Here is a 71100-nt window from a genome sequence, read left to right as displayed (position 1 = left end):
TTTTTTTTGTATACTTACTCATTTGACTCAATTTTCTAGGAAATGGAGTCCTTTTGTATAGAGCCCAACATGTGAGAGCAGCTTCCAGGATCTTAAGCAGAAGCTTGTTACTACACGAGTCCTTACAATACTAGATGTCTCTAAGAAGGGATTGGGTTGTGTCTTGATGCAACAAGGTAAGGTGGTTGCTTATGCCTCTCGTTAGTTGAAGAGTCGTGAGCAGAACTACCCTACGCATGATTTAGAGTTAGCAGCAATGGTTTTTGCACTTAAGATATGGAGGCACTATTTGTATGTCATGAAGATACAAATATTTTGTCCATAAGAGCCTGAAATACTTCTTCACTCAGAAGGAGTTAAATATGAGACAACGAAGGTGACTTGAATTAGTAAAGGACTATGACTGTGAGATATTATATCATCCAAGTAAGGCGAATGCGGTAGTTGATGCTCTTAGTAGAAAAGTATCACATTCAACAACACTTATTATCAGGCAGACCCCTTTACACGAGACTTTGAGAGAGCTGAGATTGCGGTATCAATAGAGGCAGTTAGCTCACAGTTAGCTCAGTTAATAATGCAACCAACTTTGAGGTAGAAAATTATTGTTGCTTAGCGTAATGATCCTTATCTGGTTGAAAAGTGTCACCTTGTAGAAAAAGGTTAAGCTAATGAGTTTTCCATATCCTCTGATGGTGGGTTTTTGTTTGAAAGGCGTTTGTGTGTGCCAACAGACACTGTAGTTAAAATTGATCTATTGAATGAAGCTCATAATTCTCCATTTTCCATCCATCCAGGTAGCACAAAAATGTATCAATATCTTAAATGAGTTTATTGGTGGCGTAGTATGAAGAGAAAAGTGGCAGATTTTTTTAACAAGTGCTTGGGTGTGCCAGCATGTTAAAACACTTAAACAGAAATTAGCATGTTTGCTGCAACCTTTGGTTGTGCCTAAGTGGAAGTGGGAGAATGTGTCTGGATTTTATTGCAGGATTGCCTAGAACCCTAAAGGGTTACACAGTGATTTGGGTTGTTCTCGACATGCTTACAAAATTGACACTATCGTCCTAGAAAAATCCATTTATATTGATAGTAAGTGGACACGATTATATTTGACTGAGATTGTGAGATTCCATAGAGTGTCTGTATCGATTGTTTCTGATAGAGATGCACATTTTAATTTCAAGTTTTGGAAGGGACCTCAGGCTGCCATGGGCACGAGATTAGATTTTAGTACAACTTTTCACCCACAGACTGATGGTCAAACTGAGCATTTGAACCAAAATTTAGAAGATATACTACGAGCTTGTACATTAGAGTTTCCATGTAGTTGGGACTCTCACTTGCATTTGATGAAGTTTGCATATAATAACAGTTTTAGGCTACCATTGACATGGCACCGTTTGAGACCCTGTATGGTAAATGTTGTAGATCTCTTGTTTGGTGGGATGAGGTTGGTGAGCAGAGATTGATGGGTCTTGAATTAGTTCAGTCTATTAATAAGGTTATTCAGAAGATTAGAGCACGTATGCAAACATGAAAGAGTAGACAAAAAAGTTATGCTGATGTGAGACAGAAGGATCTTGAGTTTGATGTTCTTGAAAGTAGCATCTATGAAGGATGTTCTGCAATTTGAAAAGAAGGGGAAGTTGAGTCCTCGTTTTGTTGGACCGTTTGAGATTCTCGAGTGAATTGGTGCGGTGGCTTATCATTTGGCATTGCCACCATTACTCTTTGTGATTCATAATATTATTCATGTTTCGATGTTGAGAAAGTGCGTGGTAGATCCGTCTCATATAGTGGACTATGAACCACTGGAAAATTGATGAGAATTTGAGCTATGTAGAGCAACTAGTTGAGATTTTAGCTAGAGAGGTAAAGATGCTTCGTAACAGAAGGATTACACTAGTAAAAGTTTTGTGGCAGAATCACCAAGTTGAAGAGGCTACGTGGGAGCAAGAGGATGACATGAGAGCTCGTTACCCAGAGTTGTTCGAGGATTAGAACTTTCGAGGACGAATGTTCCTTAAGGAGGGAAGAATGTAACACCCAAAACTTTTAGTTTTCCTCCTACTTCACCCTTCCTCTTCCTCATGCCCTAGACCTTGTCGTCATCCATCTCTTCCTCTACTTCTTCTTTGTTCAGCCGCCAGGTGCCCCTAGCCCTCCCTTCTCCTTTTTCGTTCGACTTCTGTGATGATAGCGACCATCTCTCTCTCGGTTCACGAAACGCTGTTGCATGACTCCTTCTCTTCTTGATGTGAATTGCAAGCTGACGTTGTTTGGTTGTTTCGTACACTTCTGTTAGTGACGTTGCTTTTGCCTTTGTTGTGAACTGTCAGAGTCTTGGAGGTGTTTTGAGCTTTTTTTTTTTTTTTTTTTGTGATTTTTGAGAATTTTAAGTACACATTTGATGTTTTTATGGACGCAAAAAATTAATTGGATAACTTTACCATACTTTTTAGGTCAAAAGGAAATCAAACAAATTTATAAGCCAATGATTTAAGCTTGTATTTGTGAGTGAAAAAAAATGATTTATTAAAGTTATTTCAAGCCATGATTTATGTTTAAATGTTTAAGTTATATTATGAAAAGTCTTTCAAGCATGTTATGGTTTAAAGGTATTTACTCAAGTATACTTTTTATTGAGAAATGCTTAAGCTTATTGGAAAAAGAGTTTATCAAAGAAATATTGTTTAAGGCCTACTCAAGGATGTTTTAATTAGGTTTATGTTTTATGAATGTTTTATCAAAGTCAATCTATCTAAAAAATTACTCATGACGGGACAAGCTTAAAATTTACTCATAACGAGGCAGGATTAAAATTACCCGTTATGAGACAAAGGCGCCAAGGAATTAGAGGTAAGGACACTTACCTGGGGAGTATATACTTGAGTTTCGAGTAGGAAAAATCAGGATTATGTTACTATTTTCTAATTACTTTAAGGTTTAAGCTTTCATGTTATGGTTTATCATTTACTGTTAAAATGATTTACATATTACTGATACAAAGATTTATGAAAAGTATTTAGAAAAAAATTACCACTGAGCTCATTTAGCTCATACTCTTCAAAATGTCTTTCCACTTTCTAGGTAGCTAGAGATCGTGTCCTTAGAGCTTGAGTCGCTGCTATCTGTCTGTTGAAGAGTTTAGTCTCTTATTGTACGTGTTTTGTTTTGTTTAGTACTTTTGTTAGTTTGTCTAATTTAGACTTAGGTTTGAAAATCTGGTGTTAGTTTTGTTATATAAATAAGGTTTCGTGTTGTCTGTATAAAATTATCTAAAGTTTGTTTTTAAATAAGAAAAGTTTCTTCCAATCTTGTTTTTAAGTTACATGTTATAGCTTCCATTATTGTTCATTGTTTTAAGTGTTAAGTTAAGGGTTCGTTGGTATTAGTCTTGAAGGGAGCGATATCACTTGGCTTCACGTCTTGTCTCAGGCCTAAAAGAAGAAAAAAAGAAGACGAAAGATAACGAACAAGGAAGAAATTCAAGAAGAGATACGAAAAAATTGCGAACACGATTGTTTAGATTTGGATACCATTGTGTTAAAGAAGCGTTGGGCAATATTGATTTTCTTGCAGTGAGAATTGAGAATATGAAGAATGAAAGGTAATAATATGAACTATGAAGGAGATGCGTATGGATTCAATACTCTCAAAAAATTCAATACCAACGAGGATAAATATGAAATTTATAAAAAAATACAATAACTGTTTCATGGATTCTTTTTTATATGGACTGTAAATATTTTTGTGTTTTGTTCTATATATGTAAATTAACATTTTTCTTTTTAGGATTAATGATCACTAATATAATATAATAGTAATACAATAGTTTGAATTTGAAATTCATTGTATGTTAATAACTTATGATTAAATAAAATCTATATTTTTCGTGCTCTAATCTTCCCATGTTCTTTAATTTGTAAGTTAATATATACTCAATATATACTCTTCATACTTACCTATATATATATGTAATTTATAGGTTGAATTATTATATACGTCTACCTGTATGTAATTACTACGTTCAAATTGACCTATATGTAATTACATTTGCACTATTTAAAAGTTTATTTTATTCTTTTAATATGGATATGTTAAATGTTGACCAATTTTGCATGGGTACTGAAGAAAAAAGATCCCAAAAGTTGGGCCGACCCATATGATGGATTAGGCTTTGTGTTGGATCATTTTGGAAAGTGGTTTGAGGCTTCAAAATGGTTTAATGATTTGATCTCCAAACAAAGCCTTCCTACATGTTTAGAATGGGTAAGAGACACATCAAATATCAATTTAATTATGTCTTTCTTTTTAAAATCACGAAAGATATTTGCCTTTTATATATATATATATATAAATGCTTTGTTTTAAGTTAAAAGAAAATGATTTTCCAAATACATTTATAAATATATAAATTCAAATCAAATATGTTCGTAATTGGTAGTGCTTCATCGTCATAATGCACATAAAAAGAGATCGAAATTTGTGAAGCCGCAAATGAAATAACACAATAAGAAAAATGAAAGAATTTTTTTAATCTCATTTTGCTCTTAATAATAAATTAATCAATCCTAAAAATGGATGATAAATAAAGAATAATTTTAAGAAGAATATGCTTTACAATATTCAAAAGAAAACATGAGAGGAAAAAAAATTAGAAATAATTTAGGCATTGATCAACCATTTCAAAATGCCCTTCCAAAATTTAGAAAAAAAAAAAAAAAAGAATTATGATAACAAGGTTAATGTTACTTCGTTATCTAAATTGTAAAAGTAGAAAATTTGAAAGTCGATAACCATCCAATAGTTCTCTAATAGCGTTCAGATATTTGTCTGATATCATTAATTTTTTCATATTCGCAATATGCAAAAAATAGGTGTCTGCACTATTTTTTTCTTTTTAAATATTTTTGTCATATGATGCAATTTTCCATTTTTAAAACAACAAAATTTGTTAAAAGGGTAAAATCGGAATAGTGAACAAAATAATTGAATATAAATATTTTGCTATAGATGCAAATTTAGAATTCTAAGGGACACACTAAATTTTCTTAATTCCTTTTGCCACCTGCTGCAATTTCTCATCATTTTAATCTCGAATGGTATCGTAAAATTAAAAAGTTTAATTTATATAATTGTAACAATATTCTTAAATAGTTATGATTCATATCACAAAATAAGAAAAGTTCACGAAGTTCGATTATCTATTTTGTAAATTCCATATATCCTCTTATTACTTCTTCTTCTTTGCAATTTATTTATCTCATCTTTCAGATTTTCTTTCTTCAGCATTTAGCGTATAAGATTGATCGTTTAAATCTCCTAAATATTTACATGTAACAAAACCCTAAATATCTATAACTTGTATAACAAAATAAGGAAAGCTCATGATGACCGATTATTTTTTCATATCCCCTTGTTACTTTTTCACTTTTTCTTCTTCTTTGCGATTTATTTATCTCATCTTCTAGATTTTCTTTATTTGGCGTTTAGATTATAAGATTCGATCGTTTAAATCTCTTATTTCATCTTCATCATCTTCGGTAAAAATTCTAAGTTGTTTAGAAGTTTAGTAAAAAATGTTAACAAAGAACTATGTACTATTACATTTCTAAATGGTTGTGTATCAAAATCTAAATGATTGTGTATATTGTATTATACAATGGTTAGATTTGAAGTTTTTCACAATCATTTACATTGAACTACACAATCATCTACTATAATCAACACGACCACTTATCATAATCAACATGAGTGTTTACCATAATCAACATGATCGTTTACCATGGTCAACACGATAATTTAAAGTATATTATTTCACTACATGATTATCTATCATTGCATTGTGATTAGATTATATTATATGATCATTTATGTCTTAAGCTTTCTTGTCATGATCGTTTAAATTTGAAATTTTTTTTTCTATTGTTAAAATGAACTACACGATCGTGTATCATGATCAAAACTATCGTTTACAATGTAATACTCGATTGTCTAGAAGAAGATTATTCACGCGTGTGTGGTCAATTAATCACGTGTTAACTAGAGTATTTTTGTATTTTACATTGTGGGTCTCTGAGTCAATTTTCCTCTTTTCAAAATTATTCTATGTAGTGTTAACATTTTATCAGTTTGTTATATGTTTTAAAAAACCTAAATTAAAAATGTGTAAATTTGACATTAAATGTTGAAATGATCATTAGTATTAACATACGTATAATTATTTAGAATAATAGTATATTAAGAAAACAAACATAGTTGTATATACATTGTAATAAAATGGACTTTTAATGACACATAAATATTAGCAAAAATTGGTAGGAGAAAGAAAATTTTTAGTATACCTTGTAGATAATGGAAGTGTGTGTTTGAGGTGCAGATTTGAGGGGAGTGGTAGCGGACATCAATTAAGCAAAAGGGGGGATTATGTGGTTATTTTATTCCCTGCTACACACTATTTCATTCTCTCGATTGGGTGCATCTCGAAACAACTAAAAATTTTATTTTTCTCGAGGTCAATCTTGACCACTCTCGAACTAAAGAGCATAAGCTAATGTATTATGACCATGTGCCAAAGTTGGTCCGAGTTAGTCCAGATTTAAAGAACATAAACTAATGTAGTATGATCTCGGGTTAAGCTTGTCTCGAGATGTTCTCGTGAGAGACCGAAAATTTTCCTTCAAATAGTTTTTAAATTTAGTAAGAATCTTGGAGTCAATCTTGATCAAGATTGATCATTTTTTCGAGATGCATCCGATTGAGAAAATGGAATAGTGAGTAGCGGAGATTTTGGACTAAAATAAAATGATTAAAATAATACTAATTTCCTCTTTTGCATATAATCTATATCCAAAGCATGGAGTTGGGCTAAAATAACTCATTCCACTTTCTTAAATCTACACACCAAACGTAGATTTTAATAACACAATTTATAATAATCTATACCCTAAATACTGTTATAATCTCTATCATTATTGTAAGTCACCCTCCGGCTTCCAATGCCTCCTAACTGTCAAAGGAAATGTTTAATGGACATAAATCAAAGTTAAATTCACGTACTTTTAATGTCAAACGTTCAATTGAGTGAACTCTTTTTTTTTTTCTTTTTTGTCATTTATTGACTAATAAATGATTTTATTGTTCAGATAATAAATGTAAATAAATGATTGATGTTGACTGAATTTTCTTAGACGGTGGATTCAATGACTAAAAAAGATAGTCACAACAAATAGCAATGACATTTTGTAGAGTCGTGATAAAAGAGATGATTTAATAATTCAAGCAAATGAAGTATAAAAAAGAAAAAAAATGTATAAATTTTATATATGCAACTAAAAAAGAATAATAACAAAACCCATTATAGAATGTGATTAATTCTGCATTGAAAAAAAAAAAAAAGAAGAAGACAACCATCAACATAAATCGACAATGTTAACTATTCACAATTGGAAAATGACGTTGATGCTTCAACTAAAAAACTAAAACCAATAAATATATGTTTAAAATTAAGAGGATTAATTGATATGCTAAAAAAGAATTAAAATATATGTTGGTATTGGATGAAGTTATGACCAAATCAAAATCAATGTTTGTGCACTATCTCTAAGTTCTTAGCTCTCCCTTTGAGATTTTGTTTTCAAATTTTCACCCAAATGCATTTACTTTTTTGTTTAATGGTTAAAAAAATATTTCCATTTTCTTAATTTCTAAACGAATTGAAGTCCTTAATCACAAAGAGGGAGATTTTTGTTTTGAGTTTTACTGTTTGATTGAATGAGATGAAATCAAGTGTTAATTGGATAAGATGAGCATTGAGATTTCACAACAAGAAAGTTGGACATTAAAATATAACAAAATGAATGAATTCTCTCCCACTTCTTACCCTTATAAGTGGGTTTTGGTTCAAAACTTGGAAAAACATAGTACAAGAGAAAAGGTAAGATAATGTGAGTTTAGTTGACATTTTCCTCAAATTGGGATGGACTTATAAGTGCACCCAACTTGCTTTTCAATACCCATTAATAATAATCTCACATTCTCCCACTTAATCACTATTCTATTCCAATCACTTTCAATTATTATTGCAACTATGTATCTTTCCATATTGTTAGAAAATTAACTTTCTTCTCAAAATAAATGCTTTTATTCTTCAAATTTCTTTTAATGAATACCAAGTACCATCACCATACAAAGACATTATTATATTATTGGTCCATCTAACCGTTTGTTTATTTCTTTCAATAGCTATTGTCTACAAGGTAATGCTTTCTTCTTTCTTTTGTGTACATACTCCTATATATGGAATCCTACTTTTGTCAAGATCTACTTAAAAAGATTGTCCACAAAAATATAGTATGATTTTGTCTTGAACCAAAAAGTTAGCTTGTAAAAGAGTCTTGGTGGACCTGAGAGGACAACATTGAGATGTTCAATAGAGCATCTCTCACAACACTTTCTAAAATGAAGAGTGATGGTGTTGTATGCAAGAAGTTGCAAGCTAAATGTTTTCCACAACTATTATTCGTTGTGAGTTGTTTGAGGGTTATCATTCTTGGTGTAATCATAAGTAATTAACTATATCATGGTATGGTTTCTTATCGTCACTGATATCTCCAATTGGGTAATTGATAGTGCACAATGAGAGTTTGTTCACATCATTCATTTTAGACACACCTATATAATGGAATAGGAAGGAGGGAGAGAATTAAATGGAAGATTCAATAGGATCAATGAAATTGGTGGTCTTACCATTCAAAAAATGATCATGAAAGTGAGCTCGTGCTATAAGATCATATTGTTGGAAAAAAAAAATCTCCCACTACTACTTTGGTAAAAGTAGAAAAAATAACATAGAAATTCAAAATAAAAGACAAGAGTTGACAGAGAAAAACTTCAAATAAGAGAACAAACCACGAACTCAGAAAAGTATTACTATACTATTGTTGTAGAAAATTTAAACCTCGTTTGTCAAGAGAATTGGGCTATAATGTTAGTTGAAGACCAATAATACAGGGATGCAATATCAATTTGACAATCAACCTGAAGAATATGTTACTAAAGATCTAATTAAATGTATCACATTCTTACTTGAAGGAATGAATTTTCGTAGCGGAAGCGTGTGAACATGCAAATGAAAAATTCAATCAATATCAGAAAAAATATACATATATTAGCATACTTTTCTAAAGACGAAGGAAAAAAATAAACTAATTAACATTTGAAGATTTTTCTTTCTTCACATAAATCACTCCCAATATGAAGAAAACCACTACCGGAGTCTTACTTGTCATTCTATAGGTGAAAATCACATAGAGATGTGAGTTTTTATGATTTTGTTTTGGGGAAGAGAAAAAATCTTTTTACATTTTAGAGAGACATTGCATAGAATTATTTGCAGAGAGATCATTCAAAACGTATGGATGTAGAATGTCTTTTTTCCTTCGTGTGTCTTAGCAATTTTTAAGAGTAACGAAGGAGAGGGAAGTTATCAAAATAACTCTCTTCCTTCACTAACGTGAAATTAACTCCAAGGGAGTTATTCCATTAACTAAATTCTAATATAAATTAAATTCATATTAGCTTTAACATATAGTTTATTTATGAATCTTATGTTTGCATATAGTTTATTTACATATGACTGATCGAGATCATATCGTTTGCATATAGTTTAGAACATGAAATTAACTCAAGGGAGGTTAAAACATGCACTTAGCTTTAACATGCACTTTGCATATAGTTTATTTATGACATGAATGATCAAGATCATATCATTTGTAGTACTTCAAAACAATTATAACAACTACAAAATTCTGTAGTGCCACCTAAATCATCAATGTCGATCGCTGCTCGAAATCATACCTCTATAAATGTTAAATTTTGACCGACATCAAATACCTAATTTATTGTAGTGAAAACAAAAAATGAATTTGTTACCCAATAATACTTTTAACACTAATATCTATTATACGGTTAATTTAATAACTTTAGTATTTTATTAACAAAAAAGGCAATGGATGGTACCCTTTTTCGAGGACCCCTTCCCCATGGCCACGACGCAAAAAACTTCAGCTACCTATTCTACATCCATCGTTCATTCCCTCACTCAAATCGGTAAGCTTTTCTTCTATTTCTCCCTCCACTATATCACTTTCTCATATCTAATTGAGTGACTTAGACTTAGGTTGCATTAGGTCAACTGACGAATCGCTAATGGTGTATGTAATAGATGAAATTGAATGAGTTTTATTGCATTAAATGAACTAATGAACTAGAAGTTATGAATTTCGAAACTGGAACCTGGAGTAGCGAAAGTGGATTTTGGATCTAGAAATTCCTGACGATGAGAGATCCCAAGCCCTGCGAATATACCTAACGGATTCACAAATTCGAATTCGAATTCTATGCTACGTTATGGATGATTTAGAAATCGATTTTATGTGTGTTTATTGATTGATTGTATCGTAGAACTTGGAAGCTCACTAGGCCATGGAGCATAGCCCAGATCAAAGTTCTGACGAAATTTATAGTGGAGGATTTGGATTTTGGTGTAACAACTTTCCAGTTGCGAAGGAGTACATTCATGATGGCGGGTTCAAGAAGGGTGTACCGCTTCTGGAAGATGTAGTGGTGATAGAAGGAGCAACTCACTTCATTAACCAAGAAAAGGCTGGTGAAATAAGTTCTCTCATCTATGATTTCATCACCAAATTCTGAGTTTGTTAGTATTCATCTGCTTATCCTTTCCATTATCATATCATATGTTACTAGATCTTCTTCGTCTTCTTCTTTTCCATTTTCAGCCAGTTTGTGGGTATTTTGCCGAAGGAAAATGTACTAAATGAATCACTTTCGTTAGAAGAGCGGGTCATCTAGTGTGATGTTTACTGAACAAAACCCAATAATGGAAAGATGATTGCATTGGTGGGTTTAGGCCTCATTAGCCTCCAAATCGAATCAAATTGTGCAATCAATATTTTGACATATTAACGACTATACTCCTCTCTTTTTTACCACATAAGTAAAAACAATTGAAACAAATCAAATTGTCATACGAAATAACTGTCGTCTATATGCAATGGATAACAGTTATTTGTTGTCATAAAATATTAAATAATGACATTTATTTTCTATTTGAAAACACTTATTGTAAAACTGTCATCGATGATCTTTCCACAGCAGACGATTCTATGACTGTAAATAACTGTCATAGATTTTATTTAGGACAGAAAATAACAGTCATCGTAGATCATTTTTGTTGTAGATATATCACATGATCACATCATCCGATCCTTTTCTATTTCTTTGGTTGATTAAATGTTATCTTGTTAAGTTAAACTAGTCATTTACGTTAGTATGTTAGAAGAGCCTTAAGGTTGAACCGACAAAGGTCAGGACAAAACAAATTTCACAAAAGAATATGAGACCAATGACCTAGACATAGGTTGTCATGTAATCTTAAAGATAACGTACACAATATAGATCTTAGAGATTACATGAATTAACCTAAGACTTAATTACTCTAACTACATTTATCTTTTTATGTTCTATCTTTTATACAAGTTTAATTTGTTACGTGACAGTTTACGATTGACTATTTAGATAGATTGATAAAAAAAAATGAGTGTAGAGCTCGAGTACACCCAAATGTTTTATTTTTTTTATTGTAAAGTTTTTTCCTAGTGTCCATAAATTTCTTTGGATAATTAAATTTCAAATACAAATGCACTATTTTTGTCTTAGCTTTTTGGTTACACGTATGATAATGGTGAAGAAAACCTCGAAGTCTTGCAAAATTCAACGTTAACCTAACTGACAATCAACTTTGGGAAGAACATGATCTTTTCATTCACATGAGAGAGGGGGACCCTGCAAGAAGAAACAAAACTATAGCATTATGTAGGGAAGTTAGATTGCCAAATCTATACCTAATTTTTCTATGTTGTGAACTTTTTATATTATCATACGTTTAAACTAATATACACACACTTCATCAAATGAAAGCATTATTTACACGGATGCATAATTAATGATCATCTTTATCAAAAGTTATGCTTTTGATATGTCATTGGGACCAAAACATATGTACACCATATTGCAAGGAGTAAATAATTAGGATGTCCTTTTCCAAAGTATTGTATCCTACAAGAATTCACTATTGAGAAATTGATCAATTCTCTTTGAGACAATTTTTTCAATGGAAAGCCAAGGGTAACCGGTGTGAATAAGTGAGTTTGTGATTGGTATGTGTTTGAATATAAAAGTAGATAACAACATGGATTAAGATGTTTAAAGTTTCGAACTTGCAACTAATATAAACCTTGAAGCTATGCAACTGCATGTACACAACATTATCAACCAACTATATGAACAAAGAATTGAACTACTTCTATTCAGTCATGTTTCACAAGTTTTTATGTAGGAGGCTAACCAACCAAACCTATGTTTCTAGAGCTATTAGTGATGCATGTGACTCGAACTTGGTACACTGTCATATATCCCTCTAATATATATATATATAAAAGAAAAGTTAGGGAGGGTGACATGTAGCGAAGTGATGGTGGGATTAGAAAAGGGAGCCCCCACGAACAGAGAATGAATGAAAGCAAATGCACAACAACAAGTGGGAGTGAGAAGATGGAGCATATTTCCTATTTTTGCTTCAAGACACTGTCATTTCTCCTTTTATAAAGTTGAGCTCTTTGCTCATCTTTTATTCACTGCCACATGTGTTTTTCACATCATTTCATGTATGTGTGTTCAAAACATTTTTGTTTGTATCTTCCCACTTGACCATAAGAATCCATGCAATTCTCCCTCCCCATGAGTGTTCCGTAGTTTCAACATCGGTGAGAGTGTGCACATATCTCCAACTTTTATAGTTATAAGTAAAATGTAATGATTTTATCCTTGTTGGTTGAGCTAACAGTACTTTAAGTATATCTATTTATCTCTATATCAGTGTTTTAGTTCTATTATGCTTTTCTTTACATGAAAGATTCTCGTATAAACCAATATTGTATGCTTGGAATTAACAAGGTTTTTATCATTGAACTTATTTTTGCAATTGTCTCATTTTATTCATAACTTATTAATCAATAATAACAATCTAAAATTAAAATAGACAAAAGATTATACACTTATAGCTGTTATAGAATAGGTTTCGCGTTTGGATCCCTGAGTTTTCTAATCAAGATATTTTTTAACTTCCCATGTTCAAACTCTAACTCGAATCATAGAAGTAAATGAAAGGAAGCTAGTGAAGAAAGATTACGAAGTTAGTCGCTTATGTGTAGTGGTCGCTTTGATAGGATGAATACTCCTACTTCTAAAGTTTGAGTTAAGTAGCATTTTTCTCTTTTCAACTAATTTTTTATTAATTATGTTTGAGAAATGATCGAAAATGAAAAAATATAATAAATTTAGAATCTATCTAATATATTTCTATCAACGTCTATTAGTAACTATATGCATACTGATAGATATGTGTTAGTATCAATCATTGATTGATTTTAATATTTTGTAAATATTTAAGTTCATCTTATTATATTTGTAAGATCTCTTCTTTTTAAGTATAAAATATATTTTATAACTTTCTAATCAAAAAATTATATATATATATTTTTAAATTTTTGTTTATTTCTCTTTTCCTTCTCTTTATTTTTAACCCAAACTTCACAAACTAAGATACAATTTAACTCAATCTTGAAGACCAAAAAAGGTAACTTTTGTTGGAAAATATCAAGGGAATGATATATATCAACCACCAACCCAAACAAGTGGTAAAGAAAGATCCAACATATTCAATTATATGTATAAAGAAAAACAAACCTGTGACATTACAAAGAACAAAAAAAAGAAAGAAGGAAAGAAAGAAAGAAATATACCAAGTGAATTAAAATAAATAAATAAATAAATAAACAATATTCCAACAAATATTAAAGAAATGTAATCATGTTGTTGATTATCACACAAAAAAAATTTATACAAATATATTGTCGAAATTAAATTAAAATAAACATGCAAAACTAATTAAAATAATAAAAAAAAAATTTAAAATTTGTTTTTGGTGAGGCATTTGAAATGAAATATTTGAAAAAAAGAAAATTTAACCTAAAATTTTTAAACTACATTTGTCATCGTATAAACAATTTACTTTTACGGATATTTGTAAAAATGACAAAATAAGTGAGAGAATAAATAAATAATGAGCAGGACATTATAAAGAGAAAAAAAATAAGTTACTGAATGGTAGTTTTGAAATAATAACAAATTTAAAATGGAGAAAAGAGAATTTTGTTAAAATTCTAAAACAACGTGCTATAATTACTATATCATATCCTCAAAATATTATTCTCGACTATTTTTCTTATTTTTAACATTTAATTAATGAAAGAAACTTGTTTCCTTCCAAATTTTAAAAAACTTAGTACTCCTAGACTAGTTTTGAGACTATTATTAATTACAAATTTTAAAATATAGAGATAGTTTATTTTTATTTTGATTCTTTTTCCTTTTCTTTTTATGAAAAAAAAAACTAATATTTTACTCCTTTCAAACTTCCACAAAATCAGTGATTTGCATAAATCAGTGATTTGCATAACTATTATGACCAAAAGAATATGTACTATGCGAAGTAAAATGAAAACCAATATAGAAAATACCCATATTTAATTTTTATACATTAATTGATAGTCTACGAGCAAAGCTAAACTCAATTTTGTTTTTGTTTTCTTTTCCATTTATAGAATATTAAGAGTTGAATAAGAGAGTAAAAAATTGATTTTACACCCTCTTGAAAAGGATACTCATAACTTTACTATTTACAGTTGAACTCGAGTTAAATAATAACTTTTAGTATTTTAATGTATGTGTGAAATCAAGCTTTAGCTTTACACAAGTTGGTAAAAGAATATAAAAGCTTATCAATTTTATAATATAGTTTTGATGAAGTATAACTTTATGATAATTGACATGTATTTTGAAGTTAAAAAGCTAGTTCTTATGTTTCTATTCAAATGTGTATATGTAGTTGAGCGATTTTAAAGGTATATCTAGGAGGGTCATTTTAGAAAGCTTTAAAACAAACGACCCAATAAGAAGATCAGTTTGAGTGTTTCCTTTGAAAAAGGGTTTATCCTAATTAATAAATAAAGTGGGAAGAAGAAGAAGAAGAATAAGAGGAAGTTAAAGTTGAGTTTGTGTTCAAAGATCTTTTCTCTCCTTTCCTTTTCTCATATGTTGAATATCCCAAAGTTTGTGTGGACAGAATCAAGAGCTGTTCATTTGGAACTTTTGAGTGATGTTTACCAAATAATTCTAGAAATCACCATTTTACTAAATTTGAATCTTCCTACCAAAAAAACAAAAAAGAACAATAATATTGATAGTGATACTTCAAAGAATTTTGGTATTAAAATATCATCTATTTCTCAGAAGTAATAATCAGTTTGGTATTATCCCGGTAAATTTTGTTATTCTTTAGCGAAAAAAAAAAAAAAATCAACTTTCACTTGCTTCTTTTAAAATTGAAAGATTCAAAATGTTCTCTCGCATTTATTAAATTAGAAAAAAATAAATGGCTTGTGATCTAAAAGAGGTGAATAATTGACACGAGTGAAATTATGGATATGGTTATACTAGCATTACATACGAGTTGAGATATAATTGTATGGAAATTTATTTTTCTTCATTTTTTTAGTTGAACATCATACGTGGGTGAGAAATTTAAGGTTAAATTTTTTTTAAGAATTAAAGCTAATACATATACTAACAATCACTTTTTTTTTTTACGATCGTGTTATATGAATTTTAAAATTAAGTATGTTTAGCTTGAAATAGTTATGCTGAAAATTAAATTTATCATAATCATGCGAGTGAAGAGAGAAAACATCTTGAAAATATTCATATAGATCTTATGACTTTGAATCTAAGACTATGTTACAGTAACAAGTTGTATTTTGTTTTGGTAGCTCAACCATAGAAAGTTAAGAGTTTAGTTAAATATGTACAAGTTTGAGTATTTTTGAAGAAGCATGTGGGTAAAGGGGAGTAATAAGGTGTGGGAATAGGAAGAGAGGTTTGACATACCAAATGCCAATTCAACAAAATAGCCACGTGCTGTTTTCCAACATTTGTCTAAGGTGGACCAAATTTCTAAATCCTTCCTTTCTCTATATAAACAAATGCCTCCTTCTTTCTCTCAATTGTCCCCTCCAAGATTTCAATCTCTCTTTCTCTCTACAAATTCCTTTTTTTTTTTTTTTAAATAAAGAAAAGGAGAAGAGAAATAAAATTGCTCTCTCTTGAACCAAAAGAAAAAGAAAAGGCTATGGTATTCTCATCAACTTCAACCTCACCCCACTTTGTACTTGATCAAAAGGGCTTGGGCTTTCCAATAAAACCCATAAACATTGTGAAGAAAAAGCCCAATCAAAGAAAAGAGGTGATTTCATCGGCACTAAAAGTAAACTCCCCGTTTGTGTTCCATTTTCCGAAACAGCCCAACAAAGGGCCAAGAATCACAGAACACTACACTTTCAAATCTCGTCATCCTTCCCACTGGAATTTACTCCAAAAAGTAGCTTCCACGGCCTTCGACATCCTCGAACAAGCCTTTCTAAATAACCACAACCGGAATCTTCCTAAGAACTTCGACCCACATTTCCAAATCGTCGGAAATTACGCTCCCGTTCCCGAACAACCAGTTTCTCACTCACTTCCCGTCACTGGCGTCATCCCCCATTGGATTAATGGGGTCTATCTCCGAAACGGTGCAAACCCTTTTTTCCAACCCCTCTCCGGACATCACCTTTTCGACGGCGACGGCATGATTCACGCTGTCACTATCGGTGAAGGACGTGCCAGCTACGCCTGTAGGTTCACTCAAACAGAGAGGCTCGTCCAAGAAAAATCCATTGGTCGCCCGGTGTTCCCTAAGGCCGTCGGTGAGCTTCATGGACATTCCGGCATTGCTCGTCTTCTTCTATTCTACGCTCGAGGATTGTTTGGATTAATCGACCACCGTCGCGGCACCGGAGTCGCCAACGCTGGGTTAGTTTACTTCAACGGCCGTCTACTGGCCATGTCAGAAGACGACCTTCCTTACCAAGTCCGTATCACTCCTTCCGGCGACTTGATCACCATCGGGAGGTATAATTTCGAGGGCCAACTCAATTCTCCGATGGTCGCTCACCCTAAAATCGATCCAGACTCCGGGGAGCTTTTTGCCCTTAGCTACAACTTCACTCACAAGCCGTATCTTAAGCACTTTCGGTTGACACCAGATGGTAAAATGTCGCCGGAAATCGATATTCCATTAGAAATTCCGACGATGATCCACGATTTTGCCATAACAGAGAAATTTGTCGTGATCCCAGACCAGCAAGTCGTATTCAATCTTCAGAAAATGCTCTCCGGCGGATCTCCGGTAGTGTACGACGAGAAAAAGAATCCCCGATTCGGGTTCTTACCGAAAAATGCAACGGACTCGTCGAATCTCACATGGGTTGATTCTCCCGCTGACACATTCTGTTTTCATCTGTGGAATGCGTGGGAAGAAACAGAGTCAGACGACATCGTTGTGATCGCGTCTTGCATGACCCCACCGGATTCCATTTTCAACGAACGAGACGAGGAATTCAAGGCGGTTCTAACCGAAATCCGGTTCAATTTGAGGACCGGGAAATCGTCTTCCCGGCGAATCATTTCGGAATCGGAGCACGTGAACCTAGAAGTCGGAGTCGTGAACCGGAAACGAGTCGGGAGGAAAACCCAGTACGTTTATTTGGCAATTACAGATCCGTGGCCGAAAGCGTGTGGGTTTGCGAAGGTGGATGTTTCGTCGGGAGAGGTAAAAAAGTATATTTATGGCGATGAACGGTACGGGGGAGAGCCATATTTTTTGGGAAGAGAAATGGGTTTTGGTTGTGAGGAAGAAGATGATGGGCATATAATGGTTTTTGTCCACGATGAAAAGAAATGGAGATCGGAGCTTCAGGTTGTGAACGCCACTGATTTGAAATTGGAAGCTTGTGTGGAGTTGTCAAGTAGAGTACCTTATGGTTTTCATGGCACGTTTGTACATGCTAATGACTTAATACATCAGGCTTAGCTTGGTTTGAATCCTTGGATGAGACTACTACAGTTTGATTCTTAATCATAACCAATAGACGTAGATTCGAAAATTGGTAGGATTAGGATTTGTTTTTCTATGCCTAAGTTTTGGTTTTGGTTATGTAGGAGGATGGGACGATGTGGTGTATTTTAGTGGTTCATTAACTTACTTTAGTATCATGGATTTATTTATTTGTTGAATTAAATGTGATGAGATTACAGCAATAAAAATATATCACATCCAAAAGAAACTTTCTGAATGAAGCTAAATTATTTGATACACGCCAACCATTTTACGTTATTGATGTAGCTACGCAAATGTAATTGGAACTAAGGGTAAATTGCACAAATTCACTCCTAAAACAAAATATGGTGAATCTTGTAATTACACATTCACACATCTTAAATGAGTTATTATAATTTGTGAGTTATTATAGTTTGTGTTTAGGATGTTATAGTATGAGTTATTATAATATATATTTGAGTAAGGTAAAAATTGTAAAAAATGGAGTGAGGAATGGTGATGTAAGAAAGGTGTGGAGTTAAGGAATAATGAAAGGGAAAATGAGCGAAAAAGTATATACAAGAAATAACAAAAAAGTAGAATGCTTAGATTATGATAACATTTGTGCAAAAATAATTCATTCCACTCTTTCATACTTTGAGTGTCAAACGCCATCCTTAAACTTTCAATACTAGTAATTGGGTCTCTAAGTATTAAAATTGGACCTTGAAAAACTTGGAATAATTGTAAAAATTGAACTCACAAATGATCAAAATTAAATCCTAAAACCTATATCATTTTAAAAGTTTAAAAAGTTGGAGGGTTAATTTTTAACTTTGAAAGTTTAAAGGTATAATGGTAACTTGAGGGATGGTTCTTACAAATTGTTCATGAATTAAATTACAAAATTAATTTTTATGGTTTTGAATTTAGACTATATTAGTTATATTTAGAATTTAAACAAAAAAAATTACCATGACGGTATTTAACTTTTCTTAAATAAAAAGTTTAATGCATTAATGAACAAACAAGAATACAAGTATTGAAAAGTAAGAAGGTGAATTAGACTAATATAGGATTCTGGGTGGAAACTATTTTGGAAATGAGCAAAGGTATGATTATGTATCAATTCAAACGTATTAAACACTCATTGAATGGTCAAGTGGTAGTTGTTTTCGTTAATTGGGTGATTATTGACAATTTGCTATTAAGTGTGGTGGGAGAATTTTACACTTGGGATCTGTCAGTTTTTGTAGGAGGATTATTGAGAGTTCTAATCTATGTTACTTTTGTGTGATGTTGTTTGTCTGAATAAGAGTGATAATGAAAGTTTTGAAAGTTATAAGATAGAGTACTACCAATTTTTAAGAAAATTAAAAATCAATCAAGATAATTTTTTTTATTATTACTTTTAAAGTTTAGAATTATTAATGAAAATTTTAAAAGTGGAAAGATATTTTTCAAATAAAGTACAAAGTTAAAGAGGTGTTTTTCTACCATTTAGTCTATGATATTTAATGAGTGGCTATTTTTTTAGCCTTTTAATTAACAAATTAATTATGATTATTTGTTAGATATTGATGTTACTGATCTCTTTTCAGTACAATAACTCTAAATAAGTTCACCTCTACTACTCCTATGAACAATCATGTTAATATATTAGTAGGTACATTTTATGATGCATTGACGTCACGTACTTTTCATATTTACACTCCACAAAATTCTCTTTGTACTAATTTCTCACGTTGTTGAGGTGATAAATTTTATCAATATAGTTTATAGATAGATGGAATTTTATCTACTTATTTTATGAGATCATTGCTTCAGTTATTAGAGTCACTAGGGATAAAATAATACACATTAAAGAAAAATCTCAATTCAAAATTTAAAATTTGACCACTGTTGTCTAAATGAGTGTTGTGGGATGCTAACCCCTTCTTCATACACAAATGACTCATGAATTCAATTATAGTTTTATTGGACCATATTTTATTATGATTTATTTATATTTTTTTATTTTGTTTCATTGTCCAATCATACTTTAAAAAAGGTTGACGACGGCTCTTATTTGATTTTAAAACTAACCATTTTGAAGATATCGGTTGCTATGAATTGTCTCACAAACATGGCAACAAACTTCACTGTCGAACTTAGTAAGTCAATTTTTTAGCTCACTTTTTCTAATTAATAGGGGAAAAGAAGAGAAAGATTTCCATTTTGTTTGTTTTTCTTAAAACACAAATATTTGATTGAGAAACATTGGGCTGTGAGATTCAATGAACTGTTCATTTTTTTGAAGAAAAATTCAAAAGGTTTTTTTTGTTGGTTTGGGAGAAATTTAGAGTTTGATTACTATAACATTTTTGTTTCTTCCTTTTGAATATTTTCTAAATAGAACGGTTTGATAAGTTTCTATTTCCATTTGTTTTTCTTTTATTGTTTTTTAATAAAAAAATTATTTTAAATGACAAACACTCTAAAAATATTTTAAAATAAAATAAAATATCACAATTTAAATATGATATAGAATAGACATTAAACTATCCTTTCTTTTTTTTGTTATATTTTATAAATATTATTTTAATTCATTTTGCTTTATTTGAAAATAACCTAAAATAAAATACTTCTCTATTTCTTTTCCTTACTTTTTGCAGGATCATCATTTTTCTTATTTCTTATTTTTCTGAAATTTTAGATAAAAAAAAAAATTAAACACAACCATGAAACTAAGTTTGTAAAGATACATATTGTAAGATTTATTGTGCATTTTATATATAAATAAAAAGAACTAGAAATAATATCATTACAAAGCATGAAGCAGTAGCTACTTTTATTTTTCCTCTAACTTTTAATCTAATTAGTCTTACATAATTTGAATGGGTAGAAATGTTTGAAACAATTTGATTCTAAACTTTTATCAATATTTTGTAAATACTTTTACCAATTTTACCGATTTCAATAGTTTTTTTTTATTTTAAATCTAAATTTTGAAAACGAAAACAGAAATTATTACTTTACTTTTCTTTTGTTCGAGTAGAAAAAGAATTGTCTACTTATTATTAGTAAAATAATGAAAAATGAGAACACACAAATGATTCAAAGGCCCTACACAAAATTGCAATTATTTGAGGGCTGCTGTTCTAAATTATGTGTGTGTGTTTTGTTTTTCCTCTTAAAGACGTTTTTGCACAAAACGCCACCGTCCATATTGCCCATAATCCACCAATTCAATGCTTTCTTTCTTTACAACTTTTTTTCCCAAATATTCATCAAACATATATATCTTCATACCCCCAACAAAATATAATTTTATCACTTTTCAATGGATTCAAATTCTTCTTCAAAATTTTAATTTATTTTTTAAATTAAACACTTGAAAATATCATTTAAACTCATTCTTAATCAACATATTATTAAACTTAATTGTTGTAATCATATATGTCCTCATTTACCCTACACCCCTCACACATCCTTACCTTATCATTCGTCCTTTTTTTCTTTAGAGAATTTGACGTTTCTTATTTTTGTTCGTATTAAATAGACAAATACATAGTATCTTCTCATGTATCCAAATTTTGTCAAGTGTTAACTTTACCCACTATGCAATTTAACGTCGTTGAAATAATATCCTTTGTGAACATCACATTTAAAGTGTGTACGTCTAGTCTCTTACACGACTTTCAGTATCATTTTGAATGTGAACGTATTCTTATGACTAGATTTGCACACCTTTTTTTTTATTTAACAATAATGGTAGTTTGTACATACTTGTATGAAGAAAACATTAGTTTCCAAAACTCTTTGAGATAATATTCAAACATTTTACAATTGATTTAGCTCCAACCTTAGCTTCCTCCATTGATATCAATATATATATTTGGCCAAGATTTCAAATATCATTAGTGACCAACGTTACTTTATTGTATGTTTTTTTTTTTTTTTCTACTGAAGTATATCTCCATAATAGTATAATAGATTGGGGCATGACCATGTAGTGGTATCTGGTGCTTTCTTGGTCCAAACAGGTGTGCACAAAATTAAAATTATGAAGATGAATCCAAGAATCCTTAGTAACAGGAAAAGGAAATTGATTTTGAGATGAAAAAGCTTTTCTGACTTTTCATTTATGTGGAAAGGGTGCAGTACTATTGGCAGAGTCGTCATCAACCTGGGAGTTTAGCAACTGAGTGAGTTATGAAGAAATAGTGATTTAATGGATGGTGAGGCAACGTGTGAACATCCCCTGAGATGGATTCCATTCAATATAAAAGAAAGTAGAAGAGTCAATGCAAAGGAAGGACGGTGGCAATGGCAAGGCCATAAGGTCGTCTTTGGCTCCGACACCCGCCGCCGTTGGTCGGCACGTCCTTTTTTTCTCAGGTCACAGATGACCTACAATGCAATATTATATATATGTATTTGTCTTTGTTATTGACACCCGTTGATGATCGTCAAAAACTAACATTATGAAGTTTTTAACTTTTACAAATAGCAGAATGAATAACAAGACCAAAACAGAAATTTAACTTCTTTAGATGACAAATCCAAAATATCAATTTTTCTTTTGGACAATCTCTATAAAATTTCTACCAGGAACTACCGTAATTTAACATCTCTATGGAATCTAGCTATTGTTTTGAAAATATTATGTGTAGTCTTCTTCAAATTTCCTATTTCTAATTTTGATCCTCGTGACAATACGAAAAGATTACGTAAAATTTGGAAAAGTCGTATAAAATAATAGTCATTCTCAGTTTTCGTCCTTACAGGAAATTTAGTTAGAAAGTTCAATAGAAATGTTATCTGAATGTGCCATTTTTTTTGTGCACATATGAGGTATTAAAACAATGAGTGTCATTCGTGAAAGGTATACAAGTTTTTTAGTCTATTTCAGACCATTGTCCTGCGCATCACCACAACCACACACCTTAATTTGGTTTCCACTTTCCACGTAATGAGGCTCTATTGCCTAAGTTAGAACATACATGTTACTTCTTTCATGTTAGAGAGAAAAAGAATGGTTTCGCTTATGAATCTTATGAAGTTTGACCAAGAAATGATATCAAAACTTACTTTAACTCTTTCTTGTGTGCATCTTTCATCCAGCGTGTTCTCCAAGTATTGGACTTTGTCAATTTTCTTTTTGTTTTTGTTGTAAATGAACGTTTCAAGTAGAAATCCCAAATGATACCAACAAAAATCTGTTATAATAGACTCATAAACACGGTCGTTGTCCTTGAGAAAACACAAAATACTAAAAGAGTGACAGCCACGTTGAATAACTCATCCATAAGTTAATATTAGAAACAAAATGGTTCATAGATCCTATAAGAACAGATAAAGACCCCCCCACATTGCTTGGCCCTATTTCTGACTTTGACAATTACAGAAACAAGTTTGAAAGAAGAATGAAACCAGGGGGAATGAGAGAAAACAAACAATCAAACTGTTACACAGTTCTCAACAACGAAAAATTGCTCAAAGATATAAAGCGAAACTTTCTTTCTTTAAAACTAACTCGATGGGGGTCAAACAGAGAGAAATAACTCTTCTATGACTGAAGTTCAAGCACAGATTGGCTATAGCTGCTTATAAACTAATTATTGGCAAAGTTGTTCAACAGCAGTGACAATTTGGGCAGGCTGGACCACTGTCCAATCTTCCAAAGTCCCTGCATAAGGGGTTGGCACATCCTGAGATGACAAGCATACAATTGGTGCGTCCAAATAATCATGGAAGTTCTCCGTGATTGCTGCTGTCAAACTAGCACCGATTCCACCAGTTCTCATGCACTCCTCAACGATTAGTACTCGATGAGTCTTTTTCACTGAGTTCCCAATAGTGTGAAGATCAAATGGCTTCAATGACCTGATGTCGATTACTTCGGGATCGTAACCTTTGTTTACGAGAGTTTTAGCAGCTTGCATCACATGATACCTCATCCGAGAATATGTCAATATCGTGACATGCTCCCCTGGTCTAACCATCTCAGCTTCCTCGAGAGAACAGATGTATTCTTCATCTGGAATTCTTTCTTTTAAGTTGTAAAGCAAAACATGCTCAAAGAGGATCACGGGGTTCTCACTCCTGATGGCAGCTTTCATCAAACCCTTTGCATTATAAGGTGTTGAACAAGCAACCATCTGGATTCCAGGGATTGACTGAAAGTATGACTCGAGACGTTGTGAGTGCTCAGCACCAAGTTGACGTCCAACTCCACCAGGCCCACGAATAACAATTGGTATCTTGAACTGCCCGCCAGACGTGTAGTGAAGCATTCCACAATTGTTAGAGATTTGGTTGAAAGCAAGAAGAAGAAATCCCATGTTCATACCCTCAACAATTGGCCTCAACCCGGTCATAGCAGCTCCAATGCCCATACCTGTGAAGGAGTTTTCGGCAATAGGTGTATCGAGAACTCTAAGATCACCATATTTGGTAGCTAGACCTTTGGTTACTTTGTAAGAACCACCATAGTGACCCACATCTTCACCCATGACACAAACACGTGGGTCCCTATCCATTTCCTCCTCCAAACCTTCTCTTAGTGCTTCAAAAAGCAAGAGTTCATGCCTGAAAACAATAATGAAGCGACTAAATATAAAGGGTATTTTGATAACGTACATTGACGGTTGTGATCAATACTACTAAGAGACACATAAGAAGAGCCAGTTGGTCAATCATGTGAAAGGTGATCCAACCACATGACTCAAATAAATGACGTGCAAAATATTAAGTTGCAACAAAATATGTAAATATTATTTTCACTTTTAAACTAAATGTGCTAATGCAATCAACTCGCACTCCTCTCGTCTCACATGTGTATGAGGTATAAAAATTACCCATAAATAAAAATTACTCATGAAACATGGCAGAATTTAAAAACCATCATTTATTGAACAAACTAACAAGTACAATGTGAGCCACTGCGGTACACAATCTGTTCAATCTCTCAGACTGTCCTGGAGCCATATTTATCATTACTAAAAACTTGTTTATTTTTTGAGTCTGTATAACTGAGTCCAAAATGCAGAGTGGCTAAAAATTTACACATGCACATGCACAGGTATAAAATGTCTCCTAGAATTACTACAATTAGCATCACAGTAATTCACAAAGGGCATCCCCCTACTCAATGCAGCAACAATTTCTACTTGTGCACCAGCAGCCACCCCTAAACTCAAAAGAAGATAAATAATTCCTACCAACCAAAATCCCTCCCGAGTCCCTAACTGAGAGAACAATTCTAGACCAATCCATCCAGAAAAAGCACCTCTTCCTATGCAGAATCAGAAGCCAAAGCACTACCAAGAGGGCTTGAACCAAATTGTGTAAAAGAAAAGCACCTATGAAGAAGTTAAACCTAATTCCCCACATCTCTCCCACACAACAAACGCAGTCACCCAGGACCAAGGAATTATGGATGCTCCGTTTTAGGTAAAGTGTCCATACAAGCAAAAGAGCTTCGATACATGTCCAACATGCAAAAAAAACATGTTTGAATTTTTTTTTTTTTTTATTTGAACATGGCTTGGACACACTGGGGAAAAAAATTAAAGCCTAATCCATGTAAGGCCAACCTACAAAGTAAAGTGATGTGAAAATTATTTGTATAGTGCAATTAATAGCAGTGTTGTTAATTTAGATTAATTGATATTTTAGGTTTAATTAAGTATTTGTCCTATTTCCTTGTAAGGCTATAAATAGCCACTTCATGTTGCAATAGGATGGTTTTAGAATCCTATGTGAGTATAGAAAACAGTTCTTTGGAGAGTTTCACTCAACTCTTAGGGATAGATTTTCCTTGTTTGGCTATGGATTTGCCTTGATATTCCAACCCACACCTGCTTCATCACATAGTCAACCAAATTCTTCTACATCTTCTAACTCTTAAAATGTTGTTAATTTAGAGGTTTCATCTATTTGAAGAATTAAGTATAAAATCATATACACATATAATCTAGGGTTTTTTGCTAAAAGAAAAAAAGAAAACAAACAAACGACTTACACTCCTCAAAGAGATAAATCCATTACACTTGATTTTTCTATGAAGTGTAAGTATTTTGTACATTTTGCTAATTTTGAAAATTTCCTTATAATCTATAATCTACGATTTTTCAAACTAAAGTAAATTAATGTGTACATCCCCAATATCTTTGTGCCATCTGTCGTATTTGTAGCATGTGTATGTGGCCATGCTTCTTACCATATCACTAGGGAAGCATAAAAACCCAAACCCCGTCAGCAAAATGCAGCTTATAAATAACCTTACTGACACTTGTAATTCTATTGCCTGTAGCCACCTCTAAGGTGCTTGCACCAGACTCGAGGACATTCTCCATAAAACCATTGCTCCTTCAAACTTAGGAAACAAAAGGGTAATTGCGAAAACCATTTAACAAGGTTGACTAGAATTTCTTGTTGGAGGCCCTAGCTAAAGGAAAAGGCCATGATCCTAAATGGAGATCATCAATGATGTTATTTTGTACTTCTAACACTTCCTTCTACGTCTACCCCCTGACCGCCTGTCAAGGCCTCTAAAGGGCTTAGACAAGACAACCATCTCCTCCCTTTTATCTTTGGTGTCACTGCTAATGTTTTCAATAACTTGCTCATCAAAGGCAAATACCATCAAGAAAATTATACGCCTAATACCCCCCATCACAACCTTTCATAAAAAGGTTGGCGACGTGCTCTGTGAAGTAAAGATCAGAAGATAATTACGCATCTATTACATGCAATGGAGTTCCCAAATCTGAAACATGCCATGTAGTTTAAAAAGAGAGAGAGAGAGAGGGAGAGATCCGCATTCCCAAATGTCTCGTTAAACTTTAAAGATAACAAACTCGCCAAACAATCTCTTCATTTACATATGGGTTTGAGTAACAGAGTCCTTTCAAGTGCAAGCATTGAAATTAAAAGATGGAAAACACCAAATAAATTGTGGGCAATGTTAACTAACCGAAGGAAATAACATTTCACATTGAGAGATTAGAAAGATATAACATACCCCGGTTTCGATGTAGTCGAAGGCGATGAAGTATCAGCCTTGGTCTAACAAAGGAGTAAGACAAAGAAACAAATAAAGGTGTCATTCCAAACAAACTATCGCTTAATTAACGAAAAAAAGTAAGAAAACCAACTAACCGCAACTGCATTAGTGATCAAATGGTGGGAGCGAGATCTAGGCGTAAAAGCATGGTTGGCTCCTGTTACGTCAGATCGAACAATAAAGAAACGACCTTTCCTCTCTGAATCAAATAAAAGAAAAACGACAATTAGAGACGAAACTAAAAGACGGGGATTTAGAAAAAGAGAGATAAGAAAAAGACCAAAAAAAGAGAGGGATCTGGAAGGGTGGAGAAGGAGGGAAGTGTTGGAATGTAAGGAGTTGGGAGGAGACAAAGCGGAGGGAGCTCCAAGGGCGTGGAAAACAGTGGCCATTTGGGATCTACAGAGAAGGGAAGAAGAAGGAAGGAAAAGAAGGATTTAAAGGAAATGGGGGCGGAGAAAATGAGGAAGGGAGATGAATTCGAGCAAGAAGATATGAGAATGGTGGGTGTGTCCTTTAGGAAAATAGAAATTAAATTGATTTGGTGCTGCTGTTGATGCTGATGATGCTTCTTTCTCAATTTGTTTGTTGTTGGAAGAGATTGGCGATTTAAGTGGAGGAATAACAAGAGCCACATCCTCGTGCTCTACTTCGTATTCATCGCCCCCTCCCAAAACCCCTTTTCTTTCTTTCTTTCTTTCTTTCTTTCTTTTTGCTTTTAATTTTAGACTAAAAAAACATCTAAATCAATATATAATTAGCTTTCAATTTTTATCAACTAAAGAAAGATTTAGAAATTATTATTTGAACTATAAATATCTATTCTTTTACCTTAATTTCATCTAATTAACGTAAAATTTAAATTGAATAAAAATGACAAATAAAAACACTAACCATTCCATTTGAAATTCTTCCTTCATTCTTGATCGTTTTCATCAATTTCAAGCCGTAGACGACCATAAGAGTCTTATCTACTATTCTCAAGCTTTATAACGCGATTATGGAATCGAATCTGTGATCGATTAGGTGTGGCTTTAAGAGAAATCGAAATTATGACACTTCAAAAGTGTTGAAAGAAAATAAAATCGTTGAAAGTAGCTCATAAAAATATATATTGTATATGGTATTAATACAAAATATAACGTAGGTAGATACATTATATATTATATAGTTAATTATGATTATGATTCAAAATTAAACTCTATATATAATGGGAGAATTAATATAAATATTATATTGATGTGAATATAATCCGTCACACAATCGAATCCTTAGGCCAAGAGTCATAAGTCTTATATGATGCAGTTTTTAAATGTTAGCTCTAAATTAAGTTTAAACACTCGTAAAATTAAAAAAACAAAAATAGAAATTATAACTTTATTGAAGTTAGACGATTTGAAGAAAGAGATGGATGAAGAATTTGACAATGCAAATTTCAATTTGACCACACAAAACACTAGTACTAACATGGCGTAAAATGAAAAGAAAATGATTATTTGATTCAATTGATGGACAGAGTGATTCAAAGTAGAAGAGATGAACATAAATGAATTATAACATGTAATTTCTTCTCATTCGTTGTTTCAATCTTGCCATATTCACCAATATTGCAACACCCATCTTGTCTTTCGTTTCATCCATATAAGTTAGACAAACCATTTATCATCATTATTTCCATTGGAATATGTCCTTGCAAGTTGTTATTGGAGAGGTCGACATTCACCATTGAATATACATGTACGTAAGAGTCGTTCAAATTGTTTGATTTCATGACTTGTCTAATGTAGCTCATGTAACAAATTGCATATTGATCTTCTTCAGAGTTGCACACTACACCTGAAACGGTTGATTTTTCAAATTTGGTTGCAAACTTTGCCTCAATTGGTGGGATCTCTCCTTCTAGTTTGTTGTCTGCAAGAATCAAAATTTGTAAGCGAGGCAATATCCATAGAGAAAAAGGAATAGCGTCGTCGAATGAATTTCCTTGAAGATTCAAAATTTGCAAACTTTGAAGTCTTCTACCCATCCATGAGGGAATACTTCCAGAGAATTGGTTTCCTTGAAGATCTAAAATAGACAAGGATGTGCAACTGCTCACATCAACTAGTGGCTCTCCTTCAAGTTTGTTGTTTGCCAAGTTTATCAGTTCAAGTGTAGAAATATTGTAGAATGAATTACTTGGAAAAACCCATGAGAACTTGTTTGATGATAAGTAAAAAATGGTCAAGTTTGGTATCGACAGACAACTAGGAATTGTCCCTGATAATTCATTATTTGAAAGTCCCAAAAATACTAGAGCCTCCATTTGCAAACAGATGGTGGCAAGGAACCATTGATATGCATGTTGTTGGAAATATAAAAGGCAAACATATTGGGAATTTGATAGCCAATGTTGTCTGGGAATGGTCCACTAATTTGATTGTTAGAAATGTCCAAATAAATAAAATTTGGAAAGCTTAGCCATGTTGGTATAGGTCCTCAAAGACTGATGTTTGACAAAACTAAAACTAAACCTAGTTTGTCTTTTTGTGTTACCAACCATCGAGGAAATCCATTTGATCCAAAGCCCTTAGTTGATCTCACTGAAAAATATTGTAATTGGAAAGGAGAGACTCAATCATGTTTTATTTCAAAAGATAGATGCTCATTGCTACTCATAGCTACCATCTTCAACTATGAGAGATTAGCAAAGTGTGTTTCTGTAATAACACCTGAGAGAATTCTTAGAAACATCAAACGTATTGAGATTTCGAAGTTGTCCAAATGAGATTGGAATTCCTCCACTAATCATGTTATTAGAAATATCCAAGTCTTAAAGACTTGACAAATTTCCAAATGAGGAGGGAATTGGACCATGAAGTGCATTCCCTCGAAGAGAAAGAGACTTCAAGCTTTTTAATTCTCCCAACCAACTTGGAATTGTATGCATCCCAAATCCAATCATCTCCTCTAGATAAAGCCTTTGGAATTGTATGCATCCCAAATCCAATCATCTCCTCTGGATAAAGCCTTTGTAGACCATACTCTTTACAACCTGAAGAAAAAATTTCATAACTTCCAAAAACATCTTTACCAACGAAATTGTTAAATGATAAATCAAGACTTTTCATATGATAATTGTTTCTAACCATCGAGGACAAACCACCTTCAATGTTACTGAACAAGCTGTATCCAAGACTCAAAGTATCAAGATTCCTAAGATTACTTAACCAAGAAAGGATTTCATAATTATAATAAATTACCGTTAAGGTTTAGGTATCTCAAAGAAGTCATGTTTCGAAGAATAATAGGAATTGGACCATCAAACTCGTTATAAGACAAATCTAGATGTTGCAGTTTGGAACGAAAGGAAGAATTTAGTGGAGCATCAAGAAGCTGGTAGTTTTGAAGAGCAGAAGAACTCAGATTTAATGAGAAGCAAGAAGGAATTGAATTCAATAGTTGGATCAAATAATCTACATCCAACTTTCCACTCTCAACTACTCTTACACCACTTAAGTCGAGGTATTCTACACATCGAAGACTAGAAACTCATCTAAAGGCAAGGCCATCAATAAACAACTCCCCGAAAGGAAAATTATGTGGACCATTCAACTGCCCCTTGTTGTTGAAATCAAGAACCAGCAATTTAGTTAGATTTCCAAGAAAAGGTTGAATTGCTCCATGAAAATACGTGGAAGATAAATTGAGATATGTTAATCCCAACAACCCACCAAAAGAATTAGGAATGGGAGTGTAGTTGAAAAAATTTGCACTTAAACCCAAGTAATTCAAATATTTCGACTCAAACAAACTAGAGTCCACACCATTGCTAAGCAAAGCAGAGGAATAGAAATACTCATAATTTCGAAGATCAAGCTTGACAACATGACCGCCATTGGTATGATCACACCCCACTCCTTTCCAACTGCAACAATCAGTTCCTTTCCAATATTCCCTCTCTTGTTTGATGCATAATCCGGTTGACACTTGAAGCAAATAAGCAGACATAATAACAAGGAAGAAAAGAGCAACAAAAGTTAATACTATTCATCTTAGCTTCCCCGTCTTTACCCACAAATTGAATTTCATGCTTCATTATGCTCTCTATGGTCACTTCATTATATAATATCTAACAACTATGTGGATGGAAAATTTTTGATGCGAACTTTTCCAGAGTTAATTAAAGTGTATGGGGCGGGTAGTATTTGACCAAAGTGAAGTGTCCAACTAATTGATTTGTATTAATTGTGGTTTACATCGCTACCATGAGCTTGTGGGGTTTGTTGGCCAAATCAGCTACAAAAACAGTTTTGTAAATTTATTTGAATCTTATTTTGGCCTTCACCTAACAAATCTTTTTCCCAACTATTAACTCCTACAACAAACCTATTAAACCAATAAAAAAGAGAAGGGAAAAACTCAGAAAAATTGACTTTATCTTTCCACTTAGAATGGGAAGCCGAGGAGGAAGAAACAGAGAGAGAGAGAGAGAGAGATCGTAGTAGGGAGAGTGAAAAATAAAGAAAGATCATAAGAGAAGAAAGAATGAATTGATAAAAGTTTTGATGGACTTTGTTTGTTTAGAAAAGTCACCATATGCAAGGTATGCTTTTGTTAAAATTAGAAGTCTTTGATACAAAACTTGTGGGTTGTGTTGTGTCGTGAGGTTTACACTTTGACTATGACTTTAAGTACAGTTTGGAATTATTTTGTATTTTCCTTCAATCATATTCTATGAATGCTTGGGAGGGATGCATCCACAAGAATGCCCAAAAATGTTAACAAAAATTAGGTGAAGGTTTATTATCCAACCCTATTAAATTTTCATGAATCTAAATTTTGGTCACCTTTACCAATAATCTAAATGAAAAATCTAAATTTTGATCAGCTTTACCCAATAATCTAAATGACAATTGAAATTTAAGAACTAAAAAATCTTGGGGAATTGACAAAAATAGGCCAAAAATGGGGTAGAAATAGAGTTTTAGGATTGATTGTAGAAAAGTTGAGATTTAGGATAAATTGGAGGTGAAATGACGAAAATACCCTCTTTTATTTTCCTTCCTCTTTCTTCTTTTTCCTTTTCTTCAACCCGAAGACAGAAGGCCGTTCAAAAGAAAAACGTAAACTCGCATTTGAACTCTCCCGCGTCTGCAGTTACCCTCTTCAACTCTCTCCCGCCTCCGGTGAACGTTTTTCTCTTCCGTCCATTTCTTCTCCACTTCCATCCATTTCTTCTTCACGACTCTCCGCTATATTTTCCGATTTCAACTTGTTCACCGAACGTCTCCATTTCTTCTGCACGGGTCTCCATTTCGACTTCATCTCCGGCGGACGCTTCTCCACTTCCATCCATTTCGATTTCAGGTTTGTTTTCACCGGACCTCTCCATTTCTTATCCATCCTCTACATTGGCAGTGCCGTATCCATCATCTTTGAAGTCAAGTGAGTAATAAAATCTCAGTTTTTTTTTTTAGAGTTAGTCTGTTGTAGCTTATTTATTATTACAGTATTCCATCTTGTTTGTTTAAGTTGTCTGTTAAGATGTGAGTTTTTGTTTTTGGCACATTTTGGAGAAGAAATGCATGTCATATGCACACAGACATAGAGAACCGTGGGAGCCATTCTGTTTTTAGGAAGAAAAACCATTTCCTTTGCAATGTACTGTAATAATAGAAAAACCATACCTTGGAGTTTAGAACTTGAATTCGAACATATATTTGGTATCCATATAAACTCTGCAAAGTTACCAGTACAATAGATATGTGCTAAACATGCATTCTAAATATTGTATTCTAAAGACATTATCATAAGCTGCATTGTTGAAAGACCATTTCCTTTGCCTTGAAGTTTTCCATCATCTCTCACCTATCAGCACCTATCTCTCACCTTCCAAAATTTTGAGTAGAAGTCCCAATATAAGAGTGTTAAACTTCCTAAACCGTTTAGAATGCATGTTTAGCTAGTCTACTAGGTGTTAAGGCTATAGGGTTAGCAATTGTATTAGACTTAGCAACTTTGCCTTGAAGTTTTCCATCATCTCTCACCTATCAGCACCTATCTCTCACCTTCCAAAATTTTGAGTAGAAGTCCCAATATAAGAGTGTAAACTTCCTAAACCGTTTAGAATGCATGTTTAGCTAGTCTACTAGGTGTTAAGGCTATAGGGTTAGCAATTGTATTAGACTTAGCAACTTTGCCTTGAAGTTTTCCATCATCTCTCACCTATCAGCACCTATCTCTCACCTTCCAAAATTTTGAGTAGAAGTCCCAATATAAGAGTGTAAACTTCCTAAACGGTTTAGAATGCATGTTTAGCTAGTCTACTAGGTGTTAAGGCTATAGGTTAGCAATTGTATTAGACTTAGCAACTTTGCCTTGAAGTTTTCCATCATCTCTCACCTATCAGCACCTATCTCTCACCTTCCAAAATTTTGAGTAGAAGTCCCAATATAAGAGTGTAAACTTCCTAAACCGTTTAGAATGCATGTTTAGCTAGTCTACTAGGTGTTAAGGCTATAGGGTTAGCAATTGTATTAGACTTAGCAACTTTGCCTTGAAGTTTTCCATCATCTCTCACCTATCAGCACCTATCTCTCACCTTCCAAAATTTTGAGTAGAAGTCCCAATATAAGAGTGTAAACTTCCTAAACGTTTAGAATGCATGTTTAGCTAGTCTACTAGGTGTTAAGGCTATAGGGTTAGCAATTGTATTAGACTTAGCAACTTTGCCTTGAAGTTTTCCATCATCTCTCACCTATCAGCACCTATCTCTCACCTTCCAAAATTTTGAGTAGAAGTCCCAATATAAGAGTGTAAACTTCCTAAACGGTTTAGAATGCATGTTTAGCTAGTCTACTAGGTGTTAAGGCTATAGGGTTAGCAATTGTATTAGACTTAGCAACTTTGCCTTGAAGTTTTCCATCATCTCTCACCTATCAGCACCTATCTCTCACCTTCCAAAATTTTGAGTAGAAGTCCCAATATAAGAGTGTTAACTTCCTAAACCGTTTAGAATGCATGTTTAGCTAGTCTTCTAGGTGTTAAGGCTATAGGGTTAGCAATTGTATTAGACTTAGCAACTTTGCCTTGAAGTTTTCCATCATCTCTCACCTATCAGCACCTATCTCTCACCTTCCAAAATTTTGAGTAGAAGTCCCAATATAAGAGTGTAAACTTCCTAAACGGTTTAGAATGCATGTTTAGCTAGTCTACTAGGTGTTAAGGCTATAGGGTTAGCAATTGTATTAGACTTAGCAACTTTGCCTTGAAGTTTTCCATCATCTCTCACCTATCAGCACCTATCTCTCACCTTCCAAAATTTTGAGTAGAAGTCCCAATATAAGAGTGTAAACTTCCTAAACGGTTTAGAATGCATGTTTAGCTAGTCTACTAGGTGTTAAGGCTATAGGGTTAGCAATTCTATTAGACTTAGCAACTTTGCCTTGAAGTTTTTCATCATCTCTCACCTATCAGCACCTATCTCTCACCTTCCAAAATTTTGAGTAGAAGTCCCAAGATGCTAGTGCATCCATGTTAAGTAAGTCTCTTATGCAATTATATTTAATTAGTTTTTTTTTTTTATGCAGGTCTCAGTATGGCTTCGACATCAACTAACGGTCCCATGTACAAGATTGACCCTGCTCATCATTTTCAGTCTATAGTAAGTAGTTTAGCACATTTAGAAAACAGTACACGTACAATAAAGGCTAAATTGAAACCGGATCAATTAACCTTATTTAGAAATACAAAGTTCGGCCACTTTTTGGATCTGAATATAATCTTTAATGGGCCGCTCATCCACTACTTATTGTTAAGAGAGGTGGAAGATGAAAGGGTTGATCACATAAGTTTCAAGATAGGAGAAGTCGTGTGCAGTTTTGGAAGGAGAGAATTTAATATGATGACGGGTCTATGGAGTTCTCAACCAGAGCCTATTGATTTGGTTGGGAATAGTAGGTTGTTGGAGAAGTTCTTCGAACAAAAAAAGTGTATTTATATAAGTGACTTAGAGGACACATTTGTGGAATACGAGGGGGATGACGATGACGATGACATAGTTAAATTAGCTCTAGTTTACTTTATAGAGATGTCATTGTTAGGAAAAGATAGGCGGACGAAAGTGGACCGAACTTTATTTAGGATTGCAGATGATTGGACCACATTTAACAATTACGATTGGGGAGGGTTGGTTTTTGGACGTACACTTTCTGCCTTAAAACGAGCCTTGGACATGCAACATGCCAAGGGAAAGAATAAATCAACTAAGACAAAATATACTGTCATGGGATTTCCGCAGGCGTTACAGGTATGTTACTTTACTTCCTATGCACATATTTATATATACATATATCTTGGGACACTTGCTAAACTTGTTTTGTTGAACATGGAATAGGTTTGGGCATATGAGTCTATACCAACCATCACTGAATGTGGTGTACATAAAGTAAGCAACGATGCAATACCACGAATGCTGAGGTGGGTGTGCGAACTATCGCCGAAGTCTCATGTCCTACAGAGGCAGGTGTTTGACTCACCAATGGTAAGTATCAACAAACAGTAACTTACCGAATGCATGACTTTGTTCCTTTATGTTTTGACTAACTAACTACATTTCCACTTTGTAGTTCTTAATTAACGTGGTAATTGAGATGATGCCTGAAGAGGAGGAGCATCTAAGAATGTCTTCAGGGGAACTTGTTGAGAAAACTCATCCATATAACACCGTTTCTGAGAAGAATGGTGATTCAAAACGACCAGGAGAAGCTAGTAATGATGACAATGACTGCAAAAAGAGTAAGAAAAAGAAGAAGTGGAAGTCTAAGATGAAAGAAGTTGTTCGAAAACTCAAATATCGAGTAGCGGTTCTCGAGAATGAACGTGAAAGCCTAAAATCAATGCTGTCGACTATATTGAAACACCTTGAAGTTCAAAAAAAGGTTAGGAATCAAAGTTTGTTTAACATTTTCAAAGTTTGTTTAACGTTACCAATACATTTTGACATTTCCAAAGGGTGAAGAAGGAGACTGCACGGGAGTTGAAGGTCATGATGCCCAGACCGAAGATGTTGACACACCCGGTACACCTTCTTGGTTGAGGATGCCCAAGGAGGATGACACAAGTGATGGGGTGAAACATGTTGAACGTCAAAAGCAGGTTAGGAATCAAAGTTCTGTAGTGGGGTGAAAATCATCCTTACTAATGCTTTATCCTTAGTAATGCATTTTGACCTTCCATAGGGTGTCGAAGCAAACCGCACGGAGGATGACACAATGGATGAGTTGGATAAGAAGGTTCATATTCATTCGGAGGAGCCAGTAGACGTCGTTGACGATTTGAACGAGGAAATTGGAGTAAAAAGTCTTACTTATTTTGATTCAGACGTCATGGAAATAGAACCATTATCCACTGAACGACCACATGTTCGGCCCGCACGTAGCAAGCGTGCAAGTGTATACTTGTCAACCCCCTTCACAGCTTTAGATAAACGGACTACAAAATCAATCACCACCACCTCTCAGTCTCAACCATCCGTCTATGATCCTATGCACAAAATACCTGACGCCCATTTAGATCGACTCAGAGCTTGGATCACAGACAAGCGTACGAAAGATGAGGTGCGTGAAACTTTTCACGGGAAAAAATCGAAGGAGTTTTTCAGAGACTTGTTCATGTGTCGTCGGTGGTTGGCGGATGAGGTTAGAACTTTTCTCATTATTTCTTATTTACAGTTTTAGAGCACTTAGTACCTTCAAGAAGTTGGTTTGATCGCATAACCGAATTAAATGCTTTATTTTGTTTCTATTAGCATTTGGATGCACTGTTTCTTCTCATTCGCTTCAACATTAAGACAGCCATGATACCTACTGCTCAAAACTTCACAACTGTAGACACACTATTCATGGTTTGTACTCGCAACCATACTTTATGTACTGAGTTTGCTTTTGATATTTGTCTTATTGTCTCATTGTATACATGCATGTGTGTTTTTTTTCCTTCCAGCGACTATTAGTTGCGAAGTGGCCTGAATACCAAGAATGTATTAAAGAGAATCGACCATTTCACTGGAAGGAGGAGTATCGGTTGGTTGACTATGTTGTCGGATCAAAACAAGACTGTCAAGATCCTTGGGTGAATGTTGATTACATTTACTCTCCATTCAATATCCATGGCAATCATTGGATTCTATTATGCTTGGACTTGGTACGTTGTCAAGTTAAGGTATGGGATTCGCTTCCGTCGCTGACGAGTGCCGAAGATATGAGAAGCATATTAGAGCCAATTCAAGAGATGGTGCCAAATTTGCTCGATGCTACTGGATTCTTTGTTAGGAGAGGCGGATCATCAACACACAAGGAACCTTGGCCACTTGTCATTGTCGACTCCATTCCACTTCAACGCAACAATAGTGATTGTGGTGTATTTACAATTAAGTATTTCGAATATGAAGCTTCTGGTTTAGATGTAGCTACATTATGTCAAGAAAACATGTCATATTTTAGAAAACAATTGGCATTTCAATTATGGACCAACAATCCCATGTATTGACTTTCAGTTTCAACTTTCGAAGGAATTGTATATGTTCCAAACTATGTACATAAATAGTTTTATATAATGGAATGAAGACCATTTTTGTTTTTTGGTATGCAATTTTTATTTCATTATCTTGGAAAATTGTAAAGTGTGCAGAACTTTTATATAATGTACAACAATGCAGGTGAAAAATTGTAAAGTGTGCAGAACTTTTATATAGACATTCTTGATGTGTTACCGGTGGTGGAGCAGAGGTTTATGGTGGCTGCGGAACTGATTTATATATAGCCTCACGTAGCAGGTTTTCATTATAAAAACATCTTATGTACGAACAATTGATCCTCATTACCAATAGCAGCATTTTGATCTGTGTCTTGTTCTGTACCTTTGCTGTTAACCAGCCGGCTTTATACATTACTTAAAATTAGCTCAGTCTTGCTACTACCTGAACTTTCAGAGTCAACTCATTACTACTGCATTGAGATTACTATGCTTGAGATTACTATGCTTGAAGAGGTGGTTCATATGCTTGAAGATTTGAATCATTACTACTGCAGTAGCAAAAGGAGAGCAGTTATTGAGTTCTAAAGCACACAATATTATTTACTTCTCATGGATTGTTCAAACATTATTCTTTGCAGCTTTGGAGTTGTTCTAATGGAAGTACCAACATAAAAGAAGCCCATTTTCTAAGACAACTGCCAGGAAAACAACAGGAAAGCAGAATGAGATATCTAAAAGGTAATCTGAAAGAGATGGTAGATCCCAGCATATCAAAGTGGAGAACGCAGTCAAAGTGGTAAGGATCGCACTTCGCTGCACGACTAAGATTCCATCTACAAGGCCCTTCATGCAAATGGTGGTTCATATGCTTGAAGAGGCTGAACCTTGTAAAAACTAAAAGTAGCAAAAGCTTTGCATTTATTACTACTGCACACTTTAAGTAATCAGCAAGAGGCTTCAAATGCAGCAAGGGCTGAACCTTTAAGTAATCAGCAAGGGCTGAACCTTGTAAAAACTAACAGAGGCTGAACCTTGAAGATGAATGTAAAAACTAAAAGTAATCAGCAAGATTTGCATCATTAATACTGCAGTAGCAAAAGGAGAGCATTTATTGAGTTCTAAAGCACACAATATTGTCATAATAGGATTTCAAGTCTTTCTCAAAAAGCTTGAAATGCCAAAGGAGTAAATATTCTATAAACAGTTCACTGTAGGATAAAAAAAAAAGAGAAGGAAAGTCTTGAAGTTGCAGAAGAAAAGTCTTCAACTTAGAATTGTCAGTGAGATGACTTTAGTGATCTTGCAAACAACACAGGACACAATTTTATAAGCATCTTCCACCTGCATTAAAAAAATGAACCTTTTTTACATCGTGATCATGCAAACAACGCAAGCACAAACCAAGCAAGTATAAAACTATTACTACGTACCAAGACGGGTACTAATCTTGTATGCTCGACTTCTGGATGTATGAAATTGGATTGGTACACGTTAATCTATTGTGGCCTGTTTCTTTACATCGACCACATTTATGCAATTTTGGTGCTTCACCGACACTTGGAATCCTCTTTTTCTTCGGTCGACCAACTCTTTTGACTACTTTCGGAGGTAAGACAGTCATATGTACATATTCTTCGGTTGTCTTCCATTCCGACTGATTCCCAACTGGGTAGACGGCCTCCGAATATGCTGCCAACAAACATTCATTAGTGTAATAGTTAGCACATAAGCTATAAACATTTATATTGCGATCCCGTGCAACAGCAATGGCATGTGCGCATGGTAGTTGCTCAGCTTGAAACTCCTTACAAGTGCACTCTTGAGTATGAAGATTTATGACCTCCTCTTTATCTAAATCTTTAACATGGAATTGGTAACAATCAATTGGGTTGACTTTCATTGTCAAAGCTCGTTCTTGTTTCTTTTGTAGAACTAACTCTGCCCATTTAGTCAATGTAGACGTCACTTTAATGCCTTCTTCTCGACGCTCCCAAAACCAACGTTGTAGCAAAGCTCGAACATGTTCAAGGAATGAAGCAATAGGCAAATCTCTAGGTTCTTTCAGTATAGAATTCATGGACTCTGCTATATTTGTTGTCATCATATTATATCGTCTTCCTGGACAGTGAAAACGAGACCAACGTGTTATTCCAACATCGTTTAAATATTTTCCTGAATCATTAGGAAATGCAAGAATACTTCTCCACGCTTCTGAGAACGTTGATTCACGGTATGTTCTAGATGCATTGTAAAACAAAGTAGCTATAGTGTCATTCTTGTATTTATCATTCAAATTTTGAGTCAAGTGTTGGACACAAAGTCCATGGAATGCGGAGGGAAAAACCGATGCAATACACTTAGAAAAACATGTTTTTCGATCTGTCACGAAGCCTAGATTAGGCACCTCTCCTATTGCACCTTTCAATTTCTCTAAGAACCACTGTATTGAAGCATCTGTTTCTCTGTCCACCACTCCAAAGGCAAGAGGATAAATTTGATTGTTACCATCCAAGCAAACAGCAACTATCAACTGACCCCGATATTTGTTCTTAAGGAATGTTCCATCCATGACTATAACCGGTCTAATGCAGTTTAAGAATCCTCGAACACATGGACCAACAGCCATAAAAAGATATTTGAAGAAACGATTATCTTCAAGTTCCATGTGAAATATTGTACCTACATTTGCAAGTTTGAGAGCTTCACCATATCTAAGCAATAGATTATATGACTCTTCAGGACACCCGCGCACTCGTTCATACGCATTTTCTCTAGCGCGCCATGCTTTTTCATAACTCATATTTATGCCATAGTCTTGCCTCATGTCTTCTATGATATCACGCGGTTTGTATAGACGACCGACTCCCTTGAACTTTGACTTTATTAATTCTCCAACAACCCAAGATTTTGCTTGCCTATGGTCACGATTCAAAACGTCAAGAGAACACGAATGAACTTTGACATACTTTTTAATCTTAAATATATTTGAATCCTTCAATCTCATCGCTCGCAGTCTCCAACCACACTTGTTGTCAATGCATCTAACAAAGAGAACCTCTTTTGTAGACTTTTTTACTACAAACTGAAAATTTTTTTTCATTGCCAAGACACTTAATCTCATTGACAAATCTTTTTTGGAAAAAAATATTTGTCCTACATCAAACTCCTCACTTGTAGAGCTTTCTTCGGACCAATCATTCATGTCTGTCTTCAACTTTTGGCTAGAAGAGCTGTAACGAACTTTAGATTTTCCTTTGCAATCTTTTGTAGGACCATCTCTATGTTGTGGGATGTCAAATGATTCACTATTCATCTCTACTGGCTCCCATGTAAAAGTCTCATCTTTCGAATCATATGACTCATATGATTCCCATATAGCCGAAGTGGTCCCTATCACGTTATCACACAAGCCAACTTCAACTTCACGAACATGGACTTCATTCTCATTTAATGTATCCATTACAATTGGAGGATGAGGGTTTAAGTTATGAGCTTGGTTGCTGCCAGATACTGAATTGTAATCTTTGCTTAACACTTTTTTGCTTTGATTACTTTTAGGCTCAAATGAGACGTATAAAGGGACCTTTAATGGATTTTCACTAAGAAGATAAAACTTCAAATCACGGTCATTGCTTAACTCAAATGTAGGAGCTTCGTGTTCCACTTTTATCTCATATATGCATCTTATCATTACGTCGAACTTTGAAGGGTCAACTTCTGCAAGGTCATATAATTCTGCCTGTAAATCTTTATGTGTTATTTCTTTACTGACAACGATGCCTTTTAACATGCCTCCTTCGTATTTTCTTCGCCTCTCATCCCACATACCACCGTAACGCACTAACATGGGAATATGTGACATCCTTAAACCACCTTATACTTTTCAATTGCTGCAAAAAATGATTTGAAGTTAGCATTTGACATATCACATAAACAAAGTTTATTAAAAAACAGTAGGTAAATACTAAATAAAACGTGCATAGTCACACCCTACATGTTTACGATCTTGACAGCTACAAAATGTTTAGGATATTGCGAGATACAAAAAACAATAGCTAAAAGTCACCCTAAATCAATTCATTTCAGATTAAACATTTCAATTTAAGAACCTGCAAGATGTCTGCGAGATGTTTGCGAGATGTCTACCAGATGTTTGCGAGATAAATAATAATAATGATAAATTGCTAACATCATTTGAAACATCTATAAAGCAACCTTAAATCAACCCTAAATCAACTTGAAACAATAAAAAATAATATTTGATTTATACATTTAAGATGCAAAAATATATATACATATAACACAACACAATTCAGATTCGGATTTAAAAATTAAAACAAACCACAATGCGTGAGATGTTCGCCGGAGTAGATGATGAACGACACCGGAGTAAAGCGGAAAGTTGACAAACTTTGAGAGAGGAGAAGAATCGCAAATGAGTTTTTCTTTTTCTTTTTCCTTTACATAATCTATGAGAAGGAGGAGAAATGCTTCTTTTTTCTTTACGTAATCTATGAGACTGCAAGAGAAGGATTCTTCTTTTTTTTTCCCTTTACGTAATCTATGAGGAGAGGAGAAGAAGGCTGCGTTCGCAATTCTGTTTTTTTTCTTCAGGTGAATGACATTGAAGAGAGAGAGAGAGGGTTGGAAAAGAAGAGAAGAGCAAATGTGAATTAAAATTAAAAGAGGGTATTTTCGTCATTTCACCTCCAATTTATCCTAAATCTCAACTTTTCTACAATCAATCCTAAAACTCTATTTATACCCCATTTTTGGCCTATTTTTGTCAATTTCCCAAAAATCTTCTAATGTATTTGATTACCTTCTATCTCTTTTTTTATATATATTATTAGTCAGTTGATCATGATAGTCATCTATAAATATTTTTTTGTCAATGAGGTGAATAGTTTTTATTAGCTTACGATTGTCTTTTTATTTCTATAGGATTATCTTATATTCTTTAATACATAGTTAGTAGTATATGATATGGTCACCTGACTACCTGACTACCTGACTACCTTCTATTCTTTGATACACATCATTAGTTGTTTATGATATTTTGTCATTTATTTTTAGAAAGGTACGGTCTCTTGGCATCTAATACCCATGTGATTGCTTTTTATTGTCATCTTTTTACCTTTTTTTTCTTTTCTATGAGTAGTTGTTATAGTATTATCATTTATAGTTGTCTTCTTTAACACACTTATCCAACGATTTATGATATTGTCATCTGACTTTTGTTATCTATTAATGAGTGGCTTCTAGTTGCCTTTTGACCAACTTCTTTTAAAATCCTTTGAGATGTCAAAATTCCATACTCAAGTAAAGTCCAACTATCGTATAGCATGTCTTTAGCTGATTAAGAGGTATGTGGTTTGAATCTCTTCAATTTTATTATTATTGCATTCAATAAAATTGTACAAAGAAGAATTCAACGTAAAATTAATTAACAAAAAAATAAAATTATGTTGCTCAAATTTGATATAGAGTATTGTTTTCACTCAATTCACTAATACAAATGACATTGTTAACTCATATCGATTCAATTATATTGTCCAATAAATATTGTGTAGTAAATAATTAAAGTGAACGTATATAAAATTGCCATCCACTAAAATTACTTTAATAAATATACACAAAAAAAACATATATCTCATTCAATTTAGTAACCTAAAGGACATTGTATCGTTACAATTATTTAAACCAAATAATGATAAGCAAAGTTTTAATAATACCAAATTTTCCTTCAAAGTCTTTAAAATATATTTGTCAGCATAAACAGAAAATTCAGTAATTAAATTCATTTTTGCTTTTTGTAGAATTCATGAACACGTTTAACTTTTTATTATTACTATTTTAATATTTTAACTAATTGAGTTATATTTAGTAATTTGAAAATAGGATAAATATCGAATTAGGCTACACAAACCTTTTATTCATGGAGCATTTTATTTAAAGTAAGAAATGATACCTTAATTAAATTAATCAATTGGATATAGACTTTTATACGTTAATAAAAATATTGGAATACAACTTTGGTGTTATTTTACTGTCAAGTTTCGAATTTAGAACCTAAGTCTATTTATGAAAAAAGAATATTTAATACTTTTATAAATAGAGTACAATGTATAGAGTCATGTCAATACCATTAATTCAAATTTTTTTAGGTATAAATTTTCTTTTTACTTTAATAACGTCATGATCGTAGAAAAAAAAAATTATCGAATCGTATGTATTTCAACTAGCATATTTGTATATGTACATTTTTTTTTCTCTTTTCTTTAGAAAAAGATTTCAACTATAAAATAGGTATTTCCTTCCAAAATTATTTAAAATGAGAAAACTTCTAAAAACATTTATAAATATAACAAAATGTTTATTTTGATCTATAATATATATATAAACTCATTTTATTATATTTAAAAATAGGTTGAATTTCTTTACTATAAATTTTGACCAATTAAATTACGCCACATCATCACAGTAAATATGGTGATGATTATATTTTGTTTGAGTTTGGATAATTGAGTTTACTCAACTCAATTTAGGTCCAACAAACAAATGAGCTCAAACCCAAGTCTAAGAAGTAGATAGGTCCAACTCACAAATGGGCTCAAGTCCAAGCCCAACAAGCAAATAGTCCAAGCCCACTTAAAGTCCATAAAATTTCTCTATAAATAAAGACTATTGTTGTACTGTCCGAGATTAGGAGAGAGACATAAATGAACCGGTATCACATTTGAATGAGAGAGATTCTGAGTACATGAAAGTAATGTTAAGAAAGACTTAAAAGAATTAAAAGTTAATACCTATACCAACAAGGTATATCTTCCTTTTCGGTGGCTCGATGATAGGAACTTCAAAGTTAAGCGTGCTTAGCTGGATAATTCTATGTTGTGAACCTTCTAGAAATTTTTCTATGATACATGTGAATGAGGACAAAGCATCTTGAAAAGACTTGTGTTGGTTTGTGAGGAGAATTTTCACTCTAATAAGCCTTTTAAGGATAGTAAAGGTGATGTTGCCAGGTCGTAGGGGATGCAGGGGAATCTCGGAGATCCGAATTCCAAATCCTGGACCTGGGGCATTACAATGATCATTCATTTTAGGGGGTCTTTGGTTGAAGAAAGAATTGAAGCTCTGTTCGTATCAACCTCGAGATCAACAACTTCCGAAAGATTGAAGACTTGGACGATTAAAGTGAACACTTCCCTTGTTTGTTTTTCTATGTATATTAATTGTTCAATCGTGGATAATGAAATTTAATTTTTATTTTAAAGTTAATTATTAAAAAGCGTTTGACCGATTGAGTGATTAATAAATCTATAGTTATATGTTAGAGTAGTTAAATTTTTATATGAATTGTAAAAAGTAGATTAAGATGGAAAGATTGAATCCCCTCAATAAATGTGAAAAATAAGGATGGACGGAAAAAATCGAGAGTACCTGGTTTTACTTAAAAAGTATAAAGCGTGTTCTTTTTACGAACCGAACGATCGTGTTCTTCATTGACATCATCATGATTTTTTTCATAGATGTTAAGGCGAAGTAGATTTGACTGAGAGAAGAACGTTTGATGTATATGAACACACATTGAAAAAATATTCAAAGTATTTAAAAATAAAAAATAATAAAAAGAAGACGGAGTGAAAAATAGATGGTAAAAAAGAATATAAAAAATAGAGGAGAAAAATAAATATTTGAAAGGGATTTCTCGTTAAACACCAAATAAACATTTATTCTAAAATTTGGTTGAATGTGTTTTTGTAATTTATTTCATAATCTCATTTTTCTAAAAATTATTCTAAACCAGTGCCAAACACCTCGATTTATTTTAAAAATTAAACATTTCAAAAACCAATCCAAACACATCTAAATCAACAACTTAGAATATATGAGAAGTCTCTTCCACTTACGACTTACCCTACATCGACATATATATCTTCTTGAGGCATTCTTGAATATAATGTTTTGGTAGAGCAAATGTGTACTCCTTCAGTGAATACCATACTTTGAAATGGCTCCCGTTTTCTTGTGATGCAAAGATCAATAATGATAGGAGAGTAAAAAACATTGTAGACCTTCTAAATAACAACATGCTTTGATATCATCATAAAGCACCGATTGACTTAAAAGTTTGAACTAATAATGAGTTAAAGCAATTTTAATATCATATAGTATAACACCTTATAGATGAACTTTTTGTTGGCACCGCTCAAAGTCCCTTTCCCATAGACAGAAAGAAAAAACTAATAAAAAATAGATTGAACCTTGGGTATGTATTCCTTTTTAGATAGATTTTCAAGTCAAAATCGTGACTTAATTACTTGCTTAGGTTTGTCAAAATGAGGAGTTATTTGGCAGATTTTGTAGATTTCCTAAGATTGAATTTTTTTTTTGTTGGGAACTCCTAAGAAAGTTGTGTTAGGTAAAGTCAGGCAACCATTTTGGTACAACTTTATTTCATGGCCACAAAACTCATTTTCCTTCTAAGGAATTCCAATCTTTCTTTTTATTCTTAATTCTTATTGCTGTTATTATTATTAAAGGAAAAAAAAATATATTGTTTCTAAACATATATATAGATTTTACAACTCTAAATTTTTAATACTATATATTATTGTTAAGAGGGTAAAAGATTATTGTTGTGCATCTCTAAAAACTTAATTTCTAGCTGACATCTCACTTGTTGTTTGTGTTGCTTTGTTCGCAGGGAATCACTTTACTTATTGAAATTATTTAATTGCAATTCCATATGGTTACAGAATTTCTTTTGAATATATGCATACCCAAATATTGAAATTTCAAATCATTTATAAGAAAATGACATGACAGTGCAATGAATTTTATTTTAAACTTTTAACATGAAAAACGTTTTAAGAAATAAAGTATTTTTTAAAGGTTAAATTAATAATCTAACACAAATTTCAATGGTTGCCTAAAGTGGTGGGCAGACCTTTTCAATTTTCTTTCTCTAATTATAACGTGTAATGTTTATTGTTACAAGCTTAGGCCATGTTTTACCAATCCATATTCATATTTGGTGTAATATCACAATAGAATTACATTAATAGAGATTAATATAATCGTTGACTGTTTACCGATCACGTTGATATAGATTTATGGATGTTATCACATTTACTATCATCGTTGCCTTTATCTTTATCTCATAAGGACAAATCACAACATGTTACTAACCGTAATTTGACAAAGTTATTTGATGGTTAATTTGTGTATTGGTCTCCACTAGCCATAATGGTTGGACTCCAAAATGATTGAATTAACATTTTCACCTTTTATTTATTTATTTAAAATACAATTTTAGTTACACGTAGTTTTGATCTTTTTTTTCTAATTACAATCACCTATCATATATGGTAAAAAGAATAGGGATCACCTAAAAGAAACAAAAAGAGGTGTTATTGAAGTTTGAGTTGCTTACAAGTCATCTAATTTGAAAGAGTGATAATTGATCCTCTCAAGAGTAGAAGAGTTTAGAGAGTGTATTTGAAAGTTTGTAACTCCGAACACCTCAATTTTGTTGAGGCATATTATTATGGGCTTTGGGCTGTGGTAGCTTATGGACCAACTAAGTTGGACTTAGGATCTTGTTCACCCTTTTCCCTTACACCAGATTAGCATATTTGTTTCGAATCTAAACATGTTTAGTTTCTATCATTTATATACTTTTCATCATCGCTTGTGAATTTCTAATTAGTTCCAAAATTACTCAATAATATGACCAAATATTTGTGATGGAGTAGAACTTTTCATTCTCTTAAATAAAAGATACTAAATAATTCGATTACAATTTTTCTAAATTTCAACTTTGAAGTGTGTGTTTAATGTGCTATATTTTATAGTCAATGAAAAATAGTAGAAGTAAAGGAAGTCGAGAATATTCTCACAAAAGAATTCCAATCCAAACAATCGCCTAATAATTGTGTTTTTGACATCAAAGGAAAATTAAATTAAATTAAATTAACCAATTTCTTTTCTTTTCTTTTTTTCTTTTTAAATGAAATAAACCAAAATTACGTCTGTTATTAAATTATAAAAAATCGTTAGAGTAAGATATGATTTGTTTATTATAAAGTCAAAATCATAAAACTTTATGTATAAGAGAATATAATTGACATATCAAAATGAAAAAAAAAAAGGGCATTAAAGTATATATAAGTTTTAAAATATTCTATTTTCCAAATTCCTTCTTTAGTCCACCAAAGTGCTTGGGAAAATATTTTTAAGAGTGTAAAAAGCTAGATTTAATCCAATAATCTATAATCAACCAATTAAATGTGTGCCCCACTCCCCTAATTGAGTTATATCTCGATTTTTGTGCATATATTATTACATTTTACTCAAAATGTGTATTAAAGCTACAAAACTCGAAAAATTGAGGAAAGACACGTGTCTTTGGGTCATACGTAGATGCACCAGTGATTTTAATGTCTTAGTTAGTATAGAAAGTAACATAGGAAAAAACACATCCATAATCGTTGGAAAAGTTGAAAAAACTCGTGCTAAAAAATCTTTTAGAGTTAAAATATGGTTCATCGTAGAAATGAATTAAACAAAATAAAATTTGTTTGTTATTTTTCTTATAATGGAAGTTTTGATATAGCCAATCATGTTTCAAGCTAGAATGTATGTGTATGTATATATATATATATATCAGTTAATTTTAATATTAATTTTCTTTTTAGTTTTTGTTAGAACACTCAAATTTAAATTTAAAATTGAAATGTGAGTGTGAAGGTGAGAGTTTGTTATAGAGATTTGCATTATTGCACCTAAAAACTACAAATGATTTTGATTTTATTAATTAGTTATGATCATAGTGAAGGCAAAGGAAGTTTGTTAATGGGTAAGTTCAAATTTGTTACCAACTAATTAAGAAGTTGTAATTATTTTCTCAATTGATTTTATTTAGGATAGATGGGAGGTAATTAAAAGTGTGTTTGAATTGCTTTTTCAAACGATTAAACTAAAAATTAAGTTGTTTTAAAAAAACATTGAGGTGTTTGGCAACCATCTAAAAATAAACTTAAAAAAAATGAATTTATAAAATAAGGTTGTTTATGATAAACACCTAAATCCAACTTTTAGAAAAATAAATTTGGTGTGTTTGACGTTATGAAACAATGCGGCCAACACCTTCAACAATCCAAGTTTCGAACAACCATTTCTATTATGTTGTCGTGTCGACCAACTTTCTTTGAGTCAATTTTTGTCAATAGAGTTTTTTAACTGTCAACAGCCACTTTTTTTTTTTTTTTTGTGATTGTTATCGTTTGAATTTGAATGACGTCGCTAGCCTTTGATTATCATTTTATGGTGACTATGTATGACTACGTTAAACCATCATCATTGATCATCGTAAAACTTGTATCATATTTGTTTGATATGAGTAGTAGATTGGTTTGAAAGTGATATAATTGAATTTGGGGAGAGAGAGAAGTGGAGGAAAAGAGAAATGTAATTGTAATTGGGGAGATAATTAATTAGGCAATAGAATTGGAAATATGGACAAATAAGAAGAGGTGGAGAATTGTCGGCCCTATTTTCGCACCACAAAATTAGTTGAACGCCGAACGCCGAACGCCGAACCCACTCGCTTCGCTACTTTACTTTCATTTCCACGTGCTCCATCTCTTTCTTTCTCCACCTGAAACTAATTTCACTAAATTAACAAATACACATATACACTTTTTGGGATTTTCTTCTTCTTCTTCTTCTTTCAATTAGGTAAAAACACAATTTAATTGACATATCAAAATGAAGAAAAAAATAATAATGGTTGGAAATTAGAGAATTGTTTAGGGCAAAAGAAATTAAAAGAGAGGTTGAGGTGGATGTGGATGGAGGTATCATATGTATTTTGGTACAGCCTCCCTTTTCCACTCTTACCTTTTACAAGTCTTCTATACTAATTTTTTATTTTAATCATTTTCTTATAAATCTACACTTTATTATTTAAAGTTTCAAACCTCTAAGTTAAGTATTTTCTTATGAGTCCAGTTAAAAATGTTTTGAAATAGTGAATTTGTTTGGAATGATATTCTTACCAAAGAGAAAGAAACAATGAGACATTATAAAAAAATTTATAAAAAAAAAAAAAAAAAAGGGAAAGAAAGAAATTAGATGTTCACCTAACTAAATCTCTATGTTTAGAAGGGGTGGTTGCGTTCTAAACTGCAGTTTTAAGAACGTGATGAAATTGAATAACCTAAATTTGGTAACAAAAAGGACTATGAATTTCAATTTTCATTTTAATTAGGGTCAAATTTGGAATGTTTAATTGATGCTAATTCAAGCTTGCTTAATAATTATTTGGTTTTATTTGTTTTAAGTTAATAATGAATCATTACCTCTACCTCTAAATTGGGTTGTTTTAGAATTATATTTTCGGGTTTTAAAGGAAAGTTAGGTTGTAAAAAGGATGAAATTTGAGCTAATATGAAAGGAAAAGAGTTATTTAGAGTATATTGTGTTATTTAGAGTATGTAAAATAGATGTTGGAAGAATTGAGAGCCTAATTATGTTAATTTAGTTAAATGGGGAATGATAATGTGGATAGAATAAAAATTAGGGGTAACAGGGGGGGGGGATTAATTGGTAATGAAGTAATATAATGAGGTTGACCCCTAAAAAAAAGAAGAAAATAAGGAGTTGAGTAGGAACCACTAAAAATGGGGAGAGAGAGAGGATGGACAAAATGTTGCCGACTTAACCACGTGATTCAAATGACACTTAATAGCTAAATATAAATAATAAAAAAGAAAAAAAAGAAAAGGCTAAATTGTTAGCTCAAATCAAAAACGGCGGATTGGATTTTCTTCCTTCCTTAATTTGGCCTCCTCTTCACAAAACATTTCAAACGTGTTCCTTTTCTCTCTCTCTTTTCCTTCTACACGCATACATATAAATAACCCTTTCATTCTTCGCCGGATTCTTCCATTTCCATCCCCAAATCCCCAAATCCCCATTCCAATTACTCTCTCTATCTTTCCTCTTCCCTCTTCCTTTTTCATCATCTGCCTCTCTCTCTTTTAATGGCCCTTCTCCCCGTTTCCATCGACCACAATTGCAACTTGGAACTTCGTCTTTCTCCTTCTTCTTCTACCTTTCTCTCTCATCCTCTTCCTCATTCCCACCACCACCCTCCTCTCCACCACTTCTTGTAACTCCCTCCCTCCCCCTCTTTTTTTTCTTTCTTTTTTTTTTTTTTTGTCAAACAAAAGGTATTTATATGGCTTTGTTTTTTCTTTTTTTTTTTTAATGCCAGGGATGATGATGATGAATGTAACAAAAATTCTCACCAGCAGATGACCATTTTCTATAATGGTAGAGTTTGTGTTGCGGATTTTACAGAGGATCAGGCTAAAGCTATAATAATGCTTGCATCAAGACAGGTCGAGGACAGATCCACAAATCCTGAACACAAATTGGAACGTCCATCTACGTCCCCGGACCAGTGTCACCGCGAACCTGTTTCTCTTTCTGTTTCTGGTTCCGGTTCCGGTTCTGGGCTCTCTATGAAGCGATCTTTGCAGAGGTTTTTACAGAAAAGGAAGAACAGGATTCAATCTGCTTCACCTTACAATCATTAACCATCCATTCATCCACTTTTTCTTCTTTTTCTTTTTTCTTTTATTACTTTTGTGAGATCTGATTCAAATATGTAACAACATTTAGACTTGTGCTTTGTAAAGAACTTACTTTTTTGGAGTTCCTTCAGTGAAAATTTTGAAAGATCAACAAAAAAAAAAAAAAAAAAACCCATTTTTTTTTTATGTCTGGGTTGTTTGGATCTTGCCACATTTAACTCTTGTTTTTCCCTCCCCACCTTTAAACACGAAGATCTAGAACTTGAAAGCTTTTCAAACGTAGCTGGTACATAGAGAAATGAAACTATTTATATTATTTTGAACAAAAATGGAAATTTTGTTCTCGAAAAGGGGAAAAGGAGAAAATGAATGTTGATAACAAAATTAGAATATAAACATATGATGTTTTATGGTCCTAAACAATCAAGCCACGTCAGGATAGTTTGTGCACCTTTTTGCCAAGCACAATCTAACATCATGTCATGAGCAACTCCTTGTACACAGATTGGTGTCACATTGTAAAATCTGCCTGTTTCATTCAATCCTTCAGCATCCTACACAATAAGCAACAATTTCCATCCATCACAAAAGGAGGTTTGAATTTAAACGTAGCAATTAAGGATTTGGTCTTAAGAATTATGCTTGAAATTAACACCTAAAACCAAAAACAAAATCGAGAAATTGATAGAAACCAGGACATGGAAGATGAGTAAACATGGAAATAATTGAATGAATGAATGTATTAAACATTGAAATTTACCACAATGAAATCATCACTTGCACCAAGCACTAGTACTTCAATGCCAGATTTGGGAAGAGAAGGTACTGGAAGAGATGCATTCAACTTCCTCAGGTCAAATAATGGCATCCTTGAGCTTTCTTTCATCAGCTCTTGATAACTGAAATTGAAGGTTTTGGAAAGAACAATATTACAGTGTTCATTTCATTAGATAGTGAAGGGATTTTAGAGTTCTGAAGCAGAAAAAATTTGTTATTCTCACGTTTATAGATGTAAGTTTTGATACAACACCATGTTTGAATTTAAGGTTATTGCCAGTCGGAGTAAAAACTCTAAATACAACTTGCAAAAAAACTCAAACAACTTGATGTTACTCCATATTGAACACGTGAAATGTACAAATCATAGACTAACATTCAAACTAGGAATACACATAACTTCTTCGTGCTCTCTGTCCTTTCCACCTAAACGTAATAGTCATAGCATTCACTCAACTAAATGGTATTTCCATTTTACTTCAACACTCTTGTCCCTTTTTTTAGTGAATAGGGAATCCCTTGCTTTCTTACAGTAATTAATTTATTTGCTTTTTTTTTTTTTTTTGTCCAACTAAGCTACCAAATTTCCATATCATTAGGGCCATCAAGTTTTCAAAGCTATTATGGACTGCAAAACATAACAATGAATGCAGCAACTAAATCAGTTTGAGCCATTTCAAACTATACAAACCGCAGAACAAGATGATCCTCCATCGTCACAGAGAAAAATGTCTCCTTGCAAAGAGAAAGAGATGTTTGAAAAGCCTTTGCTGCCAAGCTGAGTGTCACCTACTCAAAGTGAAAAAAACAAGGTAGCCATGAATCGCTAAAATATATGGTAACACGCTAGAATGTTTAAGATCTAGTAAAAATGTCACGTTCACTAATGTTTTTTTGTGGAATGCCTTGATTAAACAAATATGAGATGGGAAAATAGAAGTCACCATCAAAGGAATGTGCCTACTTGCGATATACCAAATAAACCAAAAACAGTCTATATACTTATAAAAATGGATGCACAAGCCGCTCAGCACTAGCTATTATTCTCAATTTCACAATCAAGTACCTTAAATGCAGCAATGGGTTTTGTAAAGAGATAGCGTTGTACGAGTCCACTAAAGAAGGAAAAAACATTCTGAGTTAGTTTGATCATTTCCATGAACAAACAATTTTGAACTGAGCAGCATGGATTTACCTGTTGCCGGAGGGAGGTACAGAACAGATAAGAACAGCTCCAGTAAGCCTTGGAAACAATCCTTCTGTATCTATGTCATGCATAGATATGAAATCTCAAATCAGGATGCAATGGATTGTTGGGATAAAAAATATGAAATATACATGTGAAAGATTTGGCCTCGTTACCTAAAACCATATAATTCCAACTGGAGATTGATAAAATCTCCACATTTTACAAACCTATTGAATTGTGAATTATCCCAATTTAGAACTTGGTCAACAAGAGATTGATGAAAATGAGCTACCTGAAAAATGGCCATGATCGTTGTTTGCTATGTAATACTGTACAATAAGACCTCCAAACGAGTGTCCAAGCAAAACTGGTGGTATTGCAAAACTTGTACGAATGAAGTCAGCAATATCACTCGCATGTGTCTACTAAAATATTTGGAATGAACAATAAATAAAACGACCACAAATACGTCCGAATGACAGAGAAACTACGCTAAATTACCTGGAGAGTGCCAGCAACAGATGCAGATGGTGAATCACTTTCACCCTGAGAATTCATATCAAGTAAGAACTAGGAATCTTAACTATCAATGAAATGAAAATGGTTTGAGTAAAGCAATTTAAAAGTAAAATCGTCAATTAAGCATGAAATGAGAAAGTAATCCAAACCCAATTGTCAGAAATGCTAATCAAATTCCTAAATATCTCCTCATAAAGAAAGGCAGGATTAGGGGGTGGATAGAGAGGGAGGCCGACCTGACCCAACAAGCTAACGGCGTAGCAGTCGAACCCAGAAGCAGAAAAGAATGGGAGCCAGTGTTCTGCCCAAGACCAAGCAGCGTGGTAGCTTCCATGGAGAAAGAGGAGAGGAGGGCGCTGTACAACTGAAGGCATTGATTGGGATGATTTGGGAGAACCCTTTTGCACAATAACCTCCATTTGAAGACCAGAGGGGAGCTGGTGGAAAATGCGGTTCTGTTCGTCCTTGAGCTTGAATGGAACTCGCATTTTGTGGGGTCTAAAGAGCTCGGCATTTGGGGTGAAGGTGGATTTTGGAGTGGGAATTTTGGGTCGAAAGAGGGAAATGGAATGGACAGAGGGAAGAACAGCCATGGATTGGAAAATTTTGTTCCTTCAAGACGAATTGCATTTGCAGTTGGGATCTTAAAAAGGGTTTTGGGAAGGGTTTTCAAACTTAAAAAGAGGATATGATATAAATTCAAATTTACTATTAAATAACATTACGAAAATGAAAAAAACTCATGACCCAATTGTTCACCAACAAATTTTCGTCAATTAAATCACCTCGCCTCATCGCAACAAATATTTAATAATTATATTTTTATTTAATTTTAATAATTAAGTTTATCAAATCCAACCCATTTCAAGTCCAACAAACAAATTAGCAAAATTCAATTTCAACAAGTAGATGGGTCCATGCCCAATAAAGCAAATGAGTTCAAGCCCAACATACATTTGCCATTCATTTGAGAAGGTCTTTGGTTGAAGGAAGAATTAAATATTCAAACTTCTACAAGCTTTCTACTCCGCAAAAAAAGACCGAAAGATCTTTATGAATCAAGCCCTTAAATATTCATCACTCTGAATTCTGAGCAATATTCTTTGCGCCTTGCTTTGACTTGAAATTACGGAAATGAAAGAAAAATCAAGCTCCATATGAGCGGTCCGCGACTCATTAACCATTTAGCCATACACATCTTGAATTTTAGACAAGTTCGTATCAACCTCGAGAACAACATATTCTGAAATATCAAAGACTTGGAAGATTAAACTTTCTTTCGATTACAGAAGATCAAAGTTCAAATCAACTTGCAACTACAACATCCTAAAGACCGAAGACCAAGAAGTTCTAAATATTTTATATTGTATTCGAGAGAAAACATCAAATAAGTAAATACTAAAAATTGTATTTACAATATTCATCAATATACAAAGTTCAATTCCACAAAATATATTTCTTCGAAATCTCGTGTGAACAACCGTACGAATAGTAAGTTATCAATATTTAAATTTGTTAATTTTATAATTTAAAAAAGGTAGAGAACATGTATAGGCTATGTTATTATAATTTTTGTTCCAGGGCTCGTAATAATACTATGTTTAATTATTCATTTGTTTTTAAAATTTCATAACTCATTCCCTTCTTGTTTTTAAAATTAAGTTGAACATATATTTAATTTACGGTCTACGTAACAAAACAAAATTTATTATACTTGATTTTTCTCGAAAGTATAAATATTTTGTCTTGTTTTCCTTATCTTAATAAACAAAAATTTAGAAAACAAAATGGGTCTAAAATTTTAATGATACATTAAGAACTCGTTTGATAACGATCTCGTTTCCTATTTCTTATTTTTTGTTCCATGTTTTTCGTTTTTCGTTTCTTCCTTTTTTAAAACAAAAAACGATACTGTGTTTTATAATTATTCTCGTTTTCTATTTCTTGAAAAAAAAACAGAAACATGAATTTGTTTGATAATCATTTTTTGTTTTCATTTCTTGTGTTATTTTTTCTTGCATTTTGACTTATTTTTTTAGTTTAAATTTCGTTGCAAAATTTAAAACTATAATACAATAATTTTTATTAATTATATGCTCTTAAATTTTGATTCAAATTCAATAAATGATCATTTTTTAAAATAACAAATAAATTAAAATATTTAAGTTATAACAAAATTTAAATTCTATCAATAATAGCCACTAATGGACTTCTATCATTATATATAAATATCATTGATAGAAGCATATCAGTGGCTATCAATATCTATTATTGAAAATTTTACTTAAATATTTTGTCAAATTTGCTATTTCTGATAATTTATCTTCTATCATAATTGTAAAATATTAAAGATAATTTAAATGATTATTTGAGTAAAAAAAATTATATAACCAAATACTTTTATCTCATACATTTGGTTATTAGATTTCATTCCAATTTTAAAACTATTTTTAACATGCGTATGTATGAAACTTATTAATCAAATTCCATCAATAATAATCCTTCCTAGACTTCTATTTGTGTTTGTCATGGAAATATATGAAATTTTTTATATTCGTAAGTATTTTCACCGTTTTTTTCCTTTTATATAATTTTTCTTGAAATTATATAATTTTTAATATGATTAGAAAAACATAAGGATATATGTATTCCATTAAATACCAAATACTATAATCTAAAAGAGTTTTTTTTAGGCTAATCTAGAAGGATTATTAACTTACTTATTTTGTGTGAAGAAAAGTATTTTGGTTGAGAGTTAAATACAAAGATTTGTTGATGTTTTAACATCCAAAAAGTAATTTTGAATTAATTAAGATTAGTGTATTAAACCTCCAAATGAAGTTTTTTTTCTTCTTTTATATAGTATTTGTTATCATGAGCATGGAGAAGAAAGAAAGTTTGTGCACAAAGAAAGATAAAATAAATGTATTTGAATAAGCAAAATTGAGGATAGATATTCAATCCCTGGTTTCATCTATTTAGTAAAGTTGAAAAACCACTAAAGCTTCCAGTAAAGCTAATTAAATTGATTGATAGATCAAGAAAAGTTGTACCCATCAAAATGTTTATTTAATAAAAATGAAGAGATGAAAATAATCCCATCGTATTATAATTACTTAACACAAAATGAATTAATGTTTAAAGTAGATAACAAAATTAAGAAAGTAAACCAAATCCACCCTATAAAAAGGAGTGTTTTTTGGCCATTCAAAACTACCACCAACTAATTTTTCAAAACCCCAAATCAAAATCCTTCATGATCACAGAATTTTCAGCACCAAAATCAGTAGTAATGAACATAAAATTGCCCAAAAAGTTTCTCTATTTATTTGCAAAGGGAGCTTTGTTTCTTATCTCCTTCTTCTTCATTTACTTCTCTCTTTCTTCTGATCTCTTCAACCATACCAACTTCTGGTTTTTCCTTTCCAACACTCTCATTTTCGTCATTGCCCTCGATTCCGGCGCCTTCTCTTCGCCGTCTAGCTTCGTCCCCGCCGCAAAACCCAACCCATCCTCCCCACAACATAACTTTAATAACACTATAGTCGTTAATCAACTTCCTAATTCACCCATACCAGCTCAAAACGAAGAAGAAGAAACAATAATCCCACTTACCACAGGTAAAGTGTACACACACCGAATCTTCTCTTCTCTTTTTTAGTTTTTCTTAAAAAAAATTATTCTTTTCTTTAAAAAGGCATATCCCGTAATTTCATTTCTTTCGCACTATATTGTGCTCTTATAAGTTTATCGATTAACGTTGATCTTGTGTTTTAATTATTTCAGAAATTTCATTTCCTTGTAAATTCAATAATCCAATTAAACCTTACCAACGAAGCAAGTCAGAGAAAGACATCAAAAGGATGGTAGAGAAGGCAAAAAAGGTCAGAATGAGGAGATCAAAGACAATGATAAAACAGAATGGGACATCAACGAAAGAGAAAGAAGAAGAAAATGATGAGTTCACAAAAATGACAGATGAAGAATTGAATAGAAGAGTGGAAGAATTTATCGAAAGATTCAATAGACAAATAAGACTCCAAGAAATGAATGAAGATGAGAATGAGAAAGAGGATAGATTTTGATTAAATTTAATATGATTATATGTATGACCATTTAACTTTTTTCTGTTATGTTTTTAGTTAGTGTGTGTGTTGTGATCTTCTTCCTCACTTGTCCCTTTCCAAATAGCTATAAGTGTTTTCTTTTCTTTCTTTTAATTGGTGATGACTGATAATCCTTTTTCATGTATGGAGGAGCTGTGTCTTTATCCACCACAATCCATATATATATACATACACGAATTATCATATTATTATTCTCTCTTCTCTCTTCTCTCATTGTTTTTGTTTGATTTTCTTTATAGGTTTTTTAAATTGACCCACAATCTTCCATTTTAATTATTTGTCATTATTACATATAAACCATGTTTGTTTACCTTTTGCTAAATCCATTTAAGCAAATAATATATGAAATGAAAAAGAGGCCATCTTAGTTTCATCTCTGTAGGCTTAGTTTAACTTTGATTTAGAACATAGCTCATGTTCATAATAATAATAATATTGATTCAAATTTATATCCTTGTTGTTATAGGTTGAACTAAATAACCTTTCAGAAAAAAATAAAACATAAAAAAAACTTGGTTTAGCGGATTAAAATTATGATAACAATTTTAAGAAGAATAATTAAGTATATAACGACATTTTTTTTAAAATTGCAAATATAATAAATTCTATCAAAAGACTAATATAGACTAATATTTGCAATAGACCTCTAGTGATAGGCTTCAACAAATTTTTTTATATTTACAAGTTTTTTAAAATGTTGTTATATATGCTAATATATATTTTCAATCTAATTTTTATATTTGAAACTAAATAAAGTTTTTGTAAAAATAGAAAATGTTAACCCATTTAAAATTTTTTAAAATGCTATGTCTATCTTTTAGTGGTTATCATTGGTAGAATTTGTTATCGATGGTCACTATTGATGATATTAACTGATAACACATTTCTCAAATTGAAAGTTATAACTAATAGCTTCAATAAGTTATGACAAATTATAACATCTATAATTTACTATCACTAATTGTTGTTATCATTGATAGCTTTCAATGTGAGAAACCCGAAAGAAGCACTTGTCATGGTAACAAATAGAAAGTAATTATCAATTATAGTACCTATTTTAGAGATAACAAATGATAGCAAGCGACTATCGATAACAAAAACTAATAGGAATTATCAACGTGAGAATTTCAGGAAGAAGGTGGGTAAAATAATCGGCTCTCAAATTGAAAGCTATCACCAATAACTCTTAGTGATAACTTTTAATTTGAGAAATTTGAGAAGAGAAGTTCTGAAAATGAGGACTCTACGTGGGTTTTTTAAGCCTTTTACCAACCCTAAACCATTTTTTAACAGAAAAAAGAAGTTTGATATCATTAACTGCAATTTTAATATTAACTATTCTTTTTTATTTGTTTATTGATATTAGAAAGAGACTCCTACAACATTAGACATAATCTTTTTCTTGTACAACAATATATATTTGAGTTAGGATTATAACTTTCTACCGTCAACTTCTTTATTTTGAAGATTAGTTAAATTATATTTAATTTGATACTATACAATTTTTTTCAGAGTTTAAATGTTGAGTTAATTTTTTTTTTTTAATGTTTCTTATTAAAGAAGAAGACATAAGAAAGTTAAAATACTTTCTTTAATTACTAAGTTTTATAATAAATATTCCGGACATCTAGTCTTTCAACGTGGCGTTATTTAAACTACACAATATCCTAATTTGGTTGCTGTAATTTGGAGGGACAAACCAAAAAATATTTGGTTGTGCAAGTACGATGAAGATTCTTTGGTTGATGCTGATAAATTTGGGTTCTTTGTGGGTTGCATGGGTGGAGGCTTATTATTCTAAAGGGGAGATCGTTGTAGTAGATCGATGCTGGGGTTGGTCGGTCTTAGTGTCTTCGTGCTATCTTACGTAAGTGGGATAATCTAAAAGAACATGTCAGGATGAAGGTGGGAGATGATAGGCGTTGCAGTGTGTAGCTGGATCCATGGTTACAAGCAGTCTTATCCTTTAGCAGGTTAATAAGAGGGTGATTTATGATGCTGTGAGTCGGCGGGAGGCTGAGTTCATTGGTCCGGATGGGGATTAGAGGTGACCGCTAATTTCTGTGGATTTGATTTATCTTTGGGATAGGATTCAGGGTGTTAGTCTGTGTCCTAGTGTTGTGGATAGGTGGATTTGGATTCCTAGTCACCATGATGATTTTTCGATTGCTAGTGTGTGAGATACCATTCGTCCTTGTAGTGTTAGGGTTCGTTGGTCGGGTTTACTGTGGGGTGGGAGGAATGTTCCCAAGCATTCCTTTTGAGATTGGTTGGCCAGCAAAGACAAATTGCATACTAAAGATAGGTTAAGTTGGTGGGACAGGTCGGTTCCTTTGTCTTGGATTCTTTGTGGGGGGAGTTGTAAGTCTCGTGATCATTTGTTTTTTTCGTGTCCTTTTTGGTGTGAAATTTGGTCTAGGGTCCTTCAGGTTATAGCTTCCTCTCACAGCATTGGGTATTGGGGGGTTGAGTTGTCTTGGATTTGTCATCAGAGTATTGGGAAGGGTGTGAGGAGGAAGTTGTGGCGTGCTCTCTAGTGTGCTACGATTTACTTTATTTGGAAGGAGCATAATTATCGTCTCCATGGTGGTCAGGCTCGTGAGCCTATGGTTCTGTTTCAGCTTATCCATTTTTGTCTTTGTGCTCGTGCTGCTTCTTGGTATGAGAATGCTCATGATCTTATTTAGTTGGTTTTCTTTTCGTCTTTCCTTTCTTTGCTTGTCTTCGGGCTGTGGGGTTGTTATACCTTCTGCTTGGCCACTTTCTTTGTTTTGTGGTGTTGTTCTTCCTTTTTGGGTTTTTTATTGTTCTTAATTTTGTTGCTTTGGTTGATGTTCTTTCTTTTGGTTTTTTGTTTTCTTCATGTCTATGTGAGCGTTATCCACTCTTGTGCCTTGGCCTCAGGCTTTTAGTTCCTCTTTGTTGTTATATAATAATATTGCCTTTTTAAAATATATGTAAATTCAATACTCACTACAAAGGAAGACTAAAATCTTGTTAAAAAAAAGTGGTGTATCTACGCAAAAACTTAATGTTTATGTATTTTCTTTTCAATATCTACTCTAGTTTTAGTCGGTTAAAATTTCCTATCACAATTAAATACAAGTAATCTAACTCGTGTCCAGCTTTCTAGTTTGTTCTAGTGATAGTTTATGGTACAACACAACATTTTACCATCACCTTATGTTATATAAGAGATGGAAAGAGAATAAAATTTAATGAAGTAGATTTCACACCACCAAAACTTCTGAGGTAATGGAATTTCTCTCTCTTCATTGATTTTTTCTAATTAGTTTAATTTTTATGTATAACTAAGCATGATAGATTTGGTTTATGCCAAGATTAGCTTCAATAGCATAATATTGATTAAGACATATAACTTTAGACTAATTGATCAAATTCTTACGCATACTATTAAATTAAAGAAGAAAGAAAAGATATGAGCTTATGATTCAATCAAACAAAAATGTCAAACCTAATATTATTTGAACATAATGAAATAAAAGAATAACAACTCTATAATAGCTATCTTTTTTGCTAGGAAAAATAAATCTCAATACAATTCTTTGAGATATTTGAAGTTTGAGAAAATGATTTATACCAAAAAATAAATTTGAGGAAGAATACTACAAAAACTAGTAGGAGTACTTAATTACTCAACCATGTTATAACAATTTGAAAAAATAATAATTTTTTTTGTAAAGATGAAAATACATAGAATTTTTTTTCCTAATTAAGCAACCCCAAATATTATTAATAATAAACAACAATACTTATCATAATGAATTTCTTAAATAGGAAAAGAAAAGGAAGTTTTCTCTCTCTCTCTCTTTTTTTTTTTTTAATGTATAAGTGTTTGAGATATTTTGAATAGAAAAGGAAATAATTGGAGAATTAAGTTACTTAACCACACACCTATTATTTAGATAGCTTTTTCTTGATTTGATTGTTTGATTTTCTTAAATTTATACATATAATCAACATTTTAAAAAGAGACACGTGGAACTATTTCCCATTTAATCAAAAGCCTTTCCTAAATAATTTCTGTCTTTGTTTCTTTCTTTTGATGGGACTTAAAGTAATGATAATATCTTATATATTAAAGGTATGTTTTTTGGTTTAATAATGCATACTTTAAGTTATTGGAAATATAATTTCCATTAAACTAGTCTCCAATGATCTTGGTTTGAATTATTTCCTTAAAAAATTATAACTGTTTAAATTCAATAAAGTTGTTAATTAATACCAATTAAGTTTATTAAGAATTTATATGGTTTGGGGATATTAGCATACTTCCACTTACACAAATTTATTCCATCAGTTTCAAAGATTGTGTTATTAGAAAATTAAAATTTGTTCTTTTAAAAAATTTATAGGGTTAGACACTTTTTAAATTCTCTAATAAATGACTAATAATTATATCAATAACCAGAAACTAACGATTAGAAAAATCACATCTCCCATTTAACACCATATTTGTTTATATACTTAATTAACACGGTCAAAATCACTCAAGTTAAAAAAAAACTCTAATTTTTCGTTGAAGAAAAAAATCACATTACTCATTTTTCACCCTCCACCCATTTTAGCTACTGTTCATGAGTTATGGAGGGTAGATTTTGCTGTAGTGCTCAACAGTCAAAAGAATAAGATTCAATTAATCTTTTTCACTACAAATTGATAGAATTGCAATAAAATAAAACTAATGGTGTTATTTACTTCTATACAAAAACACAATCAAATATAGATCATCTTCTAATGGTCGGAGATTCAATCTTTCACCCTATAATTATTATACTAAAAAAAATCAAATATCACTCTACATAAAATTAATTAAACTTAGTTAAACTATACGTTCACGTCGACATCTTGCATATTGTTAAACTCAATAATAGGCCATGCAAGTTCCTCAACATTAAGGATATATCCACGTGTATCTTTTGCATCCATAGTGCAAAGCATTTTGTTAAGCTCAAAACTATATAATAAAAGTATCATATTTTAGAGGGATATGTCTTTACTAATGAAAATGAAAATCAACCTATGTCTCAATCAATTAGATTATTAAACATATAGTACTAAACTTGCATTTTTATAAAATGTATTTAGACCCATATATGCAAATGAGTGGCATGGTGTTAATAAACTTTAATTTGAATAAGAAATTATTTACTAGAAAATATATATATATATATATTTAAGGAAAAGGTTTGTGTTGAATCTTTATTATTATTTTGGTGTTGAATGTTTGATTTGGTGGGTGGGAAAGGAAGTGTAAAAATGTGGTGCCACGTAGCTACTTTAATTGCAAAGGAAAAGATTGTGGAGGCCCATAACCACACCTCTTCACTACACCACAAATCAAAAGCTAATTACCATTCATTCACAAACCCCTAATTAAGTAATTAAGTACACATTATATTTTGACACCTAGTTAGCATTTTATCATATTATAAACACTTTTGTAACAATTAGGTCTTAATCATCAAACATTACTACTTACAACTTTCATCGAACATTACTGCTTACTACTTTCAATCTTTCAATTATTCTAAATATATAAATCCATAACCTTTGTAATGAAGAAAGGTAATTTAATCTATAACTTCTTGTGGGGTGATTTGTCCTTCACACCTGCTCAACTTCACCTTTAAATTGCTCATTTTTTTTGTATGTGACAAATTTAACCTTACAATTTTGATGTAATTGTTTGTCTTGTCTTCGTTTAATTCGGGTATTTAACTTCTATAATAAATGAAAGTTTAAAATCAAAAGAATGTGCTTGATAATGGAACATGAAACAAATTAAACTATCGATGCGTGTGTAGTCTTAATCACTTTTTTCTAGAATTAAAATAATTTTACATTTGTGTGTTAATGTATGTGTGATCGAGTGGTTCTTTAAAAAAAAACAAAGTGTTTTAGTTTGAGACCAAATACAATGTTTATTGTTAGCATGTATTAAGATTTAATTACTTTAGATTTGAGATTTATATCAACTATCATATTCCTTTGCACGTAGAATTGATAATCTCAACCTTTATTCATCAATAGTCGACTGCAAAAAGATAACATTATATAAAGCATTTGACATGTTAACAACTCCAATGTAAGACTACATCACACGTGCAAATTTGAACTAATTTGTACCATAAGAGAACATTGTACCTCTATTTTTGGAATGTGCACATTAATTAGGGCATTAAGTTCAATGTATGCATTGTTTGCATCAATTATTGTGGCAAAAAGGTGGGTATATGTACGATATTGCATTTGTAAATCTATGAGATTTAGACCCTTTGATCATTACTTTACAAAGTCTCTTGAAGCTTAGACTCCATAGTCCTAATTAGAGCTTAACTTTTTTTCAGTTTTTTTATATAATAGATTATTATTTTCTATAAAATGAGTTGGACTAAATTTAGCTTTTCATTTCTCGTTACATTTAGTTTTTATTTATTTATTTTATAATATATGTACATATAGTACTAGTATTAATATGAAAAGAAACATATCTCTATATATATAAGGTAAGTTTTTCATGGTTAGGAAACTTTTTCAAAATTGTTTTCTTTTCAAAATCTACACAAGTAAGAAAAGTTTCTTAAAAAATGCAAAAATAATGGGGGAATCGACAGCCCTTCACCTTTGTAATTGAAGCTGAGGAATTAACAAGAAGCTTTGAATGGAGAGTGTGTTGTTAATGGTTGTGATCCAGTGGAACTAAGAGCCTGATCATGCCCTGAGTTTGAACCTATCTTTCACATTGTTTTTCTTATATATGGATTCATGTAAAAATTGTATGAATACAGTGTGAAAATCATTAGACGGAGTTAAGCGACATTTGCTCACAAATGGAATGTCTTCATCGTATAGTCAATGGGTCTATCATGGTGAAACAAGTAATTTATCAAGTGAAATAAATCAAGCAACTCATTCAATATGTAGTGAAGGATTAAATCCTGGAGAGTTTACTGATGTGCCAGCTGAAGAAAACGAGATGTTGAATATTTTAAATGATTTACATTTTTGAAGTTTTGAAGAAGAGTTGCATGAAGAAGATATCGAGACTGGGTACCCAATAATGTTCATGAGAGTGATAATTCAAATCTATTCGAGGATTTACTGGGTGAAGCATGTAATCAATTGTACCCTAGTTGTACAAAGTACTCTTCATTGAACTTTTTAGTAAGATTGATGCATATTCAATTTCTAAATGGTTGGACTAACAAGTCATTTAATATGCTACTCGAATTGTTAAAGAAACATTTCCAGCAGATGCATCCATACCTAGTTCATATTATGAAGCTAAGAAAAAGTTACGTGACTTAGGGCTAGGCTATGACCTAATTCATGCGTGCAAGTATGATTGCATATTATATTGGAAGGAATTTTCTAATTTCCAACAATGTCCAATATGCAATAAGTCTCAATATAAAATTAACAATGTAAAAGGTAAGAAGATCCCACATAAAGTCTTATGTCACTTTCCATTGATTCCAAGATTGAAACGATTATTTGCATCAAGGCATATTGCATCTGAAATGAGGTAGCACAAAGAAAAGCGGGTTGTAACAGATGATACTTTATGACATCCATCTGATGGAGAAGGGTGAAAACATTTTGATCGTGAATTTTCTCAGTTTGCTTTAGATTCACGAAATGTTCGTTTAGGATTAACTTCAGATGGTTTCAATCCATTTGCAAACATGAGTGTTTCTTACCACATGTGGCATGTTATGCTAATACCATATAATTTTACACCATGGAAATGCATGAAAGAAACAAATTTCTTCATATCTTCATTTATATCGGGTCCAAAATCTCCAGGAAAGGAAATTGACATTTACTTGCAACCATTGATAGATGAGTTGAAAGAATTGTGGAATTATGGTGTTCATACTTATGATAATGTTAGTGGTGAGTACTTTCAACTACGTGCAAGTTTGTTATGGAATATTAGTGACTTTCCTGCATATGGCGATTTATCTGGGTGGAGTACTAAGGGTTATCAAACATGCCCCATTTGTAAGGAGGATACATCATCGTTTGGGATTAGAGGAAAAATTTCTTTTATGGGTCACCGATGTTATTTGCCTGAAAATCACAGTTGGTGTAGAAGTAAGCAACACGATGGGAAGGTTGAACATAGACCTCCTTCAATTACAATGAATGGAGAACAGATGTTAGAATAGTTAAGCATAGTAAATCTTCCCGTGTTGAGCAAACATCCAAAGAGAAAATAAGAAAAGGAAGCGTGATCTAAATTGGATGAAAAAAAACATCTTCTTCCAACTTCCATATTGGTCATGATTGTTGTTGAGACATAAATTGGACGTGATGCATATCGAAAAAAAGTGTTTGTGACAACTTGATAGGCATGTTAAATATTGATGGAAAAATAAAAGACACGATCAATGCACGATTAGATTTATAATATTTAAAGATATAGAAAGATTTACATTTGCGACATGAAGGGTCCAAGTTTGTAAAGCCACATGCTGCGTATACACTAACGACTCATGAAAGGGTTGAGTTTTGTAAGTTCTTGAAATTAGTAAAATTTCCTGATGGATTTGTATCAAATATATCTTGTTGTGTGAATGAGAAAGATGTAAAAATATGAGGGTTAAAAACTCATGATTCTCATGTTTTACTTCAACGATTTCTTCCTATCGGTGTTCGAGGATACTTACAAAAGGATGTGACAATTGCTATTGTTGAGTTATGTAAGTTCTTTCTTGATTTGTGTGCGAAAACAATATGCATAAGTGACTTGGATCAGTTACAAGCATATATTATAATCATACTTTATAAATTGAAAATAATATTTCCACCAGCATTCTTTGATGTAATGGTGCATTTATCGATTCATTTGTCTTATGAACTAAAAGTGGTTGGTCTAGTGAGTTATAGTTGGATGTACCCTATTGAAAGGAGTTTAAGAACCTTAAAGCAATATGTACGCAACAAAACACGTCCCAAGGGTTCTATTGCAGAAACATTTGTAATGAATGAATCACTTAATTTTTGTGCATTGTACCTATGTGAAATGAAAATGAGATTCAATTGAGATGAACAAAATGATGATAAAATCCAAAATAATGATGTTTGCAGTGAATTTGATGCGTTTATACAAAATGCACGACCGATAGAGCCCTCAACTTTAAGGACTTTATCAATAGATGAGAAGAGAATTGCACACTGGTATATACTGAACAATTATCCACAACTAGAACCATATCGTAGGAAACATTTAAGATAAATTCGTCAAGAAGCACAATACTCTTCTGATCTCAATCAACTGCATAAACAATGATTTCCTGATTAGTTCAAATCTTAGGCATATAGTATAGAGAACTCTATCTCAAATCCAAATTACACGCACATATGTTTATGTATGTATGTATGTATATATAACGTTCTAATGTAATTATCTACGTTGAAGAAGATAATGTGGCAGATGATATTTATTCACTAGCAATGGGACAGAATTCTGAGGTGCGCTCTTATAGTGGGTGTATAGTTAATGGAGTACGATTTCATACTACACAACTTGATAATCGTCGAACAACCCAAAATAGTAGAATTTTTGTGCTTGGAGAAAGTGAAGGTGATCAATATAATTTCTATGGTGTCTTAGACGAGGTGTTAGACTTTCAATATGTAAGAAGAAGATGTGTTATGATGTTGAAGTGTAGATGGTTTGACACTGACCCTAGAAAAAAAAAGATCGCACATAGATCTAGAGTTGACATCAATTAATACATCTCATTATTGGTATGTCGATAACCCTTTCATTCTTGCCAATCAATTAAGCACAACAAGTTTTTTTTACCTCAAGGACCCTAAATATGGTATAAACTGGATAGTTGTTCAAATAGTTCAAAATAAATGCTTGTGGGATGTGTCGGAAGTTGGTGATATTGAGAATGACCAACTTGATGTAGCGGAAGTTGGTGGAATTGGAGTCGATGAATCAATTGATGATACCACATTCTGTAGAAATGACATTGAGCCTACACTCCTGGGACAACAATTACAGTCTCAAGACAACAACGTTGGATTCATAAATGATGAATCAGAAGATACACGATCATCTCCTGACATTAGCTCAAGATCTGATGAACTGCTTGATTAGTCAATTACAGAGGATGACTAAGTAATTCAATAAAATGAGTTTCCATCTTACAAGTATATATCTTTTTTTTTTTGTTAACATTTTGTTTTGTTTTGTTTTTTTTTGTAGGTGAGTGCTTAATATGGTAGGTTCGTCGGATGATAACCATGAGGCAGAAGATGAATTTGGTAGTGTCGATTAGCGTAGGATCTTTCACAGGCAATACCTCATGTAGTTAGTTGGCTTATAGCATATGTACTTTAAATCAAAATCATAACAACTAATTACGTTTAGTTCTTCTTAGATGGAAGTTCTATGCCTTCTAGAACACGTGGATACTCACATAACATTGAATTTGATAAACATGTTGAACATTTTGGAAGAATTCCTATTGAGATCTCGATTCAATTGAAGAAGTCAGATCGATCCTTGGGCTACAAGATTCAACAACACTATTGGTAATGATGTGAGGGAAGACTTTTCAGTAAGCTATGCAACCTAGTCTAATGTGCCATCAGAGGTTATTGAGATTGCTAAAAGTTGAGTTCAAGTAAGTGTATAATTTTATTTTGATTCATAGAAATGAACTTCTAAATATAAAACTTTTTGTATGTAAAATTATTTTCAAGTTGACATGTCTTTCCCACATGTGTCAAGATTCGTCAAAGAATAAATGCAAAAGTCCTTTAGAGAGTATAGGTCAGATTTGCATAATTAGCATTACAAGCATAATAAGACTGACGAAGAGGCACGTGTGAACCCACCTAAACGACTTAAATCTATCATTGAAGATTGACATTTTTTATGCTGACAAATTTGAGAGCCTTTAATTCAAGGTACGTTTTTTTTTACTTGGCATTCATTAGTCTTTTCATTTTATCGATTTTTAATTATGTACTCTTTTTATTAAAAAAATGTCAGAGACTAACAAAATGAATCGAGAAAAACTAACATACAGTCATCGAGCTGGACCCAAAACATTCATCAACATACAACAAGAACTCGTGAAACTTGCATGATAATAACAATTATCTATATTTTAGTTGTTTAATCACTTATGTGCTTACTTTTGGTGGAGTTTTGATTATAGAGTACGAAGGATGGTCAATTGTGTGCACTCATTGACTTATTCAAGAAAACACATGCAAAAGATGATAATTGGGTGAATGAAACCTCCCATGCGGCGCATGTAAACCATTGTCCTATTTCTTATAATATGTGTTTATATATGACATGTTATAGAAATTTATTTCTTTATATATATTGTTACAATTACATAGTTGAACGATAGAGTTAGAAGCGTTGGCAGTTTCAGAAGGGAGTCAACCACCATCACAAGAAGAAATATGTGAGATACTGTTGGGAAGATATCTAGGGGTCCAAAATCAAATCCAAAAAAACATAGGTTCTGATCTCATCAATGCAACAAAAAGAATATGAACAAGCAATTGAAATAAGAGATTTGAAGGAACAACTTGACATGCAAAAGGCAGACTTTCAAGAAGAGAGAGAAGCAACGAAGGCCGAGCTTATGGCAATGAAGGCAGAGGTTAACGGTTTGAAAGAATTAATGAAGCAATTTATGGAATCACAAGCAGGAACTTCAAAATAGGTATGCACTATTAATTTCTTCATATGACGTTTGTTTGAGAATTTGTTGCTATCCTACAGTTATAGTAGCAACTATAATATATTAACATTTTAGGAATTGCTTACATATAGCATGGTTCGAAGTTGTTGCTATTCTACAGTTATGGTAGCAATTGCCATGTTTTTTTTGTAGATTTGTTTTAATGGACGTACGATGAAATATAGTTTTGTTTTTGTAAGTTGTTATTGTTTTAGATATGTAAAGTTGTTCTAAGGAGTTTTGTTTGCAGAGAAGGGTTCATGAACATAGGCTTAGATTTTAAAGTTGTTATGTTTTGGTTCGCTACAACATAAAGGACATACCACGATAGTTCACTACAACCAAAATTGAAAGGAGAGAAGAAAAAACGGTCCTAAATTAAAAATTTTGCGTTTTTGACGAAAAAAATGGAAAATTTCAGATTTCAAGAATTTACGACGGTTTTTTTTTGTCGTTAAATATAAATAATAAAATTATAAAATATTTATTTTTAATTAAATGAAAAGAAAGAAAAACTAGAGAGGGGGAATTGGAGCCTTCTTCGTGAAAAAGCCCCTTCTTCTCAAAATTTCTCTTGCCAACCTCCCTTCATGCCGCAATTTCTCTCTATCTCTCCACCGCCAACACCCACTACTCTTGCGGCACCCGGTCCAAGAGAAGAAAGACTGAGCTTTCTCTATGCGATTCCATGATCTACTTGGGAGGAATCCGTCGATGTGGTCAAGCTCACACTCAATGTGTGGAAGAAAAGAATACAAATTGAATCATCATTGGAGAGGAATGAAGTAGGGAGAATGGGTCTTAATAGAGTAAAATAAAAGTGAACAAGGTGAGACCCACTCCGATCCCAACAATAGGGCTAGGGCCCCGATCCTCTTCTTCACGAGCTCCTCCTCTTTCTACTACCCAAGTTCGCCGGAGCTATTACTGCTATGGTTTCAAGGTTTGCCTTCCAATTTCCCATTATTTAGTTATTTTCAACAATTAAATTCAATTATTTTGTAGGATGGAATTGCTATTTTCCAGAGTGGGAACTAATTAGACAAAATACTAGTTGCTGGAAAAAAGAATTGATTAGATCATTTTTCTATTTACTATTCACATGGGAAAAGCCTTCGTCTGTAGGAAAATACCCAAAATGAAGGCTTGTTGTTGATTAGATTAGATCATTTTTGTTGTTGTTGCCTTGTTTCTCCTTCTTTAGTATACAGTATATTATGTTTTGATACTTTTAAAATATATCTATCCATCGAATCTTATTTAGAAGAATTTTTACAGAAAATCAACTAACAAGGAAAGAGGTAACTCATACTTGTTATTAAAACAATCTTGATTTTTCAATGAGTTGGAATTGAAAATTTGATTTAGAAGAATTGTGGTTTCAGGTGGAGCACTTTTTGAGTTGCTCTGCCTTATCTTCAACTTGGACTGGCCCTG

General features: G+C 32.5%; 8 protein-coding genes and 2 long non-coding RNA genes across 11 annotated transcripts in view; 6 read left to right on the top strand and 4 right to left on the bottom strand.

The window, feature by feature from the left end:
- Positions 1 to 10005: 10005 nt before the first annotated feature.
- LOC105435831 lies at positions 10006 to 10986 on the top strand. The gene is made up of 2 exons (XR_969781.2): positions 10006 to 10116; positions 10471 to 10986. It is a non-coding gene; the product is annotated as an uncharacterized LOC105435831 (long non-coding RNA).
- Positions 10987 to 16194: 5208 nt separating this feature from the next.
- Positions 16195 to 18397, top strand: LOC101204647 (9-cis-epoxycarotenoid dioxygenase NCED2, chloroplastic). Its single transcript, XM_004149624.3, has one exon. The coding sequence runs from the start codon at positions 16334 to 16336 to the stop codon at positions 18113 to 18115; it is 1782 nt and encodes a 593-aa protein (XP_004149672.1). The 5' UTR covers positions 16195 to 16333; the 3' UTR covers positions 18116 to 18397.
- A 4976-nt stretch (positions 18398 to 23373) lies between these two features.
- LOC101204247 (pyruvate dehydrogenase E1 component subunit beta-3, chloroplastic) lies at positions 23374 to 27862 on the bottom strand. Its single transcript, XM_004149623.3, has 4 exons — positions 27454 to 27862; positions 27269 to 27372; positions 27132 to 27175; positions 23374 to 24694 (listed from the first exon to the last, which is right to left on the bottom strand). Exons 1-4 carry the CDS (start codon positions 27563 to 27565, stop codon positions 23722 to 23724), a joined length of 1233 nt encoding a protein of 410 aa, XP_004149671.1. The 5' UTR covers positions 27566 to 27862; the 3' UTR covers positions 23374 to 23721.
- Positions 27863 to 28806: 944 nt separating this feature from the next.
- Positions 28807 to 29478, bottom strand: LOC101206956 (probable LRR receptor-like serine/threonine-protein kinase At4g36180). Its single transcript, XM_011650198.1, has one exon. The coding sequence runs from the start codon at positions 29476 to 29478 to the stop codon at positions 28807 to 28809; it is 672 nt and encodes a 223-aa protein (XP_011648500.1).
- Positions 29479 to 32390: 2912 nt separating this feature from the next.
- LOC116401773 lies at positions 32391 to 37707 on the top strand. The gene is made up of 9 exons (XM_031880291.1): positions 32391 to 32522; positions 34745 to 34818; positions 35455 to 35463; positions 35551 to 35697; positions 35783 to 36094; positions 36168 to 36311; positions 36395 to 36853; positions 36964 to 37059; positions 37158 to 37707. Exons 2-9 carry the CDS (start codon positions 34753 to 34755, stop codon positions 37701 to 37703), a joined length of 1779 nt encoding a protein of 592 aa, XP_031736151.1. The 5' UTR covers positions 32391 to 32522; positions 34745 to 34752; the 3' UTR covers positions 37704 to 37707.
- Positions 37708 to 38736: 1029 nt separating this feature from the next.
- LOC116401772 lies at positions 38737 to 42105 on the bottom strand. Of its 2 annotated transcripts, XM_031880290.1 has the most exons (3): positions 42034 to 42105; positions 39122 to 41581; positions 38737 to 39032 (listed from the first exon to the last, which is right to left on the bottom strand). In XM_031880290.1, the coding sequence occupies exon 2, from the start codon at positions 41551 to 41553 to the stop codon at positions 39133 to 39135; it is 2421 nt and encodes an 806-aa protein (XP_031736150.1). In that variant the 5' UTR covers positions 41554 to 41581; positions 42034 to 42105; the 3' UTR covers positions 38737 to 39032; positions 39122 to 39132. The 2 variants fall into 2 exon arrangements, with proteins under 2 accessions (XP_031736150.1, XP_031736149.1); XM_031880289.1 differs by lacking the exon at positions 42034 to 42105 and having other exon boundaries at positions 39122 to 41849.
- Positions 42106 to 50536: 8431 nt separating this feature from the next.
- On the top strand, positions 50537 to 51431 carry LOC105435821 (protein TIFY 5A). The gene is made up of 2 exons (XM_011658897.2): positions 50537 to 50874; positions 50980 to 51431. Exons 1-2 carry the CDS (start codon positions 50747 to 50749, stop codon positions 51302 to 51304), a joined length of 453 nt encoding a protein of 150 aa, XP_011657199.1. The 5' UTR covers positions 50537 to 50746; the 3' UTR covers positions 51305 to 51431.
- A 126-nt stretch (positions 51432 to 51557) lies between these two features.
- LOC101204886 lies at positions 51558 to 54462 on the bottom strand. Its single transcript, XM_004149625.3, has 8 exons — positions 54023 to 54462; positions 53769 to 53813; positions 53560 to 53689; positions 53274 to 53343; positions 53145 to 53193; positions 52770 to 52867; positions 52062 to 52200; positions 51558 to 51855 (listed from the first exon to the last, which is right to left on the bottom strand). Exons 1-8 carry the CDS (start codon positions 54377 to 54379, stop codon positions 51709 to 51711), a joined length of 1035 nt encoding a protein of 344 aa, XP_004149673.1. The 5' UTR covers positions 54380 to 54462; the 3' UTR covers positions 51558 to 51708.
- Positions 54463 to 57017: 2555 nt separating this feature from the next.
- On the top strand, positions 57018 to 58098 carry LOC105435817. Its single transcript, XM_011658884.2, has 2 exons — positions 57018 to 57406; positions 57573 to 58098. Exons 1-2 carry the CDS (start codon positions 57043 to 57045, stop codon positions 57869 to 57871), a joined length of 663 nt encoding a protein of 220 aa, XP_011657186.2. The 5' UTR covers positions 57018 to 57042; the 3' UTR covers positions 57872 to 58098.
- Positions 58099 to 70164: 12066 nt separating this feature from the next.
- The window catches only part of LOC101205135, a 1805-nt gene continuing 869 nt past the window's right edge, over positions 70165 to 71100 (top strand). Inside the window, exon 1 of the long non-coding RNA XR_180876.3 lies at positions 70165 to 70606. This is a non-coding gene — a long non-coding RNA (uncharacterized LOC101205135). The remainder of the gene's footprint in view (positions 70607 to 71100) is intronic.

This window comes from Cucumis sativus, chromosome 1 (genome assembly GCF_000004075.3).
Source record: "Cucumis sativus cultivar 9930 chromosome 1, Cucumber_9930_V3, whole genome shotgun sequence".
Classification (NCBI taxonomy): Eukaryota; Viridiplantae; Streptophyta; class Magnoliopsida; order Cucurbitales; family Cucurbitaceae; genus Cucumis; species Cucumis sativus.
Note: the sequence above shows the minus strand (reverse complement) of the source record. Positions and strands in the feature narration are given on the sequence as shown.

Excerpts from the sequence above, each read along its gene's own strand:
- LOC101204647 (XM_004149624.3), top strand. The coding sequence starts at position 16,334 with ATGGTATTCTCATCAACTTCAACCTCACCCCACTTTGTACTTGATCAA.
- LOC101204247 (XM_004149623.3), bottom strand. The coding sequence starts at position 27,565 with ATGGCCACTGTTTTCCACGCCCTTGGAGCTCCCTCCGCTTTGTCTCCT. Across the intron at positions 27,373-27,453 it reads CAGATCCCTCTCTTTTTTTG|AGAGGAAAGGTCGTTTCTTT; the intron begins GTCTTTTTCTTA and ends TATTTGATTCAG. Across the intron at positions 27,176-27,268 it reads TGATCACTAATGCAGTTGCG|ACCAAGGCTGATACTTCATC; the intron begins GTTAGTTGGTTT and ends CTCCTTTGTTAG.
- LOC101206956 (XM_011650198.1), bottom strand. The coding sequence starts at position 29,478 with ATGGAGGCTCTAGTATTTTTGGGACTTTCAAATAATGAATTATCAGGG.
- LOC116401773 (XM_031880291.1), top strand. The coding sequence starts at position 34,753 with ATGGCTTCGACATCAACTAACGGTCCCATGTACAAGATTGACCCTGCT. Across the intron at positions 35,698-35,782 it reads AGGTGTTTGACTCACCAATG|TTCTTAATTAACGTGGTAAT; the intron begins GTAAGTATCAAC and ends TCCACTTTGTAG. Across the intron at positions 36,854-36,963 it reads GTCGGTGGTTGGCGGATGAG|CATTTGGATGCACTGTTTCT; the intron begins GTTAGAACTTTT and ends TGTTTCTATTAG.
- LOC116401772 (XM_031880290.1), bottom strand. The coding sequence starts at position 41,553 with ATGTCACATATTCCCATGTTAGTGCGTTACGGTGGTATGTGGGATGAG.
- LOC105435821 (XM_011658897.2), top strand. The coding sequence starts at position 50,747 with ATGGCCCTTCTCCCCGTTTCCATCGACCACAATTGCAACTTGGAACTT. Across the intron at positions 50,875-50,979 it reads CCTCCTCTCCACCACTTCTT|GGATGATGATGATGAATGTA; the intron begins GTAACTCCCTCC and ends TTTTAATGCCAG.
- LOC101204886 (XM_004149625.3), bottom strand. The coding sequence starts at position 54,379 with ATGGCTGTTCTTCCCTCTGTCCATTCCATTTCCCTCTTTCGACCCAAA. Across the intron at positions 53,194-53,273 it reads GTACCTCCCTCCGGCAACAG|TGGACTCGTACAACGCTATC; the intron begins GTAAATCCATGC and ends TTCCTTCTTTAG. Across the intron at positions 52,201-52,769 it reads GAGGATCATCTTGTTCTGCG|TTATCAAGAGCTGATGAAAG; the intron begins GTTTGTATAGTT and ends CTTCAATTTCAG.
- LOC105435817 (XM_011658884.2), top strand. The coding sequence starts at position 57,043 with ATGATCACAGAATTTTCAGCACCAAAATCAGTAGTAATGAACATAAAA. Across the intron at positions 57,407-57,572 it reads AATAATCCCACTTACCACAG|AAATTTCATTTCCTTGTAAA; the intron begins GTAAAGTGTACA and ends TAATTATTTCAG.